We start from the raw sequence: 72,089 nt of genomic DNA on the forward strand, positions 1-72,089 counted from the left end.
CAGGTGACATTCCTGGACTTTAGAGCCATACTGCCCGAGGTGAACACCTTGTGGGCGCAAGCGTCCACTTTCTTATCCTCTCTATATGGGGGAATAGAGGGATAGGCTGACTGTCTGGAAGAAGACACAGCCTGGATCACTAGGCTCTCAGGTGTAGGGTGTTTCCTGAGATAATCAGGGTCACTGGAAGATGGTCTATACTTTCTAGTAAAACTCCTATCAATAGCTGAACCAGCCTCAGTAGTCTCCCAGTTAGCTTCTACCTTCCTTTGTAGGGACCTATGGAAGGGTAGAACTGGGTCTTGTTGTGGACCCTGATTCGGGATGTCCGTAATATCATCCTGCTCAAAAGGTTGGTGAGGCCCTGCTCCAACCCATGCATTTAGTCACCATGTTCATAAGGTTCCTGTATCCTTATTCAGCATGTTCTGAAGGGTCAGGTTTTGTAAACGCCAACTCTGGTGACGTATCTAGACCACTGGCAGAGTGGAGGGAGTCGCAGAGATCTTTCAACCTTGACTCAGGGTCAATTAGTTCCCCAGGAACTTCTCTTGAGCCAAATTTGACTCCTAATGGAGAAACACCCCCTCTTCGCCCCCGAGGCACTTTCATCTTCAAAAATAGAGGACATTGGGCCTCATTACACGGATGGCGCTAAGGGATTACTGGCACCGGTAAGGGCACCAGTGCCGGTAAACCCTTAGCGCCATACTACGAGGTCCCTCAGCGGGTCCCGTCCTTAACGTGTGGCCAGACCACACGTTAAGGAAGGGACCCGCTGAGGGACTTCACGGCAAATAACGGTACCGCTAGTAGCGGTAGTAGCGGTAGCGGTACTGTTATTTGCTCCTTACCCATTCCCATTGCGCCCTATGGGGGCTCAAATGGGAATGTGGAAGGGCCTTGGTGAATGGGAAAATTCCCGCCCCGCCAACCTTGGAATGGGGCGGTAAATCCCCCATTCATCAAGGCGGAATCGGTAAAATACCGGCGGCAACCATGGCGCTAATAGTGTCATGGTAACTGCCATCCGTGTAATGAGGCCCATTGACTTTAAAAAGTCAGACCTCGGTACAGGTTTGTAGATTCTTTCCTGTACCGGAATTTGCCTCGAGGGATTCGAAGGAACCATCGAAGAAGTCGACGGTTTCTTCGATGGAGATGCCTTTGACTTCAGTGTCGAAGCGATCGGCGCCAATGGCGTCGAAGAAGACGTCAATAGACTCAATGTTTTATGTTTCTTCGACGGAACAGGGAATCGACCCGATTCCCGGGTCGAAGCCTTTGTCTTTTTGGTGTAGGATCGAGAATGTTGAGATCCGATTTACTGCTTGCTGAAGAAGTTTTTGACCTGCCTGCGTCGTCTAAGGGAGCGACTGGGGTCTGACTCTTTCGAGGATATTTTGAGGAGGTCGAGGCTGCGTTCTCAAAGATTTGCATCATTTCCACCCTGAAAGCATTCCACTTGCTCGGGGAATCCGACCTAGTCGGGCATCGTATCACCTCAGTGCAGGTGTCTGATGACAAACAGGGAGACCTGTGACGTCTCTTCTTCGACTTCTTAGAAGAAGAAGTCAAATGTTTTGACCGACACCTCGATGGAGACCTCTGTGCCCAGTGGAGTCTCTGGACTCCCTGTTTTTTTGTATTTCTTTGAAGAGCCCTTCGAAGCTTCCCACCCCACCACCAATTTACCTTTCCGTTTGCGAAGAGCTTTTTCAGTCATAGACTGACAGGAGCCGCAGTTGTCGATTCAAAGGTCTTTACCCAAACACCAAAGGCAAACCCAGTGAGGATCTGTGATGGACATTTTTGCCCCACAGTCAAGACACTTTTTGAAACCCGACTTAGGGGTCGAATGAGTAGGTGAAGAGGAATTTTTTTCTCTAGGAAAAAATGAAGAGCGCCGTTGTTTTTTCGAAGCGAAGCTTGGAAAAACAGAACTGAAGCCAATGGGCGCGGCACAAGCTATTTGTAATACTGGTGATGTTGACACGCCACGGCGGCCCTCGAGGGACATCAATGCCACGACCTCGTGCACAGCACCCTCTGGCAAAATGAAATTCTGAAGCAGCGAAGCTGGCGATATATGACCATCATAGATGAGGAATACGTAGGAGGACACAATCCATTCGAAATTAGATATTGTATCAGCGTTCAGACTATTAACAGTACATCCCAGATCACAGCCCTGGCTGGGTTTTACATTTGGTGACAAAGTTTATGCAGACAAGTGCTTACCCATGGGTGCGCTATATCATGCGCACTGTTTGAACAATTTAGTTAATTTTTCCAATGGGCCTTTTTAAAACAAAACCCAAGCGCACAGGCAACACATTACCTTGACGATTTTCTGCTAGTAGGGCAACCAGGAACACATAAATATGAACAAGCATTAGAGTAGATGATAACAATGGCAAAGCACTGGGGCATCCCACTTGCAGAAGGAAAAACATCACGCCCCAATATAAACATAATTTTTCTGGGAATCAAAATAGTTTCAAGGGCAGGGGAATGCAGGCTCCCAGCAGCAAAAAGAGATGAGCTACTCAAAAACATTTCAGCCCTGAGGGCAAGAGACAAAAGGTACAATTAGGTATTAAAGTCATTAGCAGGCAGTTTAAATTTCGCTGCCAGGATAATACCGCAGTGAAAAGCGTTTGCAAGAAGTTTGCAAATAAAGACTAGAGTGTTAAAGAAACCACACCTACACATAAGGCTAGGCGAAGAAGGATTTGGAAGTATGGGAAACAATTTCAAGAGATTTCAATGGAAAAAGAATATGGCGCACGCCATTTAACACCAGCAGAAATTGTGTTCTGTTTACGGATTCTGTGGGAAGCAAAGGCTTTGGAGCTATATTAGATCAAGCTTGGTTTGCAGAACCATGGCCAGAACACTGGCACACACAAGGGCTGACCAAGAACATAACTTTACTCAAGCTCTTACCGATATGGCTGGCACTCCGAATATGGGGGGAGCGCTTGGCCAAATCAGAACTAATGGCATGGTCAGACAACATGGCAGTGGTGGGAATCATAAATAGAAGATCAACCTCATATCAGTCCGTTTAACGCTGAAGAACAATACCGAGGTAAGAGCTAAGCACATAGCTGGCACAGACAATAACATTGCAGATGCTTTGTCTCGCTTCCAGTGGGACACTTTTCACAAACTGAAGTCAGAAGCAGAATCCAAGAAGACAGAAATACCTGAGGAATGGTGGGTCATACCGACAGGATGATGGTGAACTCACCCAAGCCAATGCCGGACGGCAGGGACCAAGGCAAGCAAAATGTCAGAGCAGGCACTTCAGAAATGGGCGCCAAAAAAGAGTGGCGGCACAGTCCCTGCTACAGGGTTCCTAATAGGTCTTGCCAAAAAAGCGCTAGCAAGAAATACTGCAAGACAGTATAACAAGTGTCTGGAAATGGTGCTAGAGTTCGCGCTGAAAGAGCATGTAGAAATGTTAACAGCAAATGATACCAATCCATTTTTAGAATGGGCTTACACCCAAAAAATGAAAAAAGGAACGGGCAAAGAGGCACTTAGGAGCAGTAGCATATTTTTCAAAGATACAATGCGATGCAGATCCAACCTGCAGCTCACTGATAACATGCGCCTTAAAAGGGTGGGGGAAAAGGAGGACGAGCACAAGGATAAGAGACGCCCTCGAAACTTTGGAAAGTAAGTAATATTGTTGAAATTACTAGAAACGGTGTGCACCGATGCGTACGAAGTACAATTGTTCAAAACAGCTTTCTCCATGGAATATTTTGGGGCGTTCAGAGTCAGCGAACCCATTGCATCAAGCACCAAGGCTGCTGATGACCTGGGCATGCTAGAAGTTTGGGTAGAAAAGGATTACATGGCAATGGTCATACAGATGTCAAAAACTGGTTGCAGTAGGTCATGTACGATTTATTGTATTGAGGGCAGTGGGAACTGCCCAGTCTTCATCACCAACCAGTATCTCAGACACCGTCCCAAGGTAGGAGGATACTTTCTACTACACATGAGCGTGAAGGCGCTAAGCCAATTCCAATTTCAAGCAGTCCTCAAAACCACCATTAACAAAGCAGGTTGGGACAGCCGTGAATTTGCAACACTCTCTTTCTGAATATGGGCGGCCACAACAGCATGGCAAGGCGGACTGGGAGCAAAGAAAGTAAAGAGAATAGGAGGTTGGAAATCTTATTTCTACAAAAGATATATATGGCCAGAGCTAATGTTACCATGTTTTTTTCCCCAACAGAACGGGAAGCCCCAAGTTGGCATGGATTATAAGACATTCATTTGTGTTTAGGACAGGGCGATGGTCCGGAGAAACAAAGGAGAATCCGGCATTTTCGAACACCATTACATCATGGTGGGGTTACAGGTGTTTAAGTTGAAAGGCGATACATGACAGACTAGCAGATCTGGTGGACTTTAGGGACCCATCTGAGTTTTTAATAATTCACTTGGGGGGGTGGGGGGATAACGACTTGGTGGAACAAGGCAGAAGAACAAGTTACTAACCAAACTGGTAACGTTCTTTCGATGGTATGTTCCTCTAACGTATTCCTTATCTTTGATATAATCCATTCCAGCTTGCTGGCCTCAGAAAATGTTTCTCAGTAGAGGGCACTGTGCGTCGACGTCCCTCGAGACGGTGTCCCTCGACAGCCTCCGTATCGGCGCCGACGTCACTCTGAGTATAAGTAGACTCGCGCAGCGTCCATTGCTCAGTTCCGTTTGAAGTTTAGTTTTGCTTTGCATTAATTGGTTAGTAACCTTGAAGGAGCGTAAGCTGCAACTACAAGGGAAGTTTTACTGCGGGGACGGATGGGAGGGGCGATAAGGAATACGTCGGAGGAACATCCCTCGAAAGAACGTTACCAGTTTGGTAAGTAACTTGTTCTTCGGAGGGATTGTGTCCTCCGACGTATTCCTTATCTTTGATAGACTCCCATTGCAGTAGTATAAAGAGGAGGCAGGAGTAAAAATGAAATGTTTCCCTTTAAAGATGAACAGAATGCAACACAGCTTTTCCAAATTTTGTCTCCTGGCTAGAGGAGGAATCAAGGCTGTAAAATTTGGTAAAAGTGTGTGCGGATGACCATGTGGCAGCCGCACATATGTCCTTAATCTGAACCCCTCTTTGGAGAGCTGAAGATGCTGCGATACCCCTGGTTGAATGAGCCCTAAGATGTTGAGGGGGCACTTCCACCGCCAATTTATAGCATTCTATAATGGTTAAAATAATCCATCTTGAAATGGTTTGTTTTGTAATTGGCAACCCTAATTTGTGCCCTGCATATCCAACAAACAATTGGTCTGCTTGTCTGATTCTTGCAAGTCTGTTAATGTAAAAGCTTAAGGCACGCCTTGGATCCAGCCTGTGTAAGGTTATTTTCTGAGTAATGTGGAATTCAGAGACCACCTTTGGGAGAAAATTAGGCTTTACTTGTAAAACAACCTTGTCTTTATGAACAATTGTATGAGGAGGTTTGCAAGATAGAGCTTGTAATTCGCTCACTCTTCTGGCGGAAGTTAGAGCCACTAGAAGAACAAGTTACTTCTTACCTGGTAACGTTCTTTCGATGGGATGTTCCTCCGACGTATTCCTTATCTTTGATAATACGTTTCCAGCTTGCTGGCCTCGGAAATTTTTTCTGTAGAGGGCGCTGCGCGTCGACGTCTGCCAAGTCGATGTCCCTCGATGGCCACCGTATCGGCGCCGACATCACCATGCCCATAAATAGCCACGCGCTGCGTCCGTTGCTCAGTTCCGTTTTGTAGCATGAGAAAAGACATGCCTGAATCGGTTAGTAACCTTGAAGGAGCGAAAGCTGCAACCACAAGGGAAGTTATCACTGCGGGGATGGATGGGAGGGGCGATAAGGAATACGTCGGAGGAACATCCCGTCGAAAGAACGTTACCAGGTAAGAAGTAACTTGTTCTTCGAAGGGATTGTGTCCTCAGACGTATTCCTTATCTTTGATAGACTCCCATAGCAGTGGTATGTAATTGGAGGAGGGAGTAAGAATGTTATGTATCCCTTTAGGGATGGACCGAATGTAATACGGCCTTGCCAAATCTGGTCTCTTGACTAGTGGAGGAATCCAGGTTGTAAACTTTTCTGAATGTATGTGCAGACGACCATGTGGCAGCCGCACATATGTCCCGGACTGGTACCCCTCTCTGGAGAGCCGAAGAGGCTGCGATACCCCTGGTTGAATGAGCCCTGAGATTTTGGGGTGGCTCTTTCCCTGCTAGTCTATAACATTCCAGGATGGCCAAAATAATCCACCTGGAGATGGTTTGTTTTGTTATGGGTAGTCCCAACTTGTGACATGAGTATCCTACAAACAGTTGGTCTGCTTGCCTGATCCTAGCCATTCTGCTGATGTAAAAGCTGAGAGCTCGCCTAGGGTCCAGCCTGTGTAACCTTTCCTCCTCTTTCCCCAGATGGGGAGGAAGGTAGAATGAAGGCAAGGTAATTTTCTGAGTAATATGGAATTCAGAAACCACCTTTGGGAGGAAATTAGGCTTCACCTGTAGGACAACCTTGTCCTTGTGGAAGATTGTATGTGGGGGTTTACAGGAGAGAGCTTGTAGCTCACTCACCCTCCTAGCAGATGTTAGTGCTACCAGTAGAACAGTTTTAAGTGTGAGAAATCTCAATGCGCAAGAGTGAAGAGGTTGAAATGGAGTGCCCATTAAGAAGTTTAAGACTAAATTTAAGTCCCATAATGGAACCTGGAATGGTTTTGGAAGGTAAGCATTAGTTAGACCCTTGAGAAATTGTAGCACTAGAGGAATTTTGAATACGATGGTTCCTCCGCAGTGCGCTTGAAGATAGAAAGCGCTGCGAGATAGCCTTTTACAGTGCCAACTTGAAGGCCTGAGTTTGCCAAGTAGAGTAGAAACGATAACACCGTTGGTGTACCACATGAAAAAGGGTCGATATTCTCTTCCCTACACCAGCTGCAAAACTTGTTCCAACGGCAGCAGTATAAAGACTTTGTTGCTGGTCTTCTGGCCGAAAGCAACACCTCTATGACGTCATCAGGGAGATCCAAATCCTTGTACCTCAACCTTTCAAAAGCCAAACGTGAAGGTTGAGGGTTCTGGTGTCTGGATGGAGAACCTGACCTCCCTTCTGCGAGAGAAGATTCTCTTTGAGTGGAAGACGGATTGGAGGGCAGATGGACACATCTAGAATGTCCGGGTACCATGTTCTCCTGGCCCAATCCGGGTAAATTAGGATCATGGTTTTCCGGAATCTTCTCAACCTCCTGATCATTTGAGGAATAACAGGGACTGGTGGGAACGCGTAAAGGAGTGGAAACTCCCAGTCCACTAAGAACGCATCTCCTAGAGCTCCTCTCGGGGGAAATTCCCTTGAACAGAACAGATTGCACTTCCTGTTGGTGCTTGTGGTGAACAGATCCACCTGAGGGGTTCCCCAAAGGGCGAAGATCTCTTGAAGGACTTCCTGAGCTAGCTCCCACTCGTGGGAGACTGTGCTCTGCCTGCTCAGAACATCCGCTGTCAAATTCTTCTCTCCGGCTAGGTGGACTGCCGATAGAGAGATTCCTTCCCGAATTGCCCAAAACCAGAGCTGCATTGCCTCTCTGCACAGTGGCAGTGATCCTACACCTCCTCTTTTGTTGAGGTAGTGCATGGCCACCGTATTGTCCGTCATTATCAGGACATTTCTCCCCTGTACTGATGGCAGGAAAGCTTTCAGCTGAGCTCTAATAGGTTGATATGTAGTCTGGACTCCGATGGAGACCAACGACCGCTGATGGTCAAGTCGTTGGCATGGGCTCCCCACCCTGTGAGCGAGGCGTCTGTGAATACTGTTATCTCCGGCCATGGTTGCTAAAACAGTTCTCCTTTCAAGATGTTCTCTGGATAGGCCCAACATTGAAGGTCGTGGGCTACCTTGTCCAGAATCCGGAGGAGGTCTGTCATTCTCCCTGAGAACTGTGACCACTGACTTCTCAGTGCCCACTGAAGAGATCTCATTCTCAGGCGAGCCTCTGGCACAAGGAAGATGCAGGATGCCATGAGGCCTAGCAACCTCAAAAAGTCGAAGGCTGGGAGACGCTGGGCATTTTGAAACTTGGTGACCATCTGTAGAATATCTTGAGCCCTCACCACTGGTGGCGAGGCTTTTCCCAGGGAAGTGTCCAGGACCGCTCCAATGAACTGGAGTCTCTGAGATGGTATCATCTGTGACTTCTTTAAATTGAGGGAGAAGCCCAGTCTGTGAAGGAAGAGGCAGACATAATCTAGCTGGGTCTGGGCCTGCTCCGAAGATATGGCCCTGATCAGCCAATCGTCTAGGTAGGGATAGATGTGGATCCCTTCCCTCCTTAGACTCGCCGCCACTACCGACATCAGCTTGGTGAAGACCCTTGGGGCGGAGGTCAGCCCAAATGGCAGAACTCGAAATTGATAATGAGAGTTGCCAATTGCGAACCTCAGGTATTTCCTGTGCTTGAGATGGATTGGCACATGAAAATAAGCATCCTGAAGGTCCAGAGATACCAGCCATTCCTGGAGCTGGAGGGCCTGGAGGATCTGAGAGAGAGTTATCATCTTGAACTTGTCCTTCCTGAGGAACTTGTTCAATTCTCGTAAATCCAGGATGGGTCTCAGTCCTCCGTCCTTCTTTGATATGAGAAAGTAGGGGGAGTACCAGCTCTTGTTCCTGTCCGCTACAGGTACCGGTTCTATGGCACCTTTCTCTAGCAGGTCCATAATTTCCTGCAAGAGGAGCGGATCTGGAACTTTTAGGGAGCTGTTCCCCGGTGGATGACTCTGAGGGATGTGTAGAAAGGGTAGGCAGTAACCTTGGCCAACTGTCTCCAACGCCCAAGCATCTGATGTTATAGCCTGCCATTCCGTCAGATGGTGAGTTAACCTGCCCCCTACAGGTGTCTTGTGTGTGAAGGCCTCAGAGTGGTTTGGGGGCGGCTGATGCAGATGCCGAGGGTAAAGAGGCACCTGCTGCTGCTGCGGTCCTAGTACTTTTGACCCGTCCACCTCGGGTGGATCTCCTTTGGCCTCTTTCAGCCGGCTGTCCTCTGCCTTTCCCGAATGCGGAATAATAGCGAAAGGACTTTCCTATTCCAGAGGTTCCTGAGGGGCGAAAAGTAGTTTGGCGGATAGCAGCTCCTAAGGATTTTGCTGCTGCTTTAGAAGTCTGGAATTTTTCCAGACTGTCATCAGCCTTTTTGCTGAATCATGAAGAGCTGCCAAAGGGCATGTTCAAAAGTCTGGCCTGTACATCAGGGGCAAAGCCCGACTTTCGCAACCACGCATGCCTGCGGATTGTTGTACTTGCCACCATGGCCCTGCTGATACTGTCATCGGAATCAATGCCCGTTTGAAGTGATTCGCACATGGCATCTTTGCCATCTTTAATCATGTTAAGGATGGCTTCCTTTTCCTCTCCTTCGGGTATGCAGTCAGCCGCCGATGAAGCACACTCCCATAGTGTGTGACTGAACCTGGCGAGCGTACAGGTGGCGTTGATGGACTTCAACGCCTTACTACAGGCAAAGAAGACCTTCTTTGCCATAGAGTCGTACCTCTTGTCATCCCTATCCTGTGGGACAGTAGGGTAAGCAGTCCTACTGCTGGATGAAGTTGCCGCTTGAACCACGAGGCTCTCTGGGGTCGGGTGTTTTAACAGGTATTCAGGGTCAGCAGCCGCTACCCTATACTTTGTCGACAATCTTTTATTGACTGCTGGGATAACTTCGGGAGTTTCCCAATTGGATGCAATTTTTCGTTGTAGGGCTGCATGGAAGGGGACCACCGGGTCCTCCTGTGGGCCTTTGTCCAATATATCTGTCGGATCATCCTGTTGGAAAACAGGTGATGGCGCAGACCAACCCATAAACTCAATTATTCTTGCCATCAGGGTTCTATATGGTGTTTCGGCATGTTCCCCTGGGTATGGTTTTACAAATTCCACTTCTGGGGAAGTGTCCAGTCCACTTGCCTCATGAAGTGACTCCTGTAGATCCTTCAGCCTTCTTTCTTCAGAGGTCTTCCCCTTCTTCATAAATTGAAGAAAGACCAGGGTATTCTGATCTCTCAAATGGAGTAAAGCCCATCTCTGGGGCCGAAGAAGCTAAACTCGTCATTATTGGACGAGAAAATGTCGATGTCTTTGACACCGATGTAACCGGCTTCGAAGGCGCCTAAAAAAACTGGAAGGGGTCTCGAAGAACTCGAGAGGATCGGGATCCTACTCGAGGGCATCGACGACGGTCTCGACGTCGCGCCGGAGGCCCTTGAAATCACTGTTGGCTGTGGAGCCTTGGTCCTCTCTTTCATCGGCGTCGACGTCGGCATCGAGTCGATCGACTGATGCGTCGAGGAACCCTTCGACAATGGCGTTGATGGCGCTGATCCGTGCGTCGAAGGAACCTTCGACGACGGCGTCGAAGACGGTGCCTTCTTACCCGATGGCTCATGGCACTCTCGGGTGGAATGTTTCGCCGGGTGCTGCGACTCGCAGCATTTTGATCTTTTGGGTTTTTCGCCCGGGGTATCACCCTCAGCTGTCTTCGAGGGGGTCGAGGCCGCGTTCTCTAAGACGCTTAACATTTTCTTTCTGAATTCTTCCCACTCAGCTTGAGAACTGTGTTTGGTGGGACAGGAAACTCTTTCTGGGGACACAGAAGACGACGAGGAATGGGACCTTCGACGTCTCTTTTTTGCGTGTCTAGATCTCGACCAATGGTGGGAGCTGCTTCGAGATCTAGAATGGGAGTGTTTGACGGCGAGGAGACGAATGCCTCGACTCAGCCGATGAAACCTTTGAGGAGGATTTGGCTGACTTACAGTTTCCCCTTTCGCTCCTTCAGGGCTTTCGCCGTCATGGACATGCAGTCCTCACACTCCGAACAATGGTGCTCGGACCCCAAGCACCATAAACAGACCCTGTGTGGATCCGTTATTGAAATTTTTTTACCGCAGTCTCGACATTTCTTGAAGCCGGATCGCGGCGTTTTCGGTTCTGATGAAGAAGCCATCGAGAACGATAAGGAATATTCGAGACAAAATGGATATTAAACCTGACTGAACTGAGCAACGACGTTCCGAGGCCCCACGAAGCGCAGAAAAACGGAACTGAGCAACGAACGCAGCGCGTGGCTATTTATGGGCATGGTGACGTCGGCGCCGATACGGTGGCCGTCGAGGGACATCGACTCGGCGGACGTCGACGCGCAGCGCCCTCTACAGAAAATATTTCCGAGGCCAGCAAGCTGGAAACGTATTATCAAAGATAAGGAATACGTCAGAGGACACAATCCCTTCGAAAGACGGTTTTAAGAGTGAGAAATCTTAATGAACAGGAATGAAGTGGTTCAAAAGGAGTACCCATCAGAAATGTTAAGACTAGATTTAGGTCCCACAATGGAACTTGAAAAGGCTTTGGGGGAATAAACATTACTCAATCCTTTCAGAAATTGGATTACGAAGGGTAATTTGAAATATGAAGGCTCCTCCGCAGCACGCTTAAAGATGACAGCACTGCGAGATAGCCCTTGATCGTACCAACTTGAAAACCTGAATTTGCTAAGTAAAGCAATAAAGATAACATCATCGGTGTACTACATGAAAAGGGTTCAATATTCTTTTCTCTACACCAGCTGCAAAATTTGTTCCAACTGCAGCGGTATAAAGTCTTTGTTGCTGGCCTTCCGGCTGAAAGCAACACCTCCATGACGTCATCCAGGAGATCCCAATCCTTGTATCTCAACCTTTCAGAAACCAGGCGTGAAGGTTGAGGGTTCTGAAATCCAGATGGAGAACCTGACCTCCCTTCTGCAAGAGAAGATCCTCTTTTTTTGCGGAAAACGAATTGGAGGACAGATGGACATGTCTATAAGATCCGGGTACCACGTTCTCCTGGCCCAATCCGGGGCAATTAGGATCATGGGTTTCCAGAATCTTCTCAACCTCCTGATCATTTGAGGAATGACAGGGAGTGGAGGAAACGCGTATAGAAGTGGATAATCCCAGTCCACTACGAACGTGTCCCCTAGAGCTCCTCTCGGGGGTATTTCCCTTGAGCAATACGGATCGCACTTCCTGTTGATGCTGGTGGCGAACAGATCCACTTGAGGGGTTCCCCAAAGGGTGAAGATCTCTTGAAGGACTTCCTGAGCTAGTTCCCACTCGTGAGAGTCTGTGGTCTGCCTGCTCAGAGCATCCGCCGTCAAGTTCTTCTCTCCGGCTAGGTGAACTGCCGATAGAGAGATTCCTTCTTGAATTGCCCAAAACCAAAGATGCATTGCCTCTCTGCACAGTGGCAGTGACACTACGCCTCCTCTTTTGTTGAGGTAGTGCATGGCCACTGTGTTGTCCGTCATTATCAGGACATTCTTTCCCTGTACTGATGGCAGAAAAGCTATCAGCGCTAGTCTGATCGCTCTCAGCTCCAATAGGTTGATGTGTAGTCTGGATTCTGATGGAGACCAACGAACGCTGATAGTCAAGTCTTTGGCATGGGCTCCCCACCCTTTGAGTGAAGAATCCGTCACTACTGTTACCTCCGGCCATGGTTGCCAAAACTGTTCTCCTTTTAAGATGTTCTCCCGACAGGCCCACCAATGAAGCTCTCGAGCTACTCTTTCCGGGACTTGTAGGAGATCTGACATTTTTCCTGAGAATTGTGACCATTGGGTCCTTAGCGCCCACTGGAGGGATCTCATTCTCAGGCGAGCCTCTGGCACTAGGAAGATGCAGGATGCCATGAGACCGAGCAACCTCAAATAGTCGAAGGCTGGTAGACATTGGGCATTTTGAAACCTGGTGACTATCTGTAGAATATCTTGAGTCCTCACCTCTGGTGGCGAGGCTTTTCCCAGGGATGTGTCCAGGACAGCTCCAATGAACTGGAGCCTCTGTGATGGTAACATCTGTGACTTCTTTAAGTTGAGGGATAAGCCCAGCTTGTGAAGGAAGTGGCAAACATAATCAAGATGGATCTGAGCTTGTTCCGGGGATACTGCTCTGATCAACCAGTCGTCCAGATAGGGGTAGACGTGAATCCCTTCCCTCCTTAGACTTGCAGCCACAACCGACATTAGCTGGGTAAAGACCCTCGGGCGGAGGTCAGCCCAAATGGCAGAACTCGAAATTGATAATGAGAGTTGCCAATTGCGAACCTCAGGTATTTCCTGTGTTTCAGATGGATTGGCACATGGAAATAAGCATCCTGAAGGTCTAGAGATACCAACCAGTCCTGAAGCTGGAGGATCTGATGGATCTGAGAAAGGGTTACCATCTTGAACTTGTCTCTCCTGAGGAATTTGTTCAATTCTCGCAAGTCCAAGATGGGTCTCAGTCCTCCGTATTTCTTCGGTACTAAAAAGTAGAGGGAATACCAACCCTTGTTCCTCTCCACTACAGATACCGTTTCTATGGCACCTTTCTCTAGCAGGTCTGAAATCTCCCGCATAAGGCGCGGATCTGGAAGGTTCAAAGAGTTGTTCCCTGGTGGATGACTCTGAGGAAAGTGTAGGAAAGGCAGTCAGTAACCTTGGGCAACCGTCTCCAATGCCCAAGCATCTGATGTAAGAGCCTGCCATTCTGCCAGATGTTGAGTTAACCTGCCCCCTACTGGTGTCTTGTGAGAAGCGGCTGACGCAGATGCTGAGGGTAAAGTAGCACCTGCTGATGCGGATTTTGTACCTTTACCCCGTCCAACACGGGAGAATCGTCTCTGACCCCTTTGAGCTGGCTGCCCTCTGCCTTTTCCGAATGCGGAGTAAAAACGAAAGGAGTTACCCCTCCAGGATGTACCTGAGGGGCGATTTGGAGTTTGCGTGATTGCAGCCCCAAGGGATTTCGCTGCTGCTTTGGATGTTTGCAATTTCTCCAGGCTGTCATCAGCCTTCTTTCCAAATAGAGAAGTGCCATTAAAGGGCATATTTAGAAGTCTGGCTTGCACATTTGGAGCAAACCCAGACTTCCGCAACCACGCAAACCTGCGGATTGTGGTACTTGCCACCATGGCCCTGCTGATACTGTCAGCTGAGTCAATGCCTGTTTGAAGAGAATCACACATTGCATCCTTTCCATCCCTGATGATGTTTAAGAATGCTTCCCGTTCGTCTCCTTCTGGGAGACAGTCAGTCGCAGATGAAGCACACTCCCAAAGTGTGTGGCTGAATCTTGCTAGCGTGCAAGTGGTGTTGATAGATTTAAGCGCCATACTACATGCCGAAAAGAGTTTTTTTGACATGGCGTCAAATCTTTTATCATCTCTGTCTTGTGGAATGGTAGGGTATGCTGACTTACTGTTTGATGAAGTTGCTGCCTGCACATCTAAACTCTCCGGAGTTGGATGCTTGCTTAGATATTCAGGATCTGAAGCTGATACTCTGTATTTAGCAGAGAGTTTTTTATTTACTGCAGGGATAACTTCAGGAGTTTCCCAATTTGCAGATATTTTTCTTTGCAGAGCAGCATGAAAAGGTACAACGGGGTCTTCCAGGGGTCCTTTATCTAATATATCAGTAAGGTCATCTTGCTGAAAAGAAGGAGTAGGTGTAGTCCACCCCATAAACTCAATTATTCTAGCCATAAGGGCCCTGTAAGGTATCTCAGCATGTTCTCCAGGGTCTGCTTTAGCAAACTCTACTTCTGGAGAAGTATCTATACCACTTGCCTCATGCAGAGACTCCAGAAGATCTTTTAACCTATTTTCTTCAGAGATTAATTCCTCTGGAATGGGTATTGTAGTGCTTTGCAGATCAAAAGTTCTCATGGTCAGAGTCCTCCCCTTCCTCATATATGGAGGACAAGGCTCTAAAGTAATCAGACCTAGGATATGGTGTAAAACCCATTTCTAGATAATAAGGAGCCAAATGTGTTGTTACTGCCTGAGAAAACGTCATGGACGTCACAGGCTTCGACAATCCTGAAAAGGGCGTCGAAAATGTCTAAAAAAGCCTTGATGAACTTGTGAGGACCGGAATCCTACTCGGCGCTGTCGAGATGGTCGATGGCACTCTCGACATCATGGTCGGGGCTTTCGACATCTCTACTGCCTGTGATGTAGTGGCAGTTCTAGGCTTGTCCTTTATCGGGGTCGACAACGGCGTCGAAGACGGCGTCGATGAAACCGATTTATGCGTCGAAGGTTCCTCTACAGAGGCGTTGATGATGCAGATTTGTGAGTCGAAAGAATCTTCGATGACGTCAATGACGACGTGGTCTTATTGCCTTTGCTCAAGGGTTCATGGCGCTCTTGAGTATTTTTACTCGCCGGGTTCAACGACTCGTGGCGTTTTCATTTTTTGGGTCTTTCACCCAGGGTATCATCCTTAGACATCTCCGAGGGGGTTGAGGGCGCTTTCTCAAAGACGCTAACCATTTTTTTGCGGAATTCCTCCCACTTAGCCGGAGAGCTGTGTTTCGTGGGGCAGGTGACCCTTTCTGGGGAACTAGAGGAAGTGGGAGATCTATCACGCCTCTTTTTGGAGTGTCTTGATCTCGAAGAATGATGGGAACCGCTTCGAGATCTCAAACTGGAGTGTTTCTTTTGACGACAAGGAGACGAATGCCTTGAGTTAGCCGAAGAAACTTTTGAAGGGGTAGAAGTTTTAAAAGCCTTACCTCTTTCTAACTTCCCCTTACGCTCCTTCAAGGCTTTCGCCGTCATGGACATACAATCCTCACACTCGGAAATATCTTCGAAGAATAAGAAGTTTTTATATGAAGAAAACAAACCGAGCGTTATGTTTCCGAGGCACACGAAGCGCAGAAAAACGGAACGAGCAACGGATGCTGCGTGAGTCTACTTATACTCAGGGTGACGTCGGCACCAATACGGGGGCTGTCGAGGGACACCGTCTCAAGGGACGTCGACGGGCAGCGCCCTCTACTGAGAAAAAATTTCCGAGGCCAGCAAGCTGGAATGGATTATATCAAAGATAAGGAATACGTCAGAGGACACAATCCCTTCGAAAGAAAATTACTTACAGAAATACGTGCATCATTGGCTGGTATTGCACACAATTGGAGAGACACAGACATATTTTATCCAGCCATGCTACCAAGAAAATCATGGCGTGGGGAAAATGCCTATAAAGTAATTGACATTGCAAGAAAAAAGCTCAACAGAGGAATAGAAAAATGTTGCATTAACAGGGGAATTCATTTTATACGCCATACAGCAATTACACTGGCATACTCCGATCTCTTCCACCCTGACGCAGACCACATATCAGTCAAAGGAATTGAAAAATGTGACTACAAAATGATCGAGAACCTAGAAGAAAGAGGGTGCAAATAACACTGCAACTTTTGGGGGGAACCTGGAGGCTGGGAACCCGTCCATGTGTGGCGGCACGGGCCAGGTAGATGCCACTGGCCCGGTGCCCAAAAGATAACAATTGTTTATCATTGTGTTTGTTTGGATAAATAAATGTACTGTTTGCAATAAAACACCACAGCCTTTTTATTGGCAACCACAACATCATGCATCCGGTCTTTTCTATTTATATGTCTGTGTTCTTGTATTGCGCCACTAACACCAAGGCCTCAGGGCGGACACAGGAGGGGTGAAAAGACAGAAAGACAAACAACATAAAATTCAGAAAGAGACACAGAAAAGGGCACTATTTATCCTATAAGCCAACAGAAAGAAACTGGTGTGAAATTACACACAAATGGTATACAGGAATGAATAAACAGCAGCATGGAAAAAGGAGAAATTATCGTTGACCTATATCAAACAAGAACGTTTTTTGTTGTTTCTTAAAGACCCAATGAGCTACTATCAGCCAGGTATTTTGGAATGGAGTTCCATGTGGTAGGGGCCCAGGAATTAAAGCCAGCTCCTCCAAATCTTTTCAAGATAGACAGGGTTTGGACCAAAGTAGTATCGCCACTGGATCGTAATGAACGAGCAGCCGGTTTCTTTTTTATTCTAGTAGCAAGATATGATGGGGCCTTGCCATGCAAGCATTTGTACACAATGGACAGCCCCTTATGATGCAGCCGCTGTTGAACAGGCAGCCAATAAAGGCTGCGCCTAGCTTCGGAAATGTGCATCTTGCGCTTGAGTCCCAGCACAGCTCGCACAGCGCTATTCTTTACCACAACAACAAAGGTAACGGTATGGACAGCTCTGTCACACAAAAGAGGCTCAGCGTGCACAGGCCTACCGGGAAATCTCCAGAATTCCCTATAGGTCAGTCCACCCGTGGGAAGATCAGCTGCAGCAGCTCGCTCTGCAGCTCACAAAGGAGCCTTGTTCGAGACTGCTGAATGAATGGTGCCGGGAGCACGGGCCAGTTAGACACCCTAGCCTGTGTGGCTCGAAAGACACTGCGCCCTGGGAGGTGTCTTGGCCCGCCCAGTGCCAGCTCTGGCAGGTCGGAAGAGATCTGAGCAACGGGCCATCGGGAGAGCGGTCCGGGTGAAGACCCTGTCGCAAGTACCTCCACCTGCACGGGAGCATGGAGCATGCCCCCCCCCCATGCCAGTTCCCCCACACCAGCTCCACACAGGTATCCAAGGAGAAAACAGCCTTCTCAGCCACGGAATAGACACTTGTTTGCAGGGGCACGGTGCGCTGCAGTGACATATAGAATTCCTTGGTTCACGTTGGTGATAACAATGGCAAACTGCGAGGGCAGGGGATTGTGCCCACCCGAATGAACAGCAATATCAATGTACTGTCTGAGGGGGCTGCCAGAGCTCCAAGGACAAAATACTGTGGTAGCCTTGTGGGTGAAGAAGACACTAACACCCAAGCTTCTTCAGGTAGGTTATTCCACACTGCAGAGTACCAGGTAAGTTACTATGCTGACAGACAGTGGCACATCATCCAACACTAGCCAGCACCCAGATCTAACTGCACGTGTCAGAAACTTCACACATGACATCACCTTCACACATGACATCACTAACATTCCACACACCACGGCATGAACCCCAGAGCAAGCCTCCTCCCGTGACACAATGCACAACATCCAGCATAACCAAAAACAGACCTTAGGAAGAGCCAAAATACACCACCTAAACCGGAAAGCGAATTCCACTACTCAACCAAATAGAAGAACACAGCCCCAAGTAAACCAACTGTGGACCCTCTACACAACCACAATCCCACAGACGCCTCTCTCTAATAAAGAGAACACTAAAGAATGCCTGAGACAAAGTTGGAATAGTAAGGCATCCTGGAACAAACTGTGATAACGTCAGCAGAATGAAACAGCATATACAACTGAAGACGCTCACTCCCGACTTCTGCAAGCCGCTGGGCAAGTTTCCGCGAAGAAACAAAGACCTGGCGGCGGTTGGGGGAGCCAAGCTCACAGAAAGAAAGAGCCAGCCAGGGTTGCAACAGCAACCCGAAATAGCAAAACGGACGAGGAACGCAGGCAGAGCCCGAAGTGGCGGTGAGCACAAAAACATTTTTGTTGCATTTTTAACGCAGCTTTTCACAAAGCAGGAAAGAGGGGTTTGTGGTCATACACGATCCCACGAAACTGCGCACTGCAGGGGGAAACATTTATGCACGTGGAATAAACCACAAAAACAGCATTATTTAAAAAGCAAGTAGTTGCTTGTTTTTTCAGGCAGACTGGGCCTTACACGCAGAAACAGTGTGAGGGAATATAGTTGTTTAAGCAACAAGGGAAGGAACGCAGCCATGGAAACAGCAGGCAGGAAGAAAACAAAAAGTATGAAGTGGGCAGATGAAGCAGAACTCATACGATTGGCCATGGGTATGGAAGCGCTTAAGACAAAACTCAGATGACGAAAAGTCAGCCATTACAGTTTTGGAGAAATCCACACCACCACCAACAAAGAAAGCCAAAGAAAGCCCGGAACCTACAATAGCAGGGAAACAGACACACCTAGACCTGGAATGAAGTGCAACAAGAAAGGTAATAAGAAAGCTTTTATGTCCGAAATGTTGGATGAATTTGCAAACAAGTATTTGATACAACAAGAATCCATAGTAAATGCAGAATTTGACAGTAAAGATAAAATTATGTCTGAGCAAGGGGAGAAAAAACAACAGCCTATAGTGACAGAGGTAACGGTGGAGCAAGGGGGCAGGGGTGAAGGGCCAATAAGCGCATGGACAGGCTGCAACCTCACCCCGGGTCCCCCTACTAACATCCTCAGCAGTAGAAGGGGGCGCACAAAAGCAGGTGAGAGTGATGCAAATTGCACAGCAGCAGCATCCCAAACGAAGGACATGGTGGTCACAAATGCATAGCTAATGGAAAGACTGAAAGCACTAGAAAGTGGGATTTTGAACAGATATAAGAGGTCACCGGCATGGAGCATTGAGCAAATAGTCAAGGAAACAATCTGGAAAAAGGGGTACATGGAAATATTTTTGCTGCTAGAAGCACAACGAAAGGGATACGATGTTAAAGACTCCAAAAAGATTGAGGAGAAGGTCCTAGCAAGAAAAGCTCAGGTAGAACCCAATTGGGACAATTGGTTGAATGCATGTATTATTTTAGCAACACTGATATTGGAAAGAAAACAAGAGGATGGGGCAAAATGAATGGCCTACATAGTTAAAATCATACCGATAAAGAGGCCTTTGGGGGACACTCTTGGCTCGCATACGATGAAAGATTTAGGAGGGCAATGTCGAGCGGACAGAGATAGAATGGGATGAGGTCCAAAATGACTTGTGTGCGATGAGGGGGAAGCCAAAAGGGGTGGGGAAAAGACCTGTATGGGAACAGCAATAAGAGCACTGAGCCAGATACTCAAAACAAGGGCAAGCAGCCCTTTCGGAAGAAGCAGCCATGGGGGGCTGGGTCCAACATCGCAGCCAAAATAACAAAACACAAAATACTCACAAGAATAACATCACTTGCTGGAAATTCGAAAAAGGGCATTGTGCCTGGGGCAAAGAGCGCAGATACAAGCACAATTGTACAAAATGCTGGGAAGAGCATCCCAGCAGCGGGTGCACCCGGCTACCCAACAGCGGACCCAAGACAGAGGAGCAATAGTCAAGAAGACAAAAACATGCGTAAACCAGAAAAATCCCCAATCAACATGGGGGGTTTTAAGGCAGATTTAGCTGCATACCCAGACACAGTCACCAGCCAGATAATAGATAAGGGGTTCAAAGAGGGTTTCTACATCCCCTTTAAGGGCAAAGGATCCCCCAAAATCCCAAAGAACCTAAAATCAGCAAGAGAAAACCCCATGATAATTAGGGAGACCATTAAGACAGAAATAGAATTAGGCAGAATTGGGGGACCTTGGGAACAAATGCCTCTTAATGAATACATAGGCTCCCTGCTGGCGCGTGTGCCCAAGAAAGAACCGGGGAAAAGGAGGATGATACATCATCGATCGTACCCTCAAGGGCAGTCTGTAAATGATGGAATGCCAGAAACGGAAACTGCAGTGACTTACACTCACTTCCAGGAGGCACTCAGATTAGTCAGGAAATGCGGTAAAGGGCCTCTAATGGCCAAACTGGATATCGAGTCAGCTTTCAGACTCTTTCCAGCACACCCAAAATCTCAACCCTGGTTAGGTTTCACTTTTGAGGGAAAATGTTATGTAGACAGGTGCTTACCAATGGGATGCGCAGTGTCATGCGCCCTATTCGAACAATTCAGCTTATTTTTTCAATTGGCATTTGTAAAACATTTACCAGAGGCACAGGTAGTACACTACCTGCATGACTTCACAAAAGATACAACAACCAAACCACTGACAAGCATAATTTTCTTAGGAATAGAAATAGACTCCAGAGCTGGAGTCAGCAGGTTACCACTCATGAAGGCAGAAGAGCTACTGGAAAAAATCAGCCCCCTAAGAAGAAAGGGTAAGGGCACAGTCAGAGAAATACAGTCATTGTCAAGGAGCTTACATTTTGCAGCCAGGGTAATATCACAGAGCAAAACATTTGCAAGAATCTAAGGGCAGGAGGCTGCCAAAAAGCACGCTTGCACATAAGGCTGGGAGAACATGTTAAAGGAATGGTTCGGTCAGAAATATTTTTGTCCCTATGGTTCGGCCATGTGCTTTTAACCATAATTTGATCGATCGTACAAACATTTTCAATGCACCTTACCCAAGTTTTCGTCTCTTGAACACAAGCAAAATCAGGCAGCAGGGCGTGGCCATTTTGTGATAATCTTATCACTTGCAGCATCGCCCTGACTGACCTGCGTTTGCGGCACTAAATCATATCCCCAGTTCCCGAGCCTGACATCACCAAATCATTTATATTCTCCACCTCTCTCCGTGACGTTGCTGGGCAGCGTAGGCAAACGCGTCCAGTCATCACCTACACGACTAAACGCGGAACCCGGAAAACAACACACATCATCTCACAGCACAGCACTTCACAATTAGGAATATGAAACTGTACTTTAAAAGGAAAAGGCAAGACTGTACAATTGGTAAAGTACATTTATTTCACATTAATTGATTCGATAACATTCGACGTCTGACATAAACTTAGAAATTGGATTTTTTTTTCTTTGCTCTCGTACCATAAATCTGCAAATGTTTATCGTAAGTCACGCGCTGTTCCTTTTGGGTACACAGGGTGTTCGTTTTGTCTAAATGAGGCACTTCGGTCGCTCAGTGAATTGCAAGGCTGGTGCATCAACTTGGCACTAGACCACCATAAACGTTGTTATGTTGCTCCTAATCGTCGGTACCGCGTACGGACAGATTGGAACTTGTCTATCGTCCCAAAATACGGTTAAGTAGATCCAGTGATTGAGATGTAGCTGCAGCTGGCGGTTGAAGAAGCCATCGGTTGGGGTCTGGAATAGATGACAATCGCAGAACGGCACAATGTACCTGTTTGCAAAAGATAAAAATCGAAATGTGTCTCAGTAGCCGATCTTTATTACAATTAATAATTTTCTTTATTAGCACAGAGGTGACACAATGTGAACCGAGAGAATACAATGTGGAATATCAAAGTACTCTGCAATTTGCTTCCGAGGCTAGTGCAATCGAGAATGTTGAGCTCTAAAAGTATTGCGTAAAATGGGGCAAGAATTTGGGGTGCAAAAACAATGTAATGATTTATTAGCGTAGAGCCAGGGAGAAACGAGTGGTGGTCTACATGGGTCTTGATGCTGGCCTGCCCATGTGCCCGGTAGATAGCCCAGCACACAAAGGTTGTACTAGCACTTCATTGCAATATGCCACACAGAACGAACAAGTACAATGTGACCCAGCAATAACAGTCAGCTATTCGTATTTCGACTAGTTCTGGTATGAAATCATCTAAAGAGAAACTTACATTATATTCGGCATTTCCATTCTCTTGGCGCTTTGCAGACCGTAATGCAGACTCCTCCGTTCGTGTCAATGATTTCTCATAAACTGAACTTATATGTAACTAGGTGCAGTTTCGGAATGGGCAACCTTATCACATCATAAGTTATTACACCCCCGCTTCAATTCAATCCCTTTCGGAATGGTCCCTGCCTCTCAAGGTCAAAAAACAATACAACCTTATACTGTGCGCTGGACGCGTGGGCCTCTCATCTCCCAAGCAAAAATTCAAAGCTGGTGACCTTCACTCAAAATGAACATACATTCTTACTTCGCAACATCCCGTGCCAACTCATCCATGAGAACATGAATTTTGAAGCACGGGCACAGGGAATTTTGTGGCGGTCACTGCTCGTTTTTCGTGGCGCTGCTGAGCTGTAGGGGAAAAATTGACAACGACAGAATGCCCCCTATTCTGAAATTATAGTCGATGTAACACAAAAAATGAGTCAAAATGTGTCTAGTGATAGGCCCACCTTTGCTTATCTCATGGCCTCCTACCCCATGGCATGTTTTCACAGCCAGTACTTCTTGCGTACCTAGAATGTTTTGTGGCCTAGGTCTAATCCTTTTTGTAGGACGAGCATGCAAGTGAACTGCCAAAACCCAAATATTCTTAAACACTATTACCCACTGGTCATTAACACAAAAAATGAAGGTTCCACAGTATCTCGACTAAACTGTGCAATGTGAAAGCAATCGTAATAATTGTACAATTTTTTTAAGAAAAGGACTAAGAGGATAGATTTCAAAAGAGAAATTGCATACTTTATTTGTACAGTTTATAGAAACATTTTTTGAAAAACTTAAAAACAGATGGTAATCATTTCAACCGTGATTTGAACGATTTAAAAAGCTCTGCTTTGGGTGGATATGGCACGCTGGCAATGTTTTGTGGCAATGTATGTGTGCTCTGAACAGATTTGTGCGCAATTCTATGAATATGCATCTCAACGACATTTACAATAAGATCTTTCACAAAATTGAATTCCATTTTCTCATATACTGGTTTGACAACCCATTTTTGCTTCTTTTCGTAAAGACCATAGTGTAGCGAAGCATCCCTAAGTTTCCTGCAGTCTCTTTAGTCTGTACTTTAGGCACATATTGTGGAACACCTCCAAATCTCCTGTGTGACAGAATTCTGTGAGTCCTTTAAGATCTCTTGATAGAGTTTTATCAAACACAATCTTCTCAAGGGCTTTGTGTGGAGGTGAAGATGGGATCAACCACTACTACTTCTTCCGTGCCTGCTCTGGGGACAAAGGGCCATGTTCACATTGGTGGAAATGTTGGCTTTCTGTCCAGTGGTGAACGTTGGAACAGTGGTGCATTAGTGACCGCCATTTTTCCAGTAGAATTTCCACAGACCCATCACATGTTTTTGAGCTCCACCAAAGATGGTTGCTGAAATACTGGGACCATCACGAAATACATTCGAAACCTTTTTTTTCCCCTGCAGCCGAGATTTTTTTATTGATTGATTTAGCAACAAGCCATACATCAAATTGATGTTTAATATTTGGATACTGCTCTCATTGTCTTGGAAATTGAAATGTGTCTGTCCGTGGCTATGAGGACAATTTGCATTCCCCTAGATTGTAGATCTTCCAGTGATTTTATAAAAGTAAGTTTCTCCATGGCCACCGAGGATTTACATTGGGACACCTGCACTACCACCGAACTCACAATTTTCTTACTTTTCATGTCCTGAACATGGTAGGTGCAGTACTTAGCAGAAAATCCGGGGCTGTCACACTGTCCATCGCCGGCTAGCCTGAATCGTTTGTCGAGGAATGTACTTTGAATAGCCAATTGTTCAATTTTCCAAGCATCACTAATGGCAGGGAATAGATAATCACGTTCGTATTTGTAGTATTAGTTTTAGAAATGAAATGGAGTCCCACAAACTGAAAGAAACTGGATAACTTCATGAAACTAGAGCCACTGAAAAGTAAAGCTGCTGCACACAGTAGATTTCCAGCTGGCAGTTTCCCCAGCATCGGTTGAGTGGACCATGAAAATGCTTTATGTGACTTTTCACAGGTGGCATGTATTTTGAGGTTACTGCCTTGTGTTAGACGAGTCACGCTCACCAATGGCTTTCCACGTACTTCCCCTCCCACTGAATGCACACATTTCAGCATCTGTATAATCTCCATCAAGCTGCTGTCGAATACTATGTATTTGGCCTCTTATATTATACTGTCATCTGGCAACACTGTGGTTTCGGACTGTACCGTTGTGGACATATCAGCCAAACCGGACATACTATAGTCAATATCTTTGTCTGTTTCGTCGGTCAATAGTGTTGATGCTTCAGTTTCTGTCATTTCAACATCTATTACTTGACGATGGATAGGAGAAAACATCAATGTGGAGTGTTTTTTGGGGGGCATTTTTTTGGCGGGTGTCGAGTGTGTCAAGTGCTCATCTAGTAATGTTAAACTATCATCTATAAATTCAATTACACCTTCCTTTGGCGGAGCAGGCGCATTGTAGCAATGGTCCAAGAACACTTTGCTGGAATCGCCGGTCATATTAGATTCTTTTTCTGGCCATTGGACATAGACATCTCGAGTGTGAACACGACGCGCCTCAATGAATAGTTCCTCCATGGTGAAATCAGTTTGGCAAGCAGCATCTGTCTTTTGTATCGCTGTCTGTGTCTGCACAGTCCGTACTCCATCGGGCAACTACAGGACAGATAGGAAAAGGGATGTTCAGAGTAAATCCAACATATAGTGTTGTACAATTTACATCGAAAAAAGCTTATAATGAAGGCCTTAGCACAAAACTATTGACAACAATATAAAGTGTTTATAACTAACCTTATTTTTATTTCTTTTCTTTGAAACCTTCTTTACTCTAACATCAGCAAACTTGCGCACCGACTCAGATCCCCGTTCCTCCGGTTCAATATACGGATCTAGTATACATCCCTACAAAAAATAGTATCCATTTAAAATAAGTCATAGGCATTACACATATAATTAGACCAACTTTCTTTCATTAGATGGTACTGTCAGTACGCATACCTCTGGCTGCGGATCAACTGTAAGGTCTGGTTCCGGAACAACTACAAGGGATAATGTAATTGTAGAGGACGCTGCAGCATCTCCCCAAAACACAGTGCTAGCATTAGTAAGGTCGGAAAGATTGGAAACTGGACACGCAATTCGGAAAGACGACAAAGGTACATATCAATAATAAAGTAGGCATGAAACATTGTATAAAACAATTACACAATATGAAAATATGATCAGATTATCTCGTCCTATTGAGCGATGAAGACCCATACCACTGGCACCGGATCGACTAAGAGGGATGTTGTAATTGTAGTGGACGCTTCAGCCTCTCCCTGAAACACAGTATTTGCATTAGTAAGGACGAAATGATTGGAAACGGGACACGCAATTTGGAAAGACGACAAAGGTACATATCAATAATAAAGTAGGAATGAAACATTGTGTAAAACTATTACACAATATGAAAATATGATCAGATTATCTCATCCTATTGAGCTATGAAGACCCATACCACTGGCACCGGATCGACTAAGAGGGATGTTGTAATAGTAGTGGGCGCTTCAGCATCCCCCTGAAACACAGTACTTGCATTAGTAAGGACGAAATGATTGGAAACGGGACACACAATTTGGAAAGACGACAAAGGTACATATCAACAGTAAAGTAGTAATGAAACATTGTGTAAAGCAATGATACGTTGCAAAAATATGATCACATTATCTAGAATTCTGTGCATAAAAATAGTCTGAAACAGGATAGCAAGGTAAGATTACCTGATACGCACCCGAAGTGGTTGATGACTCCCAGCAAGACATGGATGTTGTATCTTGTTCCTTCATATTCGGTGGATAATCATGGAGTGGTAAAGGGAAAGTATTATTCCATTTAGAAATTTCAACATTACAAAATGGCATGTAAGGAGACTGAATACGAGAAAATTACACTTATTGAAATGCATAGTATAGCATAGTTATCCGTCCCCATAAATCATTTTTCTATGTGGGTTCTACAAAACAAGGACTGATGTTTAGCAAAATAGTCATTATTTCAACAGCTATGCAATCACATAAATATTTAAAGTACTATAATGGACATTTACACCAAAAATACAGGCGTAAAGCTAAATCCGGAAGCGTGACTCACCTGTGGCAGCATTTTCACGAATAAAGTCGGAATAGCGTTTGGGAGCAATTTCCGAGTTGTTCTCAGTTGATTCCTCTTTGTCTACAAGGATGTGTTGTACATTTCAGGGTCGAAGTGCAGGATGCAGATGTGGTATTGATGACCCCTCTTGTCCTCCAAGACTTGTTTGACTCTACTTTCAAGCTGTTCCGATGGATATCCGCAACGTCTGACCCATTCTCTTATTCGATCAACAGTCCTAGGGAATACATGCATTGTAATGCTTTCAGATTTGTCATGGGTCTTCGAAGGGCAACCGGAAACAGAACATGCAGGCATTGTTGTAAATTCTGCAAAATAAGTGTCAACATTGTTAGAAAATTATTTTGCATAAACATGTGAGAAAGAATGAATTGGACCATACATTGTTCATTGCATGCTTTCTTTTGGGCACCACAGCAAAATCAGTGCAGCGTGTGCGGCTGTATTATGGGATACATTTCAGAAGCGATTCATTGATGTGTTGAAAATCAGAACATGTTACTTGTCCCTTGAATGTACTATCATGCATGAAAAGGAAACATGCTTATATTATAGACACGGTCCGCGAAGGATGCAATACGATGCCAATGGACACTGATAAAAATTGATATATCTATAACATAAAAAAAGAAACTCAAGTCAATAGCAATGCACTACAGAGTTTGATACTTCAGAATAGATATAAATTTACAAATGAAGGAGATACAATTAGGATACATGCCCTTACCTTGACCAACAAACAGTTGGATTCAGCAAGCACAGTAATTAGTGGCAGGGGAACAGGGAGATGTTCACAGGTAGCACACTGACGAGTTCACTCGAAGCGGTCACAGAGTACAGCGTTCACGAGTTGACTTGCAGTGCTCAAAGATGTTCTCATGGTAAATATCCAGTGGTTTATAAAGAATAACAAAAAGGGGTGCCTTTGTGAATGAATGACGTGTATATGTCGTGGTATTATGTGGATTGCAGGGGAACGGTCTGCTTCAGGGGAGACCTGCTTGGAGACACGGGGTCTGGTGAGGCCATGTGAACATGGCCCCTGGGCGTAGGATACCTTTTGAAGTGTACATGTTTGGCACCTTGGCCGTTCGCGCCCCTGACAGCACCCTGTGGCAGCGCACATCCACTGGTGCGAACTGCCTTTGATAGTGGTGGGTGGGATGGATGGGCCGGGAGGCGTGCAGACAAGGCACCGGAACACTGCTGAATGGAGACACACTTATGTGGATTGCAGGGGTATGGTCTGCTTCAGGAGAGGCCTGCCTGGAGACACAGGGCCTGGGGAGGCCATGTGAACAATGGCCCCTGAGCGTAGAATACCTTTTGAAGTGTACATGTTGTTTGGCACCTTGGCCGTTTGCGCCCCTGACAGCACCCCATGGCAGCGCACATCCACTGGTGCGAACTGCCTTTGATAGTGGGGGGGTGGGATGGATGGGCCGGGAGGCGTGCAGACTAGGCACCGGAACACTGCTGAATGGAGACACACTTGATTCACTTAAAAACTGAACCAGCCATTGATAAAAAATATGTTGTGTTTTATTTGGTTTCTTATTTTGATGGCACAAAAATACTAGACATTGTAAAGGTCTGGTTGCAGCTCAGCAAGGGTAAATCCCCTGTACTGACCGCTGTCACTGGGGAAAGTTTTTCTAATGGCACCAACGACACAGGCGGGTATTACTCGTCGAACGCAGTGTCCAAGCCTCCCATGAAGCCACCATGTGTACGAACAATAGGCCACCAGCCGGTACCACCTATGAAAGAGAAAGATACAATCTGTTTTTAAATGACCAATATAAGTGTATTAAACCTTAGTTGTCAATGTCAATTCTTGTATGCAATGGCATTTTTGCCAGGACAAATGCTAATAAGACACTGCACAATATTGAACGACTTTTAGGCGACTATTACTAGAGAATTGCAAGACTAAACGGATATGACAATGATATCTTGAAGTTACGAGAATATAGGGGACAACCGTGAAATAGTAGTGGCCTAACTGACATCACAACCAGACTATACTTACTCGTAACTTGGATTACGAGGGCAAACTGTTGCGCAAAGTTCGTGCATAAGCACCATCAAAATCCTCAACACAGACCGTGTGAGACAGACTGCCGTGAAGTCTGGCAGCTCGGTAACGCATTGCGGCTGTGGATCGCCTTGCAATATGTAGGACAAGCATCCAGAGTTTTCTCGGTATAGCAGCAGTTCTCCACCTCGGTTGGCATTAGCGTGCACCGATTGCAGGTACACCAGGTTGAAACACCGTCCATGTGACTAGGCCCAGGCTCTTGATCTGTTGAAACGTCCGCCCAACTGTTGTCCAAATCCCCATTGTTTACAGAGCTTGCTCTTTCCAGTAATTCCTCCTCGGAATACTGGGGCTCGTACAGGTAGGGCATTATTGTTGCCATTGTGTGGTAAAGAAATGAAAATAATTTATAGCGGTCATACTGGTATCTGTTCACACGGGCTACAAGCAATGTAGGTAGCTGACCAGAGCACAGAAACAAGTCACAGAATACTCAAAGAAATACAGCGAGAGGAATGGAAAAGAAAATCTGCTGTTGTGTGTTGTGAAATGCTCTGTTTATACTTATCGAGGAAAGAGGTTTCCTGCCGTTTCCATGGTGACACGTCATTAACTGAGGCGCAGAGAATGTTTACATAAGACGTTCTTTGGCATTGTGAAATGGGCGGTACGCGTCTAGTGATGTCAGGCTCAGGGGATATGATTTAGTGCTGCAAACGCAGATCACCCAGGGCGATGCGGCAAGTGATAAGATTATCACAAAATGGCCGCGCCCTGCTGCCTGATTTTGCTTGTGTTCAAGAGACGAAAACTCGGGTAAGGTGCATAGGAAATGTTTGTACGATCGATCGAATTATGGTAAAAAGCACATGGCCGACCCGTAGGGACAATAATATTTTTTGACCGAACCATTCCTTTAAGAAGGATTTACTAATTTGGGAGGATTTTCTCACAAATTTCAACGGTACAACACTATGGCGCACGCCACTGAACACAAGCACCAAAGGGTGCTTGTTACCAAAGCAGCTCAGAGCAAAGTCGTTTGGGGAATTCTGGGAAGAGCATGGTTTGCCAGAGAATGGCCAAACACATGGCATACGGCAGGCTGGACCAGAAATATCACGCTTCTTGAAATCATACCGATCTGGTTAGCACTGCACATTTGGGGCAGGCAATTGGCAAGGAACAAGTTACTTACCTGTAACTGTTGTTCTCCAGCATGGGTCTGGTATGGATTCACATGCTCATGAATATTCCCCGTCATCAGGTTGGGAATTCTCATTTCTGAACTCTCTTTCTCCTAATAACCAATCACTGGTCTCTGAGTCATACTGCCACCAGCCAATGACTGCCCTCTACCTAAACACCTCCTCAGGCAGCCATCTTCAGATTTTGTAGCACGTAAAGTGGCAGTAGGACCAAGAGAAGAGCCACATTAGGGGTAGGCGGGAGGGTTCGCATGTGAATCCATGCCAGACCCATGCTGGGGAACAACAGTTACAGTAACAGTTAAGTAACTTGTTCCTTCTCCAGCATGGGGTCTGGCATGGATTCACATGCTCATGAATACAAGAATAAATAGTAGTACACACATGCACAAGCCCGGGAGGTGGCAAGGCCCAACATTAAGCATTTCAACAACTAAACATTAAGCATCTTTTACCTCCCCACCAGGCTCAACTTCAAGCGAACAGGTTGCGCAGCACTGCTTGGCTGACTCTGGAATCCACCGTGGAATCCTGGTCCATTTCGTGAAGGTGTGCATCGACCTCCACGTAGCAGCCCTGCAGATGTCCAGCAGAGGCACACCAGACAGGAACGCCGTAGTTGCAGCAATCGCCCTGGTCGAATGGGCTCTCGGACGGCCAGGCAACGGTTGGTTTGCCCACGGGTGACAGTGCATGATGCAGCCGGAGAGCCACCTGGAAATGGAAGCCTTGGAGAGGGCCTTCCCTTGGTTCACAGAGCCAAAGTTCACAAACAGCTGTGATGTCTTCTGAAAACTCTTCATGCGGTCCACGTAGAACTTCAGCGCTCTAGCCACATCCAGCAAGTGCAAAGTCCTCTCAGCCGGCTACGAAGGTGACGGGAAGAAAACAGGTAACACCAAGGGCTCGTTGAGATGGAAGTCTGATGGCACCTTGGGCATGAAGGGGGGGTGCACAAGAGCCAAAGTTCACAAACAGCTGTGATGTCTTCTGATAACTCTTCATGCGGTCCACGTAGAACTTCAGCGCTCTACCCACATCCAGCAAGTGCAAAGTCCTCTCAGCCAGCTACGAAGGTGACAGGAAGAAAACAGGTAACACCAAGGGCTCGTTGAGATGGAAGTCTGATGGCATCTTGGGCATGAAGAGGGGGTGCTTTCTGAGCATGACCCTCGTTGCGTGGAATGTCAAATACGGAGGCTTACAGGAGAGGGCCTGGATCTCTTCCACTCACTGTGCTGAGGTGATGGCCACCAGAAACGCTGTCTTCAACGACAGGAATTTCAGAACTGCCGAATGCAGAGGCTCGAACGGAGGACCCATGAGCCTAGTCAGCATCACATTGAGTTCCCACGCCGGGGCCGGGCTATCACCTGCGGGAATGTTCGAAAATGTCTTTCATGAACTCCTTAACCAGGCGATGCGACCACATCGATGATCGCCCAGGAGTTCTAGTGTAGCTGGAGATAGCCACCAGATGGATCTTGATAGAGGCGTGAGCCAGTCCCGCCTAGGCCAGCGACAGCAAGTACAGCAGTACTTGAGGGGCTGTAATCTGTAGATGGTTTATCTTCTGTGCACGGCACCAGACGGTGAACCTCTTCCATTTATGTCCGTAGCACTTAAGCATCGAAGAAGCCCTGGCCTTGGCAAGTACCTCCTTGCATCCGCCGGCATCTCGTATCCTCCAAACTCTAGCGCTGCATGAGTCAGGCCTGCAGGTTCAGCGACCCCGGGTTGTGGTGCAGAATCGCGCCTCCTTCCCTGGCGAGAAGATCTGCGTCTGCCGGAAGCTTGACTGGGAGGGGACGCTGATATGTCCAGAAGGTCCGGGTACCATATTTGCCTTGGCCACGCTGGTGCAATGAGGATCATCCTGCACCGGGACCGGCTGAGTTGACTGATGAGTTGCAGGATCAACGGCAACGGTGGGAACGCATAGAGAAACAGGCCATCCCTGGGGAATGAGAACGCATCCCCCATGCTCCCCGGCGGGGGAAACCTGCTGGCGAACCTCCAGCACTTGGTGTACGTCGCCATCGCAAACAGATCGATCTGGGGATTGCCCCATTGCCAAAACCGTAGGTCCAAATGATTCTACCGAAGTTCCCACTCATAGCAAGAGCGGAGCTCCCTGCAGAGTGAGTCGGCGACAGTGTTCTTCACTCCTGCTAGATGAAAGGGCACCAGAAGCATCCTCTGGGTGACGGCCCAGTGCCATAGGTCCTGCGCTTCCTTGGAGAGAGCTGGGGATCTGGTACCCCCCTGCTTCCGAATGTAGAACATTGTTGTAGTGTTGTCGGTGAAGACTCGCACTACCTTGCCCTTGAGGGACGGAAGGAATGGCTTGAGGGCCCAAAACACACCTCGTTGCTACAGGACGTTGATGGGCAACGACCTCTGCTCTGGGTTCCATATGTCTCTTTCGTGGAGATTTCCTCTATGTGTGCCCCATCCCTCCAGGGAGGCGTATGTCACCACTGTCTCGTGATGCGCTGGGGTTTGGAAGTCCGACACCCCACCACCGAATCGCTCGATGGAATGTCTCGTTGAGGGCGATCTTGTCCTCGAAGCTTCCCGCCACTTGCATCCAATGGGCGTCGAGGAACTCCTGCAGCGGCTGCATCCGCAGCCTGCACAGTCAAACGAGGTAGATGCATGACAACATCATGCCGAGTAGGGACTTGATGGACCTCACCCTGGCAACTTCCATGGTCAACAGCTGTTGTACCTTGCCCAGGATGGCTTTTATCCTTTCCTCCGATGGTGCGGCTAAGCACGCCGCTGTGTTGAGTCTGGCTCCCAGGAACTGAGTGTCCTGAGATGGCTCCAGCAGGACTTCGCATAGTTTATCGAGAACCCCAGTTCCGTGAGCAGGCGGACGGTCCTTGCTGTGTGCTCGATAGCAAGTTCCCTTGACTTCGCTCGGAAGAGCAAATCGTCCAGATAGGGGTAGACATGGATCCCCTGCAGGCGCAGCCGTGCTGCCACCGGTGCCAGGCACTTGGTGAAGACCTTTGGGGCCGACTTCAGACTGAAGGGGAAGGCCTTAAATTGGTAGTGCCGCCCTTGGACCACGAAGCGCAGAAACTTCTGATGCACCTTGTGTATGGGGATGTGGAGGTAGGCAGCCCCCAAACCCAACGACGACAGGAAGTCTCCCTCCTCCAGCTGTCCCAGTACGTGCTGAAGGGTGACCATCCGGAACTTCTGGGATTTTATGTATTTGTTGAGGCGGCGGAAATCTAAAAATGGGCCGCCAACCACCGGTCTTCTTTCGGACCAAGAAGTACCACGAGTACACTCCCGAGCCCCGGAACCTCTTGGGGATGAGCTCCATCGCGCCCTTTCTCAGCATTGCTCGTATCTCTAGACGTAGTTGATGAATGTGATTTTCTTTCCTGGCCACAGTGGGAAAATGGGGACACTTCCTTTGGAACTCTAGGGTGTGTCTGTGGGCCAGCGGATCCAGCACCCAACGGTCGGAGGAGATGGTTTTCCACACGCCGACGAAGTTCGCCAGCCGGCCTCCCGCCGGGGAGCTCGGGTGGGGGCCCAACGTCACGGCCGATCAGTCCTGCTTTGCCGAGGCCTTACCACCTTGGGCCCCTTGGCGACGACGACGATGTCCTCCGGCCTTGCTGTGGCTTCTGTAGGCTTCCTGGGACGAAGAACGGGCCGCTTGATGTTATGAAGAGCTGCCAGTGAATCCTTTGGAGGCACCCTGAGACTTGCCTCTGGCAGACCGAAAGGACGGCCGTCGTTGCTGGAGTGTGCCTGAGGCACGGGCCGTCTCAGTGCCTGCCTTGATGACCTGCAGTGACTCGTCCACTGCCTTTCCGAACAAGCTGTCCCCGTCGAAGGGCATGTCTAGTACCCTCGTCTTTACGTCCTGATGGAAGTCGGTGGCCCTGAGCCCACGTGCGCCGTTGAAGGCAAACGCTGTTGCCCATCTGGCGGAAGCCGGTGATGTCCGTGGCCACCGTGATAGTTTGGTCAGAAGCCACCTCGCCTTCTTGTGAGATTACAAGGGCCTCCGCCCTCTTGTCGTCTGGGAGGAAGTCCAAGAGGGGGGCGATTTTAAACCACAGCTCCCTATCGTAGCAGGCCACGATAGAGAGAGCGTTGGGCGCCTTGATGGTCGTCGCCACCGATGAGATGACTCGACATCCCATAGTGTCTAGCTTCTTCCCTCTCCGTCTGGTGGGGAAGTAGAAGTTTATGCCGTCAACCCTGCAGATTTCTTCCTGGCCGCTGCCGAGACCACCGAGTCCGGGACGGCTGCGCTCTGAGGCACAACGGTGCAGAGTCTGGAACCCGGTATTTCTTCTCGTACCGGTCGCCAGGGCCGAGGATGGGTTCTTCAGGAGGCACAGTCCCTCGTCCCAAATGTCGTCCAACAGCGGGACCAGGAGAACGGTCTTCCTCTTGGCCTCTCGTCGCTGATAAAGGAATCCCTCCTTCTGCTCTTCGGGGCACAGCTGTAAAAGCTCTGAAGCCCTGGCGATCATTGCGTGGAACGAGCCGATTTCGACGGGCGGAGAGGCCCGGGGTGGGGGCAATGGGAGATCTGTACCATCGTTGCCGCCGTCGTCCGTCCCCGTCGTCGCTGTCTCTGTCTCCGTCTCATCCCTCGGAGGAGATGATGTAGGTGAAGGATGGCAGGGAGGGGTGGGTCTGCCTGCGCTTGTGTGGAGGGCTTCCTGACGGTCCAGGCGCCGCTGGATCGCCCGCCGAGTGCAAGGGCATCCTTGTCCTTATTTCTGAGCACAGGGTGTGCAGGGCTAATAAGATGTCTTCCGATCTGTCCGTCAGTGGTGGCGGCGGTTGCGACGGGAGCATCAGTAGCGGTGTGGTGTTCTCCGGTTCCTCGCCCTCCTGCTGTTCCTCATCTGTTCCCTCGTCACTTTCCACGTCTGCCTCGTCAGGGTCCTTCCCGTAGGACCAGGCTTGACGAATTTCCTGCCAAGGACTGCCTTAAGGCCCGAAAGTTCCTCCTCGGATGAGGTATCTGAGTCCGGTAGGACTATCGCGCCCCCCCTCCTCCTCAGCTGGGGGCTTCATGGGGGTCTTCTCGACAGGCAGGAAAGACGATTCCCTCAGAGTGGGCAAGGAAACTCTTGGCTTGGGGGTTGTCTCCACCGGGGCCGCATCTGCGGTCTTCGCCAGGGATGCTGACACTCCCTCAGTCGAAGCCTTGGCCTGGTGAATCTGGGCCTTCACGACCTTAGGCGCTTCTGACGCCATCAACGTGGGGGCAGGGTCAACACCTCGCTCCCCCTTGGCTTTCTCCATCGGAACCGACCATGCCTTCTCCCGAAGCTTACCCGGGTTGTCTGAATTCCTCTTAGTCGAGCCGGAGCGTTGGCTCGTTGTTGACGACGTTGGCGATGCTGCGCCTGGCCTGGCAGCCGCAGAGCCCGTCCCAACGGCACTCCCGGTGACCGCGGACCCGCGGTGCTTTGCCTTATGTTGGGCCCCCGTCGCCTCAAAGGTCTTAGAAGACCGCTCAGGTTTCTTCTTGGGCTCACCTACCACCGTGCTCCTTGCCTCCAGCCAGTAGGTGAGCCGTTGGTGACAGTCCTTCATGGTGCAAGAGGACATGTCCTTGCACAGGCCTCCTCCACATGCAATTTATCTGAATGTAGGCAGTAAAGGCACCGGCAGTGCCCATCCTCCTTGAAGACGTTCACTAGTCCACATCCTGGGCAGGTTCTGACCAGGGGCATCAAGTCTCCTTTGTCTTCGGCCATGGCCAAGCAGGGTAGGCCTCGAGTGTCCTCTGGAATCTCCAAGAAGAGATAAAGTTCGACGCAAATTCACCCTTGAGGGGCATAGAAGTTTCTGAAAACGGGTCCCCATTGACGGATGATGAATCGGTGGAGCTTGAGGCTCAATTGACCGCAAACAAAAATAGAGAATTGTCTCTGAAAAAACGAAATACGCAGTTAAAGCTCGAGAGCTATAGCACAAGGACTCCCAACACTTGAACGTGCAGTAAAAATCTGAAGATGGCTGCCTGAGGAGGGGCTTAGGTAGAGGGCAGTCATTGGCTGGAGGCAGTATGACCCAAAGACCAGCGATTGGTTATTAGGAGAAAGACAGTTCGGAAACGAAACTGAAACAGATTTTTTCTTTACCGAGGATTCCTAGTCTGACGACGGGGAATATTCATGAGCATGTGAATCCATGCCATATCCCATGCTGGAGAAACACAGAGCTAACCGCTTGGTCAGACAACATGGCAGTGGTAGGGATTATTAATAGAAGAACTACCAATTGCCAGCTAGGGTTAAGGATTTTGAGAGCAATAACAAAGATCACACTGTTTGAAAACATTGTGGTGAGAGCGAAACACATTGCAGGAGCGGATAATGATGCATTATCTTGTTTTCAGTGGACCAATTTTTCGCCAAATGGGCCCAAATGCCCAGAGAGATGTGACAGATATTCCAAGGGGCTGCTGGGATATTCTGATGGACAGATAAGAGCGTCATCAACGCCAACGCCGAACAGCTGGGCAGGGATGCACAGCCATCAACATCAGACACCTCAGACACGGGTGAATGCCGGCTGGCACTGTCAATGAAAACCATAGACCCTGCAACAGGGTTGCTTTTAGACCTGACCAAGAAGGCACTGGCAACCAACACCATGGCGCAATATAGTGTCTGAAAACGGTACTGAATGTTACAGGTTTAATGCATGTTGAGTTGATTACGACAAAAGATATCAACACATTTTTGGTTTGGGCTTACAAGCAGGGAGTAAAAAGGGAATGGGCAAAAAGGCATCTGACAGCTGTAGCTTATTTTGACAAAGGGGTGGAGTAAAATGAAAGGGCCGCATAAAGATAAAACTCTGGATTTCCCGAAGTTAGCAATTTTGACAGGTCTGTTGGAGGAAATATGCTTACACCCCCACGAGGCATTATTATCTAAAGCGGCTTTTTCCTTAGCATATTTTGGAGCGTTCAGGGTGAGCGAGTTCATAGTATTAAGCACGAAAGCAGCAATAGTTTAGGAATTTTAGACATAAGGCTAAGGACAGACAGTATGTTGATGTTAATATTAAAAGACATTTGTACCGCGCACTATCACCACCGGAGCGGTCCCCTGGCGCTCTTGCGGCTCTGAAAAAGGAAGGGAGGGGTGGTTAGTGGGAAGAAGCTGGAAAAGTGCAAGAGAGCAGTGATGTGCTGTTGGCGGCCTGAGCCCGGTGGGTCAGTTGGCTGGGCCTGGTGTGTTTTGCGTCCGTTAGTCATCGTGTACTGTTGTGTGGGTCTATGTGTTTTTGGTTTTGTTGTTGCAATGTAGTGAAGTTTTTGTGGTTTGTTGTGCTTTAGGTTTGTGGTTGTGTTTGGTTTGTAGTTTGAGAGGTGTATGCAGAGGGGGAAATAGTTAGTGCAGTTGGTTAGTTGGCATCATCCTGAATTGAGGCGATGGGCCTTGTCAGAACACAGAATCCTAGTGGGCTTTCTCGATTACCCGACAGACCTTCGGGGGTCAAAATAGCTAAGAACAACACTAATCGCTTCCGTTCCTTTAAAGGCTTGTTTCAAAGGCATTGGGGGTTGCCATGGCGACGCTGGCCACCAGTACATCTGTAGTCACGTGTTTCTCCGGTTTCCCGTTCACGTGACTCCCGCGTTGTGGTCACGCAAATTTAGGGCCGCCCCGTTTGCTGCTTCGGTGCTTCTGATCGTTTTCCTCGGAAATCAACAGTGGCGTTTTCGTTATCCTGGAGCTTGCTCCTTCTCAACCTTTTGCCGGTTTATTGGATTTGCTCTTGTCTTGCCCACGGTACTTCTGCTTCGACCTGCTGCTACGACCCGGACTTCCTTTTTGGCTCAGATTCACGTCTCCTGTTTCACCTTGCCTGCTTACTTGGATTTTGACCCGGACCGCTCTCAGATTCGTTGTTTGGATTGTCTACTCTTGTCTCGAAGAAGGATTTTTTCACCCTAGGCGTACGCGTGCCGGCGGGAATAGGAAACCGGTGCTGGACTAGAGACTACCTACAGCACATTTGGGACCTCGCTTAACTTCCTAGGTGTACGCGTGCCGGCGGGAATAGGAAACTGGTGCTGGACTAGAGACTGCCTACAGCACTCTTGGGAACTTGCAGAACACCCTAGGCGTACGCGTGCCTGCGGGAATAGGATTTTGTGTTGGACCCAAGAAACCCCACAGCACGTGTGAGACTGCGTTCTCCTTGGACTTTCCCTTTGGATCCGTCTATATCAACTACATCACGCTTTCTTCGTTGCATCTCTTCTTACGGATATACAAGTAAGAAATCTCACCTCTTGTTCTTTTTCCAGTTGTTCGCTCTTTTGTTTTTCCTTGTCTTACGTAAGCTATCATTCCAGAGGCTGATTAGTTCCAATCTGCTGTCGTTTTTCATGTTCGACATGTTATGCACATTACCCTACTGACAGCCAGTGGGGTTCCAGCTTGTCCTGTGCAGTTGTCAAGCATCCTGAATGAAGTTGCAGTCATTGGGAGTTCCAGAGTGTCCTGTTCCTTCTTCAAACATCTTTCAACCAATTGAATGCTCAGAATGTTTTTATGCACACCTGAGTGTTACATTGGTGGGAAGAAACAAACTACTGCACTACAGGTTCAACAGCTCCTCTTCGGTCACCAGGCGCTTTACCCTATCAAGGTTCACTGATCTGACAGGCCTCTGCAATCTCCCCAGGTGGAGCTTGGGGGCACCCCTGTGTCTCAGTCCTGATCTGGGTCTGTCCAGCCTTCAAGGTCCCTTTCACAACGGGTCCCCTCCTCCCCCAGTCTTCCCTTCCCACTCATACGGCTAGCGCACCTGCCTATGTCCACAGCTCAGGTTGTGTGGTGAATGGTAATATCCCGATAATTCCACTATAGTATGACCATTGAAGTCCAGGAATCCAAGACAGGATGCAAGAGAGAGATAAATATCTACTGCACAGAAGATACTAGCAAATGCCCAGTATTCACCATCAACAAATACAATGTCCGGCGTGCACCACCAGCAAATACAATGCCCAGTATGCAACACCATCAAATACAATGCCCGGCGTGCACCACCAACAAATACAATGACTAGCGTCCACTAGTGGGGGGCTCGTTTCTGATTCATAGGGACTCATCCGCCCTAAGCCCGTTTCAATTCAAAGCGGAACTGATGAAAGCCATAGGAAAAGCTGGTTGGGACACTAAGGAATATCGGACCCACTCTTTTAGAATAGGCCCACCAACAACAGCCTAGCAAGGAGTGCTAGGGGCACAACAAGTAAAAGCAATAGGGGGATGGAAACTTGAATGCTACAAACGGTACATAAGACCGGAACTAATTTCAATTTTTCTTCGAGAAAAGATTGCAACGCCCCTTGTTAGGCAGAATCCTATGCAGTTTCTTTAGGGAGCACTACAGAAGATTAGGACTACAGGTATATGCAATATATCCCCTTTGGTATCAGTCTGTACCACACAGATTTAGTTGGTAGCTGTGGCTGAGCAGTCAGACTTATCTCAAGAGGGAGATGAGAAGTATTAAGGGTTAACAATAGGACTACAGCACTATGGAACAAGGAAACACTGACCAAAGCTTTGTATCAAAAAGAATATATATATTTATTTTACACACTCTTAAACGAGCACACAAATCACGATCATCAAAGCAAGTTAAAACAGTCAAGAAAAGTATACACAACTCCCTATTTAAATTGTAGACAAGTTTGAGCCGGAGTGAAAACTGGGCAAAACGGCACAATGTAAACCAAGCAGAAATGGTGTGCTAACAATTTCTCAAAAGGGAGGGAAAGGACAAGTTATACAGATTCAGACCCTAAAACACACCAGCAACACTTCCCAAGTGGATTGCGAACAAGTTAAGCAAGGCAGTACTTTTAGCATAAGAAATACTTAGGTGAAAACTGAGCAAAATGGCACTTCACAATATTTAAAAAGGGAAGGAACGGTGGTTATAAGAGTTTTAGTTGCACTAACACATTTCTTGATGAAAAGCAATCTAGAGAAGGCAGTTGTAACAGATTTAGCCAGAGTCAATAGGCCTGGGCCAGAGTCAGTAGTACAAGGCAAAGTGCACAGGATCAAACGGTTCTAGTAGCTGCAGTCAAGTCTTTGTTTAACGATTTGAAAAGGCGGTTGCAGAAGGTAAAAGACAATGTTAGACGATAGGGGCGGCTAACCCAGAAGGTAAGTAAAGGATTTAAAACACCTTTAGCAGTACCCAACGAAACGGGAGGAGGGGCCTGCAGTGGCGGTAGTTCCTGGCAGTTCCTGCAGTTCGGGAGATCCAACAGAGGAAGAGAGGCTCTTGTCGTGGAGGAAGGTTCGAGTCACTGCACTGCCCAGGGATGAAGCCAACTGTGGTGCTGCCAAAACGAAATAAAAAGGTACGCTCCTTTAAATCACAGTCGTGGTGGACGGGTGCCTGGCTATGCAGTCTCCGACTGCAGGGCACTGGCGATTCGACCAAGGCAGGTCCTGGAAGGAGATTGGTGAACTTGTTGGCCCCACCAGCTCAAGGGAAGAAGACTCTTGCAGGCGAAGATCTTCTCAAGTCGTTGGAGAAAAGTGGTGAAAATCTGCAGCAGGGCTTCACCGGTGGTTCAGTCATTGCAGATGTCTTCAGCTTCTCTCCTCTTCGGATTTCTTAGTCCCAGTGGCGACGTCTTGTCCTCCAGTCCTCAGAGCCTGCTTTTATACAGAAAGACCCCCGTTCATACAGCCTAGCTGTCACTCACACAGTGGGGTGGCTATCCTGGCGGGATAACCCCCAGCCTATCAGGGCAGAGTGCGACTTGGGTTGCCTAGGTAACCCTGTCCAGGGTGCCTATTCCCCCTCCCACACATCCTGTCTAGCCCAGACTCAGTGGCGCTGAGAGGATGGCTTCTGTGCAGAAGCCCGCCAAAAGGACGAACAAAGGATCCCCGACCCGGGTTAGGATTTCAGAGAAAGACATAATATGAAAGATCTGGCAATAAAAACCTACCGGAGTAAAGTTAATAATAAAATAAACCAGCGGTTTGGTAGAGGCTGTCAGTAAAAGTGGTAGCCTCGAACAAAGGGAGAATCCCATAGGGAAATATTCGCGGTCGAATATTTACGGTAGTAACCACTGCCACCAGCCAGAAAGTTTGGAGAGAGGGACTGGACGGTACCCTCTCGAAAATGAACACTGGGGAAACACTATTAACCCTTTCCAGTACTTCCATAGTAAGATGGGTTGTACTGGTTTTGTTCATAAGTATTGACTAGTAAAGTCAATGGGGACTTTACATGCCCTGGGAGAAAGTAGTCAGTCCCAGAGTATGAAGTCTAAGTTTGGGGGTCACTATGACACCCCTGTGTTACTGCACTGAGGGTACTGTGTAACACACATGTAAAATGATGATCCCTATGAGGGTGAGAAATACCCTATAGACCATAAGCACAAAAATAGTCTAAAACACACATCAGTCAGTGGGAAAAAGAGTCTCACTCTTAGCAGGAGAAATAAATAAACCCTTCAAATCCAGCAAAGCTTCTGGGGGACTCTATAGGTAAGGGTTAGAATTAGAAGAGAATTCTCCCTAACACCCCACTCAAATCAGCCTGGATAATAGGGCAGTCCTTCGTGTTCATAACAGGGAGATGGTCAGAAAAAACAAAAGAAAGGACAGCTTTTCAAAACACTGTCACATCTTGGTGGGGTTTCAGGGTACTAAAAGGCCAGAGATGTAGCTGACCTGGTGGCTTACAGGGAACCACCAGAGTTTCTAATTATAAACTTGAGGTGCAACAATTTAGTAACAATGGGAAGAAAACAATTATTTGTGGACACAGGCTCCCTGCTAGCAGGCATTGCCCACAATTAGAAAGAAACAGATTTTTTACTCAGCGATGCTCCCTAGGAAAACACGGCTTGGTGGAAATTCCTTTAAACCCATAGATATAGCCAGGAAGAAATTTAACAGAGGGGTGGAAAAATTCTGCACTGCCAGAGGGATTCATTTCATTAAGCATAGCGCAATATCCCTGGCAAACCCAGAGCCTTTTCACAAAGACGGGACACACCTGTCTGAAAAAGGGATGGAACAATTTTACAGGGAAATGATAGACAGTTTGGGGGAAAGAGGATGTTGGTAGCAACTTTTGGGGGGAACCTGGAAGGACGATAACCCATCTAGGTGTGGCCGCACGGGCCAGAGGGCGCAACCCTGTACCTTGTGCCCAAAAGTGTACATTATGTATTATTATGATGATTGTGTATTATTACGTAATGTGCAATAAAACCACAACCTTTTATTGCCAACACTTATACAATGTTTGGTGTGGTACATGGAAGGTTAGGTTTTTTTTTGTCAGCAGCCTCTTAGGTCCACAGGTTATACACAGCGCTGCGGAGGGGGAACCCTGCAACTAAGAAAGTGGGGGCCAGTAACCAGAGGACCAAGGCGGACAGGAAGGGAGAGGGGCAGGAGAGGGGCAGGACACTGGCTGTCAGAACAACAGCCAGTTGGTAAGGAAATAAGTGCAACACCTCTCCCTCGCATTGCACATGCTCCAGACTCTTGGAGCCAAGCAGGAACAGGGGCCATGAGGGAACAACCCAACACAATAGGGACAATAGGAAGGTGCCAGGCACCAAGGTCAGGGGAAGCAGGAAAACACCCAGGTAGGGACAAAGGGCACCCAAGGTGAGAAATGCCATCAGTGCCAGCTGGCCGGGGGCTGGACAAGCCCCCACACAGGCAGACAAAGCCCAGGGCTAGTCCCTGGACAATATAAGGAGCTGCCCAAGCAGCAAAAGAGTACAATCAGTTTGGGACTCCGAAAGGAGCACTAAACAAGTACAATCAGTTTGGGACAACGAACGGGGCTCACATCGTTGTGGGAAGAGGAAGGTGGCACGGGCCAGAGAGTGCAACCCTCGACCTCGTGCCCAAAGTGTACATTATGTATTATTTTGATAATTACGATGATTGTGTATTATTAGGTAATGTGCAATAAAAGCCACAACATTGTATTGGCAACACTTACACAATATTTGTTGTGGTACATGGGGGGTTATGTTTTTTTTGTCACCAGCCTCTTGGGTCCACAGGTTATGTGGGGGAAGGGGATGTAGAGTGGTCCTACCCTAGCAGCAAAAGAAAGAGAGAAAGAAAGAGAGAAGGAGAGAAAGAGAGAAAGAGAGAAAGAGAGAAAGAGAGAAAGAGAGAAAAAGAGAAAGAAAGAAAGAAAGAAAGAAAGAAAAAGTAATAAACAGGCAGAGGAAAGAAACACAGAAAATAAAGAAGAAAACAAAGAAAAGACAGGAAGGAGGAAAGAGGTAACAAGAGCATGCAAGGAGGAAAGACATGATGAAAGAGAAAGGAAGCAAGCAAGAAGCAAACAAAGAGAAAGAAAGAAACGAAAGGAAGGAGAGAGAGAGAAGCAAAGAAAGAAAAGAAAGGAAGGAGGAACGAAGTAAAGAAAGAGAAAGAAAAGGATGGCAAGGAGGAGAAACAGGCTGATCCTCCGAGATGCACGGTGCAGCCTGCCTGCGCCGCCTATGCTTAGGAATGTGGGAATTTTAGCTCAGGCGCTGATTGTAATCGATCCCTAACAGTGGACGTTTGGTGCAATGTAGAAAACCTCTGAAACTGGCGTCATAGTGCAGAATCCCGGACAGGCACCACACTTTGCGCCTGGTTGGACGCTAGGGTCACTGAACATCTATCACACTTCCGAGCGCTGAGAAGGGTGCCAGGTGATGTGCAGTGCACTGCAGAACTCTGGAAGTATAAAGAGTCAGGTCAGGATTGGGAACAGAAAGAAATCTACTAGCAAAGGAACAGTTTGGATTTCGAAAGGAGCATGCAACGACTCATCAGCTACTGAGAGTGGTGGACATCATCAGCCATGGATTCAACATCAAGAAGTCCACAGGAATCGTCTTCCTGGATGTCGCCAAAGCATTCGACCGAGTCTGGCACAAGGGACTTCTGCGCAAGATGATTGGCCTGGGATTTCCAAACTACCTGGTGAAGGCGATTGCAAGCTACCTGGGAGGCCGCACCTTCCATGTCGCCATGCGGTCTGAGATGTCCTCATCACATCCCATCCGAGCAGGCGTGCCACAGGGATCGAACCTCGGACCCTTCCTGTTCAACCTCTTCACCAATGACATCCCGACAGATCTCCACAAGACGGACCTGGCGCTGTATGCAGGCGATGTCGCAGTCATCTCCCAGTCATTCAGCGAAAAGGAAGTGGCAAAGAACCTGCAAGCTTCATTGGATATCATCGCGAAGTGGTACAGCGACTGGCGGATAGAACTCCACACCAGCAAGACAACTGCAACGCTGTTCACCAGAAAGAAGATCAAGGAGCACCCACACATCAGCCTCAACGGGGAGACCATCAAATGGGAGAGCAGCAGCCGCTACCTCGGTGTGACCCTGGACAGCAAACTCAACTGAGAAAGCCACATTGAGAATACTCAGCAGAAGGCAACAGGAAAGATGGCAACGCTGTACCCACTCCTGAAGAGCAAGTCCATGCCCCTCCGGACAAAGACCAACGTCTACAAGGCGATCACCAGACCAACCCTGAATTATGCCTCCCCAGCACAGCATGGATGACCTGCCATGAGCGACACCGGAAGAGTCTTCAGATAGTCCAGAACAAGGCCCTGCAGATATCGTCTGGAGCTCCAATCTTCACAAGGATAGCAGACCTTCACAGAGACCTGGACATCGAGATGTTGGACGAACATCTAGCGAAGCAGAGTAAGAACTTCTGCCAAGGACTGGATCAGAACCCGAACCCTCTGATTAGAAGACTCACTGCCACCACTGCAAACCCCTTCCACCGCTACCCGCGGCCCATCACTGCGAAGACCCTGTGAAACCAGCTCTACTGTGACAAGACCACACAGACCAAGAAGAAAACAAACCCACGACTACATACTCAACCCGAGAAGATGGAGTAATGAGGCTCAAACCTCGGTATCCAAAAATCACAGCTGATGGATAAAAATCTATCAGCAAGAAGAAGAACAAGCGCGGGAACAGATGCACTGTGTCAGAAAGCAGAGCCTGCGGTCCGCAGTAAGGAAAGGTTTGCAAACTGCTGGCGACACATTGGGAATTGTAAAGCACAAGCATGGAAAAGTAGGCAAATAGACCAAGAAAGGTATGAAACCTCTGTGAAGACTGAAGGGAACACGTGCTGGTAGATGCATGAGGAATTCTTTGCTTTCAAGACATGTGGGGGTGCGCAGAGGAAAGATGGAAGGAAAGGGGGCGGGTCACTGTTAAAGAGGAGAAGAGGAGCGGACCCCCCGCCTCCACCTCACCCACAAAAGAAAGAGGCCCGCCGGAAAAGCTTTTGGGCTCCCTGTAGGTCAGTCCGTCCACCAATGTACAGATTACCAGTGTTATTATCACTGCCGTCCTACACGCTAATGACCCTTGATAACACGTTATGTTAGCAACTCAAGCAGCCCGTCCCTGCTCTCATACACGCTTAGTTAAAGAGCAGTTCATAGCTTATGAGAGCCTCTTTACTTCTCTTTAGACTATCGGGAAGTGTAAAATGCAGGCTCCAACCTCCAAGAAAAGCTGAATTCCATGCTTCTACTTCTTCTTCTCACTGTTAACAGCAAAGTAGACAGCGACTAAACTTACAATGAATGCTCCAAATGCCTGCCACGACTGCATTGCAAAGCCACCCTCTGTGGCTGGGCACTCAGCCAGGAGACCCGGCAAGCTCAAATAGAGAATGTACCATCAGCCTCTACTGTGTTCTGCTCGAAGATCGCGCCTTTGGCATCAGGGCCACTAATATGGGCAGTGGTCATCTAACATTCAATAGAGCCCTCAGGTGCGGGCACTAATGCTTCAATAATGAACATTTCTGTGAGCGCACTTTCTCAGACACACATAAGGTCACGCCAAACTACCACATTTCTGAAGTGAGTAAAGATATGTGTTCACTCCTAACAGGTCAAGAGAGCGGCCTACACTGTGCCTATTTATTTATGAAGTGCAATATCCATTTGTTCATTTCTTAAAACAAATACACATTTGTAAACATTAAAAAACTACAATTACAAAAATGCCTGAAACCCTGCTGAAAAGTGACTTTGCACTGCCAATATAAACCCTGATTCATGGAACTGTGCAAAGAACAAGTTACTTACCCCTGGTAACGTTCTTTCGATTCGATGTTCCTCCCACATATTCCTCATTTTATGATAACTGTGTGCAGTGTTGTCGAGTCGATGTCCCTCGAAGGCCTCCGTTCGCCGGTCGACGCCATCATCGGTATAAGTAGCGCATGCAGCGCCCGTTGGCTTCAGTTCTATTTTTCCCCCTCCTGAAGAAGAATTACCAGGTGTTCCAAGACCGTAGACTCACAGAACGGAAAAGTGTAGTAACACGTAAATTGGGCGGCGCGGTAGGCTGAGAGGGGCGATGAGGAATATGTGGGAGGAACATCCAATCGAAAGAACGTTATGGGTAAGTAACTTGTTCTTCGAATTGATTGTGTCCTCCCACGTATTCCTCATCTTATGATAGACTCCTACAGCAGTAATAATTTGGAGGTGGGAGTACTAATTAAATTTAGATTTAATCATTGACCGAATGAAGGACGGCTTTTGCAAACTGTCCTCCCTGACTGGAAGATGAAGCCAGGCAGTAATGTCTCACAAAGGTATGGATAGACAACCAAGTGGCTGCTGAACAAATATCATTGATTGTGACACCTCTTTGAAGAGCAGCAGAGGTTGCCATGCCCCTTTTGGAATGTGCCCATAGGCCTTCTTGAGGGTCCTTGCCTGCTAATCTCTAGCATTCACCAATAGCCAGGATGATCCACCTGGATATGGTTTGTTTAGTAACAGCTAAATCCAAATTGGGGCCAGTATAGCCAATGAATAATTGGTCATTTTGGCAAAATTTTGCCATTCTGAATATATAAAAACCGAGAGCCCTTTTTGCGTCCAGTGTATGCAACCTCTCCTCCTCCTTTCCTGGATGAGGAGGTGGATAGAAAGTTGGTGAGGTAATTTTTTGTGACAAGTGGAAGTCAGAGACTACCCTCGGTAAAAAAGAAGGCTTTACCTTGAGAATGACCTTGTCTTTATGGAACACTGTATTTGGAGGTTTACAGGAAAGGGCCTGCAACTCGCTTACCCTACGGGCTGACGTTATTGCAATAAGCAAAACGTTTTTTTATGTCAAGAGTCTTAATGGGCATGAGTGTAAAACCTCAAAGGGAATGTATGTAAAAAATCTTAACACTAGATTGAGATTGCATGTGGGGACATTGAATGGGACTGGTGGATATACATTAGTAAGGCCTTTCAAGAATTGAACAATCAGAGGGATCTTAAAATATGAATCCTCCTCTGAAGAGCGCTTGAAAATATAAAGCGCTGCTAGGTAACCCTTAATTGTTCCAATCTGGAGCCCCAGATTTGCCACTTGCAACAAAAATGAAAGCACCACAGGTGTGTCACATAGAAAGGGATCCACATTCTTATCCCTGCACCAGTTGCTGAATTTGTTTCAATGGCAGTGGTACAAAGATTTAGTTGCCGGCCTTCTGGCCGAAAGCAAGATCTCCATTACGGGAGGTCATCCGGGAGGTCCCAATCCTTGTATCTCAGCCTTTCATAAACTATGCTTCAAAGCTGAGTGTCTTGACCTCTGGATGGAGAACACGACCTTCCTCTTGCGAGAGAAGATCCTCTCTTTGTCGAAGATGCATTGGAGGGCAGATGGACATGTCCAGAAGGTCCAGGTAACACGTCCTATTGGCCCAATACGGAGCAATTAGGATCATGGATTTCCCAAACTTTCTCAGCCTCCTGATTTTGTGAGGAATGAGGGAGACTGGAGGAAACGCATACAGGAGTGGAAACTCCCAGTCCACTACAAACGCGCCCCCTAGAGTTCCATTTGGAGGAAATTCCATGGAGCAGTACAGTAAGCACTTCTGGTTGACACTGGTCACAAACTGTCACGACCCTCACCCCAGACCCCAACTGACAAGCCCACTTGCCAGGTGGGATCAGGGCTCGGGTCTCCATTAAGGCCTTGAAGGCCTGGCACCCACTCTCAAGGATCTCTTGGGGCCAGTCCTGGCGCCTATGGCGCCAGGCTCATACACTTTGAAGAACATGTGTGCAGGGGGACTACTTTTTTCATTTGGGCCTGCAGCTAACATGGAGGCACCCACATAGCTTGGTTCCTAGGAACTAAGCTATGCGGTATAGTGTTTTGGGTGTGGTGACCTAGGGACTACTTTACCTGGACTACTTTGTTGAGGCTATTTAAACCACAACCGAACAAGAAAGCACGCTTTGCGTTACTTTGCAGACTGCAACGTGACGCTCACCGTGCCCTGTGAAACCCACGTGCCTCAGAGAAGCGAACATGCAGAGGAGACAAAAGGGACATTGTTAGCAGCATCTTACCTGCAATCTCCATCCTATTATCCGTTCTCAACTCCAGTGAACAGCTTCCTCTGGATTCCGCATACCTTCCGGATTGAAAGACCTGAAAGAGGAAAGGAGAGGGCAATATTAGAGAAGGCATATTTGACATTGCTAAACCACAAACAGCACAAGAAGCTTACCTGGCTAGTCGTCTCCCGGCCGGCACCGCTCCGGAGTTCTACACACGGTGGAGAAGCACCGCGACCTGTAAGGAAGGAAGAAAACAGGTTAGCAAAGGCAAGACAAGGAAGCGCTGCGCACATCGCACGCCATCATTTACCGGCGAGGCCCAACTCGGCCAGTTCGCCACGCTGACTCTGCACACCTAGGCGAGAAAAAAGACATAATTAAACAAAGAAAGGCATGCAAGAATAACAACGCTATACAGAACTGCTGCAATAATACCTACCTAAAAGACTCCTAAACGGGCACGAAACCAGTGAAGTAACTTGGCCGCACACGTCCACAGAAGACAACGCGCCCCTGCCAAGAAGGCAGGACGGAGAGCATGCCTAATTCCACAGCAAGGTGAGTAGAGGGCCCAGAGGGGCTGAAGTCACACGGGGAGGTGGGAGGATACTTACCTCAGACGGCCAGTCTTGAAAACAGCCCTCCTGTATTTTCATGCAGAACATCCTGCGAAGACAACATCTGGGAAAACTGGGGAGAAGATACCAGCAGCCAACCCGGTCTGAGTGGCGTCCCCGTGGATACCAGGTGAGCCTAACACAAATAGGTCCACTTGAGGGGTTCCCCAAAGGACTTCCTGAGCTAGTTCCCACTCGTGCTCTGCCTGCTCAGACCGTCTGCCACTGTGTTTTCTTCTCCCGCTAGGTGAACTGCTGATAGAAGATTACTTCTTGAATTGCCCAGAACCAAAGCCTTATTGCTTCTCTGCACAGTGGTAGTGACCCTACACCCACTGTCTTGTTGAGGTAGTACATGGCCACTGTGTTGTCAGTCATTATCAGGACATTCTTTCACTGTACGGGGTCGCAGAAAGGCCTTCAGTGCTAGTCTGATTGCCCTCAGCTCCAAAAGGTTGATTTGTAGTTTAGACTCGGACGGAGACTACTGACTGCTGATTGTCAGATCGTTGGTGTGGGCTCACCACCCAGTGAGTGAGGCGTCCGTCACCACCGTTATCTCCGGCCACGGTTGCCAAAAAGATTCTCCCTTGAGAATGTTGTCCTTGCAAGCACACCACAGAAGGTCCTTAGAGACTCTGTTTGGAACTTGCAGGTGGTTCAACATTCTGCCTGAAAACTGGGACCATTGAATCCTGAGAGCCCATTGAAGGGATCTCATCCTCAATCGGACCTCTGGCACCAGAAAAATGCAGGATGCCATGAGACCGAGCAACCTCGAAAAATTGAAGGTCAGAAGATTCTGGGCACTGTGGAATTTGGTGACCATCTGCAGCATGTATTGAGCTCTCACCTCGGGCAGCGAGGCTTTTCCTGAGGAGGCATCCAGGATTGCTCCAATAAATTGCAGTCTTTGTGATGGTATCAAGGGGGACTTTTTGTAATTGAGGGAGAAGCCCAGTCTGTGGAGAAGGTGGCAGGTTATGCTGAGTTGTTCCCGGGTCTGTTCTGGTGAACAAGCCCTGATCAGCCAGGTAGGGGTAGACGTGAATCCCCTCTCTCCTGCTACTCGCTGCCACCACCACCAACTTGGTGAAAATCCTTGGGGCTGAGGTCAGCCCGAATGGAAGAACTCAAAACTGATAATGAGAACCGCCAACTGCGAACCTCAGGTACTTTCTGTGCTTTGGATGGATTGGCACATGAAAGTAAGTATCCTGAAGGTCCAATGATACCATCCAATCTTGGATTTGAAGAGCCTGAAGGATCTGAGAAAGGGTAACCATCTTGAACTGCACCTTTCTCCAGCCCAGTCAAAAATTCCTGCCCAAGAAGTGGATCTGGAATTTTGAAAGAGTTGTTCCCCGGTGGATGATTCTGAGGCCTTTTTTGGAAGGGAAGGCAGTAACCTTGGGTTACAGTTTCCAGTGCCCAAGCATCTGAAATAATGTCCCACCATTTGTTCAGATGCTGAGTAAGTCTGCCTCCCACCGGGGTCTTGTGAGTCAAGGCTTCAGAGTAGTTTTGAGGTGGCTGAAGCAGTGGCTGAAGGTAAAGCTGCCACTGCTTGGGTTAGCTTAGTACCTCTCCCTCGTCCACCACGAGGGAATCTTCTCTGACCTCTTTGACTGGCTTGTCCTCTTCTTCTTCCAAATGAGGAGTAGAATTGAAAGGACCTACCCCTCCAGGAAGATGAGCCTGGGTAGGTGTGTTGAGGCTGTCTAATGGCGGCGCTAAGGGATTTAGCACTGCCTTTGAGGTCGACAGCTTTTCCAAACTCTAATCCGCCTTGCTGCCAAACAGCCTTGAGCCGCTAAATCGCATGTTGAGTAGTCTAGCATGCACATCTGGTGCAAACCCGGACTTCCTCAACCACGCAAATCTGCATCATACCGGGCTAGCTGCCATGGATCTGCTGATGCTGTCTGCAGTATCCGAACCTAACTGGAGACATTCACCCATTGCCTCCTTACAATCCTTGATGATTGCCAGGAAGCCGTCGTTCTCCTCTCCTTCCGGTATGTGGTCAGCCGTCATAGCAACACAGTCCCACAGGGTAAACGTAAATCTTGATAAGGTGCAAGTCACATTTGTAGACTTTAATGCCCTACTGCCTGCGATAAAAACATTTCTTGCCCAGGCATCCACTCTCTTATCATCCCTATCGGGAGGGATGGATGGATATGCTGACTGTTTGGTAGATGTAGCAGCCTGAACTACCAAGCTTTCTGGTGTTAGATGCTTATTGAGATACTCCGGGTCGCTGCTGGACAGTCTATACTTTTTCACAAAGTTTCTATTTACTGCAGCCGCAGTTTCTGGTCCCTCCCAATGTGCAGAGACCATTCTTTGTAATGCTGTGCGGAAGGGCAAAATTGGGTCTTTCTGAGGACCCTGGTCCAAGATGTCTGTCATGTCCTCTTGCTCAAAAGAAGGAGTAGGCCTGCTCCATCCTAAAAACTCAATGACCTTTCCCATGAGTTTTCTATATGAAGAGTCAGCATGTTCAGATGGGTCTGGTTTGCCAAACTCTAACCCTGACGAAGTATCCAGCCTGGTGAAGAGTGTCATACAAATCTCTTAGCCTGGACTCATCAGAGATTAGTTCCTCTGGCACATTGGGAGTGCCCAATTGTAGCCCAAAAGATGGTGTATTGTCATCAGAGGGTTGGTCTTCTGCATATATGGCAGATAAAGACTTAAAATAATATTTTTTAGGCAAAGGTTTGAAAACCTTTTCCTGTACCACTACTGGCTTCGACACTTTTGAAATAGTCATCAACAACGCCTTCAAAATCGGTGCCACCTTAATCGGCATCAACATTCGGAATCGGCTTCAACGGCACTGATGCCGACAGAGTCAGCAAAGGCGTCAAGGTTGTCAACCTCTTGTGCTTCTCCGATGGAACCCTCAATGGGCTAGGCTCCTGACTCGTCAAAGCCCTCAGCGGTTTTTCATCGGATCGATGCCGAACCGGCCTAAGGCTCGGTTTTGAAGATTTTGTCTTCAACTTCCCTTTGCCGTCTTTTTGCTGATCGACAGGGGCATGGGCTTTCTGCTTGTCCTTTGAGGGGGTCGTGGCCACATTCCCAAAGATTTTAAGCATCTCATTATGAAATGCGTCTCACTTAGCAGGGGAGTTCGATTTCATAGGACATCTGATTACCTCAGCCGGGGGAATCACTGGAGGTCGAAGGCGACCTATGACACATTTTCTTTACCTTCTTCTAAGAAGACGACGAAGAATGGTGTGATCGACTTCTCGATCGAGACCGTTTGGATTTTTTATGTCGAGAAGAATCCCTCGACTGATCGGTCTTTTTTGAACTCTTCGAAAGGAGACTTCGAAGGCAACCTCCCCACTGCCAATTGACCTTTATGCTCCCTGAGAGCCTTCTCGGTCACTGCCTGACAGGATCCTCAGCTGACGATACGGTGCCCCAAACCAAGACACCACAGACATATGCGCTGTGGGTCGGTATTCGACATCTTCGATCCACAATCTTGGCACTTTTTGAAGCCCGTCATGGGCATCAACGGTGCTGTTTCCACAAAAAAGAAACAAAGCACAACGTAATTCTCTCAAAGCATTAGCTCAGAAACATAGAACTGAAGCCAATGGGTGCTGCATGCACTACTTATACTGATGATGACGTTGAACGGAGGTCTTCGAGGGACATCGACTCGAGGACACTGCACACAGCACCCTCTATTGAAAAAGAAATTACAAAGCAGCTGAAGCTGGATAGATAATTATCATAAGATGAGGAAAATGTGGGAGGACACAATCCATTTGAAGTGTATTTTTGCAGTGCAAAGTCATTTTGTACTGCAGAAATGACCACTTGCACAAACCTTGCACTGCAAAAATACACTTTGCACAGTTCCATGAATCAGGGTTTGTATTGGCAGTGGAAAGTCACTTTTCAGCAGTGCAAATTCACTTTGAACCGTGCAAAGAATTCCATGAATCGGGTCCTAAGTATTAAAGGAATATTTGGCAAGACAGTGGGCCTGGTTTACAAAAGCATTTTACAATGGCGCAATCCCATTAAAAAATCTTTGTAAACCAGGCCCAGTGCTTTTCTTTGTAACAAAGAGGAAAAACAGTTTAAAAACCTGCACCGAGCCACTATTGTGTGGGAGTAGAACCCGAATCAGCGATTGTATTGGTTTTACTCCACCTGCGGGGGTTACAATGGCCTGCAAAAACTCAACCTTTCTACCCACAGCTGCTTTTTATTGACCCCAGAAGATGATGTTCATTGTGAACCTATTCAATTCTGTTTTATTTGGCTCTAAGAGGACCAATTTAAAAGGAAAGCACGATATCTATGGTCACCTATCACATATCTCTGGTTCCTCTCACAATCTTTGTCTTTACCTTGATACTGATTTTTCTTTATCTAATCATATCTTGACTATATCACACTCTTGTCTTTATCAGCTTTTCATTATTCATAAAGCTTGTCTTTTTCTCACGTTTAATGCTACTAAACTTTTGATTTCTTCTCTTATTTGTTCACGCTTATTCTATTGCTGTACCTTACTATTTGGTCTTCCTGTCTCTCTTTTGGCTCCATTAAAGTCTGTCTTTAATGCTGCTGTTCTCTTGTTATATTTACTCTCCCTTTTTGATTCGATTTCAGTCACTATCATCTCTTGGGTGGCTATGTTTTCCACTCAGGCCTTAAATTTAATTTGGCTTATATTTAAATCTCGTTACGGTCTTGCGCCTCTGTATCTTTCATCTCTTGTCTCTTTTGATGTTGCTTCTCATGCTTTATGGTCTCAGACTCAATTCTTGTTATCAGTTCCTCACCCCCATCTCTGGAATTTCTTCCTCTTTCTCTATGCTCTATTACATCTTATTCTTTATTTCGTACTTCTCTTAAAAATGAATTTCTCCAGTCGTAAGACAATTTTGTATTGCTTGTGATTTTACTTTGATTGTACTGTACGCTTATCTAGTTCAGCACTTTGGCGTAAATCGCTATATAAATCTAGATTTATAAAAGTGAAAATGTGTGAGTTTGTGGATGGGTTTGTGGTGAAGCATTGTTCCTTATACAATTCCACACTGTTTCACCAATTTGCACCAAACTTTGCATAGTTACCTGTTAGGATCCTCTGGACATTACTGGCTAATGTAGAAGAAAGGAGGGCGGTTTCAGGTTGTTTGGCATTAGCCTGAATGAACGGTAAGTGCTGCAGAGAGATCAAAGAGGCTGCCTGTTCCATTTGAACCGAGATCGGGGTCTCTCCAGTTTGGCCTGAAAAAAAGATATGTGAAAGTTGCGAGGCCAGGTTAATAGCAGTAGATGTCCAGGACCCCCAGACCTCCCAAGATCTCCCTACGAAGCAAGACCCTCTCTGCAATGCGTGGTTTGCGATGCTGCCAAATAAACTCCAGGATTTTCTTACGCAGCACGTGTATTTTATGTGGGGGGACCATCGTCGGGAGGGCCTTAAAGTGATAAATGAGTTTCGGAATAATGTTCATTTTCACAGCAGTGATAAACCCCAACCAGCAAATGGTTTGCGTATTCCAATGCTGGAGGTCCGATATTAGGTGATCAAATAGCGAGGGGTAATTAACTGAGTATAGCGACTTAAGTGTGCTAGGTATCCTGACTCCTAGGTAGTCAATGTGATAATTTTTCCATTGTACTCGGGAAATGCCATTGAGCCTCGTCAAAGCCGTAGGTGTCAAATTGATAGCAAAGCCTACCAACTTGAAATAATTAATGGTGAATCCAGAGAACAATCCAAAGCGCTCAAGCTCAGCCATTAGGGCCTGGACCGACTCACCCACCTCCATCAGCAAGAGTAGAACTTCGTCCGCATACAGAGATATTTTATGTGCCTGTTGTCGAAAATGAATGCCTCAGCTAGCATCACAAGATCGAACACGAATGGCCAATGGATCCATCGAAAGTGCAAAGAGAAGAGGAGATAAAGGACAGCCTTGTCTTGTATCTCTGCACATTTTGATTAAGGGGGAAGCCCTCCCATTGAGGAGCACAGGGGGGCGAGTGTCCTAGTAAAATGTATAGCCCGCCGGAACTTAGGGCTTAGGCCGGACCATTTAAGGACCTCATTGAGGAAACTCCAATCAAGTCGGTCAAAAGCCTTGTGCCCATAAAGAGTTAACTGCTCAGCTAGAGACTCTAGCTTGTTCACTCTATCTACCAGATTAAGAGTTTTCCTAATGTTATCGTGGGTAGAGCGCCATTGAATAAAGACAGTCTGGTCTGGGTGGTTCAGAATTGGAAGGACTGTCGTAACCTGAGAGAAAATAATGTTTGTTCGAACATATTTTAATGTTGTTACTCATGAGCTTGATTGGCCGGTAGGAGTCTATGATATGGGGTCTTTAAGTGGCTTTAAGATCAGGATTGTTGCAGTCTCAAGCATAGTGGGAGTGGAAGTGTCAGTTTCTAGGAATTAATTAAACAATCGGGTCAGGTGGGGAGCGAGTAAATCACAGTACATTTTATAGAACTCCGAAGTAAAGCCATCAGAGCCTAGAGTAAAGTTTTGAGGGACTTTATTGCTAAAGTAACTTCTTCAAGTGGTATTGCTTGTTCAAGTCGATTAATATTGGCTAAAGGCAGAGTTGGTGAAGGCAACTGGGGCCGGGTAATCTCGCCGTGCATCCATGTCCGCAGGAGCGGCCAGAGCTATCGCTGCATCATATTTATGGGCCCAAGGTAATTTGTCATCTTCAGTCAACAGAAGTGTGCTTGTGTCATCAAGTAGGGCCCGGATATTGTTCCAAGATTTATGCTGGGCTAATATGCTAACCAGGATTTTGTTATCCTTGTTTCCCCTTGTGTAATAATATTGTTTATTTTTAATTCTAGGTCTGGAGGTATATTCGGTCGAAGTGAGCATTGAGCTTGGCCCTAGCAATCATCAGTTTTCTACGTGATTTAAGGGAGCCTGAGAGTTTGTGCACATTCTCCCTAAATCTCACCTCAGCCTCCAAGTTGCTCCGTATCTGGGCTCTATTCCTGGAATAAGATGCAGAGAGACCTATAGACTCTCCCCTGACAACTAATTTCATGGCGTCCCAAACTGTGCTAAGGGAATCGTTGCCAGTAAGGTTATCATTAAAGTAAGTGGGAATGTCCTCTCCTATTTTCCGATGGATAATTTCATCTTTGAGCAAAGGATTATAAAATTTCCAAGATGGCCGAGTAGGAGGGGAGAGATCTACAACCGAGAGGGAGAGGGGGACCGGATCAGATAGAGTGACAACATGATTTTCACCTTCCGGGATATAGGATACAACCGAAGAGGAAACCAAAAGCACATCAATACGCGAGTATCCCAAGTGAACATGTGAGTAATGCATGTAATACCTCTGTGTTGGGTGACTTAGGCGCCAAATATCTATAAGCCGAAGCTCGCTCAAGAGTTGCATAGGAGCCAAGGAATTTCTAAAGTCGACTTGCGTGGCCGTAAGAGTTTTGTCCACATTCGGATCAGGTGTGCTATTAAGGTCCCCCCAATAATTAAAGATCATTCAGCAAAGGAGAGCAATTTAGTTCTGAGGTTGTGCAAGAACTGATCTTGGCGATCATTAGGAGCATAGGCCAACACAAAAGCGAAAGTGTGCCCGAAGCACAGTCCCTTGACACCCAGGTATCTGCCATTTGGAGCATGCAGGACTCCCATCTTAGTAAAATGGATCGATTTCGCAAATAAGACAGCTACACCTCTAATCTTAGACCCACTAGTAGCAAAAAACTGCAATGGAAAGTATGGGTGTTGGAGTCTCTTTTCGCAGGTGGTGTGTTTCCTGCAGAAAGGTTACAGAAGAGGAAAAACCCAGGGGCCTAGAAAGGACAAATTTGCACTTGCCTGGTGTATTCAGCCCCTGAACATTCCATGTGAGCATATGAAGTGCTGGGTCCTGTTTAGGGTTAGGGTCGCTATACAGGGACAGCAGAAGGCAGTGTTATCAAGCCATGTGCTCTCATAGATTCCGAAGCTCAGCCCTCCTGTTTTCTGTGAAAGCTCCCCCCCAACCCGATCCCACCCAAAGGTAGAGAAACCCTCCCATCAAACAAATATAACCCAAAAAAGCCAGATCAATAGGCGACCAAAGCAACTACGAGGCAACCTGCCAAGGGGAAGAACCCGATAACTGTGTCTAAATATGAACACGTAAGAGAATATAAAATAAGAAATGGAGAGCCAAATGCTCAGGAACTCAAGGGACCAACCAACATGCAAGAAGCCATAGTTGGCTGTGGAGGCCAGAGCCAAAGGCCTGGCCAGAAGGTGAGGAGACAAGCCAGCTATTAGGAGCAGTGAGAAAGTCAGCTCGGTGGGTTCAAATCCTTCTTTCTTCTTCGACCTCTCCCACCCTTAGTCCAAGGGCCCACCATTGAACCCGGGCGAACCGGCAGACACACATAGGGGACCGCAACAGCCGATAAGCCTCCCAAGTCTGGGGATTTATTTATTTTATTTATTTATGTATTTAAAGCAGCGCGCAAAGCTCATGGGCATCTAGGCGCTAGTTATAGGAAGGAACAGTCATAGTGGAGAAATGGTGAGGCAGTAGGGATAGGAGGTTAGTTGAATAGCAAAGTTCTGATATGCTTTCTGAAGACATTGTAGGAGGGTTTGCCTCTCAGATGTGGGGGAAACGTGTTCCAAAGTGACAGTGCCCAGACTGGGAAGCTGGAGCGCTTGAACCTTGGAGAGAAAAGGCAGTGTCTGTAGGCGGTTCTTGTGGATCTTTCTGAGTCATGTTCTTTAGTTTGTCTGCAAGATAACTCGGTGCATTGTTCGGGAAACATCGGTGGGTGAGGGAGAGAATTTTGAAGTTGATTCTGTCCTTAACAGGCAGCCAATGAGCTGCTTTCCTAGCTGTTGATACATGGTCCCGTTTTACAATGTCAAGAGCAGCTCTGAACACATCGTTTTGACTTGTTTGTAGTTTGCAAAGGTTCTGCTCAGAGATGCCTGATGCCACAGAGTAAAGATTTACACTAGCCACCTTTTGAACCTATAAGTGCTCGTTCAACTTCCAGGCGATTAGTGGTAGTGAGGATGGGTTTGCTGGCGTTGATCAGTATGATGGCATACCCTGAAGCAGATGCAATGTGGTTGACCTGGCGGGTCATGGTCAAGGAAAGCATTAAGTTTGACCCCAGGGGTCTTGACCGATGGGGGCAACAGATATCATGTGGCTGTCAATTGTCAAGGATTTGTATTCCTGGGGTAGATTCTTTAGGCGGAGAGGGGGCTCTATGAGTAGGAGTTCAGGATTGGATGGTTATGTAGATTTTGTTTATTCTTTGACGTATCTATCAGGTGGTCGCCGGTGAGAGGGATAAGAATTTGGGTGTCATCTGCGTAATTTGTGTATGACATTCCAAGAGCGTTGAGATGGTTGAACAGCAGCTTGGTGTACACGTTGTAAAGGGCGGGGGACATGCATAAGCCTTGGGGTACTCTGCAGGAGTTGGGTGTGGGAGAGGCAGTGGCCTCCCCCTGCAAATATTCTAGAAGATCAGTTTGACAGGAATGAGGTGATCCATTTAGTAGTTTTGGGGGAGAAGTAGGCAGCAGAGGTGAGGGCTTGGCAGAGGATCTTAGTGATCAACAAGGTCAAATGCTGCCAAAAGATAATATTGAGCCCTTGGAGGATTTTTATAAAAGTACCAGCACATAAAGAAACGGTTCATGTCATTTTCCCGATCCCCTTTTTTCCGACGTGTGTTTTGCCGCAGGAGTTTTGCCTAAAAAGTGACTCAATATTATTAACGGCAAAAACTTAGCATGATACAATTAAGGAACTTTGAACAATCTCTTCTTCTTTTGACTACCATGGTCATGACTTATCCGACCTCCTGAAGTGCTGAAGTGCCACTCCAAGTGGCGAAACACATGTAGCAGTTTTGAAAACATTTGAATGGAATGATAATGGAACTTAAAATAAGTTTTGGAATTGTCTGACCATTGGAAATATATGCCTATAAAAAATTTGAAATATGATTTGAAGTTTGACAAGTTTAAATAAGGAACTTTGACAGAAAAAGTTTTGGAACCATATAAGGAACTATACAAGAAAAAATAAGGAACTTTGAAAGAAAACGTTTTGGAACCATATGAGGAACTATACAAGAAAAAGCATAAGGAAATATATGACATACACGATTTGGATACAGGTTTTGAGCATATATGACCTGCAAAAATAAAAAGGTTTGAACCCGAAAAGGTGTAAGGAAATATATGACATACACAATTTGGATACAGGTTTTGAGAATATATGACCTATGTAAATAAAAGGTTTTAAAACGCTAATTTGCTTTTGTAGAAAAAAAATTCTCTTTCTTTTGGCGCATGAAATCCAAAGATTGCAATTTACAGATGTACATATACTGCTGGGCAAACAGCAGTTAATCTTTAGTCAAGCGACAAGAGCACCAAATTAAATAATAAGAAGCTCACCTAGATATAGAGTGATTGTTTGAAATTATCTTTAGAATTGTATTTTAGATTGTAGCTGTCTGTTGTTGTCTGTGAAGGTGGCTTATATTTTGTCATTGTCCTTCAGGATGGCATCCGGGCGGCAGAGGAGGGTTTCTAACTCACGGAGGATGGAGAAAATTTCCCGTGAGCTAGATGCAGCTTTAACGATTCTTTTATTGAAGGTGGAGCATTTGGAAGTAAGGATCAGCTGTTTGTATTGGTGCAACAGCTTAGAGAGGTGGCTCTTGTTGGTAGAAGTGGGGGTTTTGTGAACTGGATTCATAGACTTCTTTGCTTTGAGAGGTGCAAGGTGGTCAATGGTCTTGCGGAGCAGAGAGTTGTAGAGGTCCACAAGGGCTGTGGGGTCTTGTGTGGAGGAGAGAGGTGAGCTGATGAGTGGAATAATGTTCGCGCTAGTCAAATTGCGTGAACTACGGGACATGATGGTGCACGGGAGAGAGGCTGGCTTGGTAATTTTGCTAGAGACAGGTATGGTGAATGTGATAGTATGGTGGTCTGACCAACGGTATGGTCTATTGAATAGGATGGACATGTTGCAATTGTGATCTAGCACCCACTCAAAGATACGACAATGGGAGTGTGTTGACGATTTAATGATTTGGGTACATCCAAGAGCCAACAAGGAGGTGGCTATGGCCATTGCATCTGTGTCATTGGGGTCACTAAAGCCCAGGTTGAGGTCGCCTAGTACCAAGAGTTGTGTAGAAGGTTTGAGGTTGGTGGTAATAAGTTGGGTAAGTTCTTCTTCGAAGGAGGCAATAGGGCTGCGTGGGTGGTATAGAAGATGTAGGGTAAGTGTGTTATTTTGTGAACATTTGAGATTGGCCAATGGGGAGTCTCAGTTGGGGATCCTTGTTGAGTTGGCTGATTACAACGAGAAGCAGTCTTTGAAGATAAAGGCTACTCCTCCTCCTTTTCTTTCTGTCCTATCGCACCGGAGGATGGCATAGCCTGTGTGAACAGCGATGGAGAGTGTTGGGCCCACTGTGGGGGAGATCCAAGTCACAGTCACAGTGAGGAGTGATAAGGTCCGAGATTTCATGTACGTGGGTCATGATAGATCTTGTGTTGAGGAGGGCACACTGTAAGGGCGAGTTGTGAGGGTGTGTGCTGCTGGTGGGGGTGTCAATGGCTTGAGGGCTGTTGAGAAGAGGAATACTAGGCAGTGTTTTAAGTTAGTGGTACTAAGTGTGTTCCCGTGGGAAAGGAGCAAGCGTGGCGGGGTTGTGTGGCACGGTTTCGTCCTATACTGCAGAAAGGCATTGCGGACTATGATTTCCAGGGGTGTGTAGCATGCTGTCATCCTATACTTCAGAAATGCTTTCCGGACTATGATTTCCAGTGGTGTGTAGCATGGTGTCATCCTATACATCAGAAAGGCATTCCGGACTATGATTTCCAGGGGTGTGTAGCATGGTGTCATCCTACTTCAGAAAGGTATGATTTCCAGGGGTGTGTAGCATGGCATCATCCTATACGTCAATAAGGCATTCCAGACTATGATTTCCAGGGGTGTGTAGCATGGCATCATCCTATACGTCAATAAGGCATTCCGGACTATGATTTCCAGGGGTGTGTAGCATGGTGTCATCCTATACTTCAGAAGGCATTCCGGACTATGATTTCCAGGGATGTGAGTTTCTGACTGTAGAGGTAGATATGTTGAACACGCTGACTCAATATCTGGAGACGCCAAGGTGGGGATGTTGGCTGTGCTGAGTGTGATGTGGCCTGGGCAGACAGCATCTTCTTGGAAGGCTTAATGTTTGCTACTTGTGTTTCTTTTTTTTTTGTAGGGTAGTTGTATTTTATTCCCACTAGAGGTGCAAGGTGGTCATAAGGGGAAAGTGACCCTCATGGATGTAGGCTTTATATGAACTGGCATAGGTATTATGTGGAAGTGCAGTCTGGTGGCATGAGGGCAAAGACAAAGGAGTGAGCATAAGGCATTGAAGCTGGGTAGGCCGCATGCATATGGATAACGTAGGGGTGGCTGGCTTGAGTGAGTTAGCTGGTGGAGGAGATAGCGTGGAGGTATGTTGCATTGTAGTGGCCTCTTGTGGGAAAGCAGACTGTGCAGCAGTGCTAAGCTGTGGCCTTATTTCTATCAGGGTTGGGAGGAAGAGAATAACCAGGTTACTCACCATAGTGTCCACCTTACTCCTAGTCCATAGTCCCCTTTCCTCCATACTGATGGGACATTCCTCCGTCCTGTGAGGCGGGACCGGAGCACTTTGTAAAAGCATCAAAATGTTGCTACAATTTTAGTCCTTCCTCTCTTTTACGCGAGGTACTGCACACGGCCGTAACCCCGCCCATTTTAGCTCCGCCCCGCGCATCGCCCATCAGTCCTTTTCTATCGCCAGGTCAGAGACCTTTAAGCAATAATAGAGGAACCTTATTAGAGGGGACGGCGGGCGGGCGTATGGTGGAAAGGGGACTATGGACTAGAAGAAAGGTGGTCACTACAGTGAGTAACCTGGTTATACTCCTACGTCCCGTCCCCTTTCCTCCATACTTACATCCCCAAGCACTCCTCACAGGAACTACTGGTGAATTGAAAAACCCCTTATTCAAAAAAGTTCTTCAGCACAGCCTGGCCAAACTGCGCATCAGATCTGGAGCTCAGGTCTAGGCAATAATGTTTACAAAAAGCCAATGGGGAGGCCCAAGTAGCCGCTTTTGCGATGGTCTCCCAGGGGACATATTTCTGAAAAGCAATTGCGGCTGCCTTGCCCCGCACCAGGTGTGCATGAATACCTTTAGGAGGCAGCAGTCCTTGGACAGTGTAAGACTCCATAATACAGGCAGCGATCCATCTGGAGATAGTTGCCTTAGAGGCCTGTTTACCTTGTGGATTACCAAAGGTCACCAACAGTTCAGAAGAGCTTCTAAATTCAGATGTCCTGTCCAGATAGAAGTTAAGAGCCCTTCTAACATCCAAACAATGGAGAACCCTTTCCGCTTCTGAAGCAGGGTTTGGAAAATCAGAGACCACCTTTGGCAGGAAAGAAGGATTTGTCCGTAGGACCACCTTATCCTTGTGGAAAACAAAAAAGGGATGCTCCACCGACAAAGCTTGGAGCTCACTCACCCTCCTTGCTGAAGTAATGGCAACCAAAAAAGACACTTTCCACGAAAGGTACTTAAGGTCCACCGTGGCCATTGGTTTGAATGGCTTATGGCACAACGCCATAAGGACCACATTCAGATCCCACGTCGGGTACGGCTTGCGAACCGGAGGATAAAGACGCGTCAACCCGCAAAGTGTCTCTTAACCACTGGATTTGACAGTGAGTAAGAGCACTGATCCGTGGACAGGTAGGTGCCTACCGCCGAAAGGTAAGTTCTGCAAGACAGAACATGAATGCCTGATTCTGCTAGGTGAGACACGAAAGACAGCACCGTGTCAATCGTAGCCACCCTGGGGTCTAGCTGTTTGGCTTAGCACCAGTGACAGAACCGAAGCCACTTGCTCTTATACTGAGACCTCGTCAAAGGCTTCCTGGCTGCCTGAATTATTCGCATGTTATCAGCAGACAGGTTGAGATGCTCTAAAGACTCAGGCACCATGCCACCAAGTTGAACGATTGTGGGGAGGGGTGCCACAACTGTCGATCCCTCTGGTGAAGCAGATCGGGACTCACCGGTAGCCTGATCGGTGCACACACAGACAGGTGTTGAAGTTCTGAGAACCAGAACCTGGCCGGCCACCACAGGGCTATGAGCAGAAGAGAACAGTTCACTGTGTTCCTCAGCTTGCAAATCGTCCAATGAATCAGAGGCAGAGGCGGTAAAGCATAGGTCCTCATGTTGTGCCAAGGAATCTCGCAAGCCTCCCCCAGAGAGGAGGCTGCCAGACCATTTCTGGAGGCATACAGAGGAAGTTTCTTGTTGCCGACGTCGCAAAGAGGTCCACTTCCGGAGTGCCCCAACACAGGAATAACCATGAGAGGATCTCCGCTTTCAATTCCCATTCGTAGCTGACCATTGTCCGCCAACTGAGGGTGTCCGCCGTGACATTCAGCTGGCCCGGGATGTGCACTGCTACCAGCCAGATGCCATGCTGAATTGCCCATTCCCAAATCTGGATGGTCAGATCCACAAGAGGGGGAGACTTGGTGCCCCCCTGCTTGTTGATATAGTACATTGACACCACATTGTCCGTGCGGCTACAGACCACCTTGTTGGCAATTACCGACCTAAATGCCTTGAGCACTAGGAAAATCGCCAGAAGCTCCAGATGATTTATGTGAAGGAGGTTGTCCTGAGGCGACCAAAGGTCCGAGACCTAAAGAAGATCCAATGTCGCACCCCACCCCAGAAGGGAGGAGTCTGTCGTGAGCGTCACCACCGGGGCTGGGTCTTGAAACCCTGCACCCACCGATAGGTTGCTGAGAGACGACCACCACGCCAGGTCTGCTCTCATGGAAGCCGGAATCCATATCAACATGGAGTCCGGATCCACAGCCTGACGCCAAGAACTCCGAAGAGCCATTTGAGTCCGCCTCCTCTTGAGTCGAGCAAGAGGTAGAGCCAATATGCACAAGGCCATGAGGCCCAGAAGCCTCTGGAACCACCAGGCCGACATGCTCTCCGGCTGCGCAAACATCTGACACGTGGCCAACAGATCCGCCATTCTGTCCCCGGTCAGGTAAACTCTGCAGTCGATCGTGTTCCAGCGAAAACCCAGGAAAATCAAGTCCTGAGAGACCGTCATGGAAGATTTCCGCCAGTTCACCGACAGCCCGAGGTGGAACAGGGGCTGGAGGAGAGACTGATGATTGCATGCGGCTTTCAACGGGCAAGGGCTGCGTAACAGCCAATCGTCCAAATACGGATACACATGGATACCCTGCAGACGAAGATGGGTTGCAATCACCGACATCATCTTCATAAAGACACGCGGTGCCGAGCTGAGGCCAAAAGGAAGCACTCGAAACTGGAAATGCTCCTCTCCCACAGAGAAACGCAGGTATTTCTGGTGTGGATTCCAGATCAGAATCTGCAAAGAGGACTTTATCTTATCAGGCGTGATCATCTTGAATTTCTCTTGGGGTAGGAAAAGGTTGGACCGGGAAAGGTCTAGAATGGTGCGCAGGCCAGCCTGGTTGGATTTGGGCACCGTAAACAGTCGGGAGTAGAAGCCCTCCCTCGTTCCCCTACGGGAACGGGTTCCACTGCCCTGAGATCCAATAAATTCTGAATCTCGGCCCTGAGGGAGGGCGAACCCGACTGCTGGAAAGGAGGATTGATGGGTGGGGTAGGGGAAGGGGTAAGCGGAACCCCGCCCGAGCGACTGACAAGACCCACCGGTCCTCAGTGATAGTCTGCCACGCTTCCCAATGAGACGCAATGCGTCCTCCTACCGGGTCTCGTGCGAGCTCAGAGAACCCTCATTTGGCAGGTTTTACAGTGGCAGCACCACCTGAACCTGAGGAGCAGGCCGAGGAGCGGAAGAAAAACCGACTCCGTTGCTGCCTCCGGTGGGAGTTTCCCAAAGGGGTATTGACTCTGCAGGATTTGCGATCGAGAAAACCCCTGAAACCAGAGTAGGGGAAGTGACAACGGTCTCTGTGTCCTAAAAGGTGGTTTTACCAAGACAGACAAGGATTTGGCAGTCTGGGTGCTTTCCTTCGTTTTGGTCAGCTCCACATCCGTTGAGGAATGAAAAAGCTCCTTGCCGTCAAATGGCAGGTCCAAAACCTTGTCCTGCACCTCCTTGGAGAACTTGGTGGCATGCAGCCAAGCCTGCCGAGAGGTATCCACTCCAAGCATAAGGCCCCGGGCCGAAGAGTCAACATGATGAGCCACGGCCTCCAGCAGATCTTGAGATGAACTCCTCAAACTCTGACAGACCTTTCCACATTTTCATATTCGCCCCCGCTAACACCAGTTCTGCATTAGCCTGCCGTAGTTGCAGGGCCGAGTTAGCAAAAATCTTCCTCCCAAGGGAGTCAAGAAGCTTATCCTCTTTCCCCAGGACCTGCGTAGCCGTCATAGAAGAGGATGCTGCAGGCCTGGAATGCAAAGTGGCCGCAGCCACCACTGTGGAGGAGGGGGGCGGACATGATGCTAAGGCCACCTCTTCCGAAGAATGCAGCCTGTAGCACGCGTTAATTTTCTTATTGACGAACAGTCCAGAGTGTGGCCTCTCCCAGACTCTACAGACTTTGGCCAAAATGTCCTTCTGCAAGAACAGACCGGTACACTCCGAAGGAGACAAGGTAAACGCCCCTGAAAGCATACCCTCCTGCCGAGCGGGTGCCTCGGGCACTGGGCCATCCAACAAACACATCATGTCCAGCACCCGGTCGTGAAAGGCTCTGATAGAGCGAGGCTGGTCTTCGCTGTCCTGATCGCCCTGCGTGTCATCCGACAGGTCAGGGTCCGGCTGAACTACATCAGGCACCACAACAACCTTGTCCACTGGGTACAACGGAGGCAAGGGTGGAAGAGTAGGGAGAGGCCCCGCAGGTAAGGGCGGCGCCGGCGGAACCATTCGAGACGCATGTGCGACCGACGGCGCAGGCAGGCATATCTCCCTAAAAAGACCCTTAAAATACTCCTTCATGGGGTCGGAACGCATACGTTTTTGAAACTTCCTGAAAAAGAAGTCCTCTGCCAACGATTTTGGAGCGGCCGGAGGAGGCCTCTCATGAGGAGGGTAATTCCAGGGACGCAGAGGAGAGGGATGCCAAGAAGGTCCATCCTCAGAGGTGTCCACATAAATCAAGGGTGCCGACACCGCAGGCAGCGAGACATTGTGTGGAAGGGGCATCTGGGCGTTCCAGTCATAAACTGGACGAAACGGATGTGCACAAGGAAACCGATGTTCGCCTACAGAACCAATCCCTACACCTGAGGCCGATGGCGTAGTTTTAAGGGATGCATCCAAAATGGCCACCGTGGTCTTGGCGGGAACGGCTGCCATTTTGTCGGCACCTGAGGAGAACTGCGAAACGTGTGGAAGTGAGGCAGGGGTCCCCACAGGTGGGTCAGGGGTCTTCATTTTAGCCTTTACACAAGGAACCTCGGCCGAGCCGGTACTGTGTGGCCTAGGATGTTTTTGTGACATGCTAATAGCCAAACTAGCCTTCTCAGGAAGGACCTCAGCACTGCCGGTAAAGGAGGAATTATGGTTCCAAACCTCACTCCTTTCCCCCTCAACAGCTCTGGTGTCACCGCAAGAGCGGGAACGATGAGGATCACCTTTCACCGAAAAGGCCTTAACAGGCCTCTCAGAACTGTTGGTCACCTTAGCCTCTAAACTAGTGACCTCAGACTTGGGTCCGGTAGAAGCCTCTTCACGCCGGGCCTCGAACTTCCGTTCGGTATGAACAAACCCAGCTAAGGCCTCAGGGCGCACCCCGGTACTTTTGAGGGAAGCTCCAAACAAGGAGGCCTCGGAGTCAGCACCGGTACCCCACGACTCAGTAGAACTGGGTCTACAAACAGCCCCCACAGGAGGGGCCTCGGATTGTAATCCGGTGTATATAGGCCCCTTACATAGACCCTCAGAGAAAACTCCTGTACACTTTTTAGGTCCAGAGGGCACCTCAGGGCAAACCCTGGTAATAGAGCTTTTGACGCTCCTCCCGGTCCGGGAAGACCCCGGGAAGGAGTTCCCCAGCCGGGGTGCCATAAAAAGTAAGGAACTTACCGGGCGTTACTTCTTTTCGTCGATGAAGGATTGAAAATGTGTAGAAGGAGTGTGCTGAAACACCTCCTCCCACCATTCTAACCGACGTTGAAGTTCCCGGACCGAAAGGGAATCGCAATAAAAACACAAGTCCCACCGGTGGTCAGGACCCAAAAACAAAGAGGATGGGGATCCGCCCTAGAAAAGTGTCGCTGACAGGAAGAACAATTCGGGAAGTCTAGCTTAAATGGCATAGACGGACTATCACGTGATCGCTAGCGAGAGGCAGAGAGGAGGAATTTGGAAGAAAAAACCTTCCGCAGATGCAAGTGCGTCCAGTCTCGAACGAGCGGAGAAAAGGACTGATGGGGGATGCGCAGGGTGGAGCTAAGATGGGCGGGGTTACGGCCGCGTGCAGTACCCCGCGTAAAAGAGAGGAAGGACTAAAATGTTTGCTAAATTTTGCTGCTTTTACAAAGTATGGAGGAAACGGGACAGGACGTAGGAGTATGGGCGGTGGAAGTTTGCATTCGTATGTAGGCTTTACTCCATTAGCATTGCGCTTGCAGAGACCTGACGTGAGCGGTGGCAGGAAGGAGGTAGTTGGCGGCAATATAATAAATGGGGACGTGAAGGGAGTAGGCGTCCCTAAGTAAGCCATAGCCTGAGCTCATACGTCAATGAACGCCATCGGCTTGCCTGCGTGGACAGGACGAACAGTAAACATCACCCACGGCAGGGCAGGCTGGTAGCCCAGTAGGATATTAGATTTTGCAGCAGCCAACTTAACATCTAGATACAAGTTTTGTTAACACAGATGAAATTAAGTAACGCAGCCAATGGCAGGATAAGTATGAAGGCCGCAGATTTAGGAGCATCAAGATTCGATTTCCTTGAAAGGCAGTCAAGCAGCAACTTTTGAAAGAGCAAATAGGTTCAATTTCCCTGTAAAAGCAGGCAAAGAACTACTTTTGAGTGCACAGCTAGATTCGATTTTCACGTAAAACATGCAAACAGCAACTTTTGAAACATGTACATTAACAGTTCAGCAGGACGGGGAAAAAGGCCAGCAATTGACATAGCCAACCGTCACCCACAGATTTTGCATGCCAATGATTAAAGGGAAAGTAGACATTAGGACCGCGGGCCATCGGAAGGCTGCAGCTTCAATACGAGGGAGTATAGCAAGTCCAATACAGCAGATTCAGCAGTCCAGATTATAATAGCTCCCAGAAGGGAAGTGGAAGGACCAGGAACAAGGCCAGAGCCATGGGAACCGCCATCGAGTTGCGGCTCAGGAGGCAGTACTGTTGCAGAAAGTGAGATACGAGGCCAGCGTATGTGAGGGGCACAAGTAGATAATGCCGCTAGATAGTATAGGGAGGATTGTTTAGGAAGGCAGTTTTTGGTGTTATGCGTGCAGGAGAGTGCAGGATCGAGGGGGAGACTGGGGATGGTGGACTTGAAGGCTCTGAGGCGATTGGATGCAGCGGCTCACAAGGATGGGCACTATGCGGGAGAAGTAGACAGGGCTCAGTAACAGAAGCGGGGCCGTGCAGACAGTGGGGAGGACTCATTGGGCGTGAGCACGTGGCTTACCATGTCAGTGAAGTAACCAAGTATCTGGATGATGGTAGCAGGAGTTTGCACCCTCCAGATGCGGGGCGGGCCCCCTTCAGCCCCGGACAGGGCCAGACAGGGCAGTGCAAGGACCTTTGATGGAGGCCCTTCGGGGGGCGGCATTCTCCTGCCGTCTTCCTGGCCTGGTGGGCTTTAGGAGGTCCAGCGACCAACCAGGCAGCTTGTCCGAGGCTGCTGGTGTGAATCAGCACACTACCTCCAGCCCGGCAGCCATGATGGATAAGGCCCTGGTCACAATGAAGAGAGTGGAATCCTCGAGGCAGCAGAGCCTTGCTGAAGAAGTGCGCCACCGGTAGGCACCCCAGAGTGATCTCCAGACAAGGCAGTGTAAGGCCCCTTGATGGAGGCCCTTTGACGGGGCCAGTGTTCCGCTTCCTTCATGGTAGAGATTGACCAGGACCTGTTTTGGTAGGAAAAATGGAGCGCTGTCGAGAAACCCAACCTGTAGCGAATATTCTTTTCACAAAGCCATTCCATCAGCGTGCACAGTGGTTTGCATTTAAATACAGTCACGCCCGCCAGGTTATGATATAAGGAGAGGGACGAACCTTGAAAGTTAATCTCTTCCAGCTGCCGGGACTTGTCTAGGATCCTTTCCTTACTTTTGTAGAAGTGCATTCGGATCAGTACGTCTGGGATGTAATTCTGTTGGTCTGGGCCCAGCAAACGGACACAATGCATACAATCCAGCTCAATAGGTTCAGGAGTGGAGAGTGCCAAGATATGGAGGAAAAGATCTGAGATGTAATTTTCAAGTTCACCCTCCGAAACATCCATTGGGACCCGCCTGACTCGAATGTTATTTCGACGAGAGCGATTCTACGCGTCCTTGTATTTGTCTCCAAGGAAGGCGGCCCTGTCCTCCAGGGAGTCTATGCGCTGGGCCCACTCGTTTGTCTTGTAGGATTGCTCACACAAGCCCTTCTTCCACCCTTTGTTCAGCTACGTCTAAGTGTTTATCAATTGTGGCTATTTTCCCTGACATCTCTGTGAGGCTGCCCTGAATGTCCTTGCAGATCTCAGTGATCCATTGAAGAAGGTCCTTGTTAGGGAGGATTCTCAAAATTTGCTAATTTCCCTTACCATTTGAGACCCACAGCAACTTTGCTGGATTTCTAGGATTTTATTTTTTTTCCTGGGAAGAGTGTGTGCCTTTTTTCCCACTCTTGCCTGTATTTAGTGTGCGTTTTACTTTTGTGTTCTTTGGTTATGGAATTTTAAAACAAGTCCATAGGCATCATCTTTTTCTGTGTGTCACACAGCACCTTCAGTGCAGTGGCACCGGGGTGTCTTTCTGACTCCCCAAGGTTTAAATACCTTCTCTGGGACTGACTACTGTCTCCCAGAGTATGTAAAGTTAAATTGGCTTTACTAGTCTTTTTAAATTTACTGACCCAGCATACACTATCTTCCTATAGAGTGCTGGAGGGGTTGCCTAACTTCCCCTGAGTCAAAACACTCATGTAACAGTCAAATGTTACCCTTTCCTACTTTAAATGGCTGGTGGCAGTGGTTTAGATCAAACTACCGTAATTTTTCCCGACCGCTAACAACAGTAGCTAAAACTCGGGTCAGCCATGTTTTCTCAATATGGCGCCCCAGACCTATCTGTAAAAACAGACTCCGGTCATCTTTTGTCACCATTTCTTTTAGGAAAGGTCCTTCTTGTGTTTGTCTCTGCGCGCCAAACCAGGTTTGGTCCCTTTGTTCGTAGCCTTTGGCGGGCTTCAGTGCTGAAGCCCTCTCTGGCGCCCGAGTGTCTGGGATGGACAGGATGTGAGGGAGGTGCCCGAAACGCCCTGTGCTTAGTCTCCTTGGAGACCTGAATGCACTCTGGCGTGATTGGCCGGCTGACTGTCCGGTAAGGACAGCCTCCCTGCTGTGTGAGTGACAGCCTGGCTGAAATGAATGGGGGAAAACTGTTTAAAAGCAGGTCTCTCAGACTTGGAAAGCAGAGTAGACCACTGGAACGAAAGAACTGAAGACGAGCTGAAGGAAGAGGACTGCTGCTTTGTTTGTTTTTTTTTTTTTATTTTGCTTATATAGCGCGCCACGACCCAGGGGTATCTGGGCGCTTGTAGGACAGATTATAGTTACATATGATTACAGGTGGGCAGCAAATACATAGTACAACCGGTACATAATACAGATGTGAACATAATACAGATGTGTTCAGGTCGCAAGACACATGCGTAAGTACAATATACAAGTGATCAGTACAAGGTGTGACAATGATCTGCTGGCATCACAGAGTTAGACTGTTTTGGGTTTGTTTTTGTTCAATAACCATGAGATGACATGGCTTCTGAATTCAATAACCATGAGATGACATGGCTGCAACTCCTGGCTCCTGGACGAACGGTGGAGCCCTGCTGCAGGTCCGAATTGCCTGAAACTCCATCGACAGAGAAGCCCTTCAAGGTTAAATTCTTCCCTTAAGTTTGGTGGAAACAACCAACTCTCAAGCCACCTGCACACCGTCCCCATCTGGTCAAATTTTCATCAGAGTGCTGTTGAAAACCGGATAGCCAGAGGGAAGGAATCCAGCTCGTGGACTTTAAGGCACTCACACCTTAAACCGACATCTTGCTAAGCTTTTGGCCTCATCCCTGGGCAGTGCAGGAACGTCCCGACGTCCTCCTTCTTGTCCCCACGACTGAAGCTCAGAACAGCGAGATCTGCTTGAACTGCCAGGAACAACTACCACAGCTACAGCTCTTCGTCACTAAAAATGTACTGTGCAAACGCAACGCGGTCTGGAAATCTTTTCGGCCACAGAGAAAGTGCGTGAAACTTTCCCGACTTCGAAGGCTTGTCCTTCCCTAAACATTCGTCAAACTTTTCACCTAGCCAAATTCTTCTAAAAACCGTGGCAAAGACTTAACCATTTACTACCAGAACTATGCTATCCAATACAAAGACTCTGAACCATTGACTTTGGCCCAGGCCTATGAGATGAATTGCTGGTTGTAGTTTACTGAAACCCTTTGCCTTGCCTATGAATGCATCTTTTTACTCCTTTTTGAAGTATCTGAAGTGCCATTTTGCTCCGACTTCAGGGGAGCTAAACTTGTTTATTTACTTAGCGGTTGTGTACTTGTGGTTTATTAGTGTGCGATATTGAGCTGCTCTTTCTAGTGTAATGTTTTACAACTGACTGTGTAAATAAATGTATATTCTTTTACCAAGAAACCTTGAGTAAGTGTTTGTCTGAATCACTGTAATTGTTGGTCCTTTGTATAACTTGTTCTACTGCTCACTTAAACTCTTGAGATAAGTCCGGCTGCTCAGCCATCGCTACCACTTTACTGTGTAGTACAGGCTTGTACCAAAGGTGAAATTGAGCTTACACTTGTAGTCTTAATTGCATGTAGTGTTCCCAAAGGGTACTGCATGTGATTTTGCCTAACAGTCCTCCTTTGTGGCAACCTGTGAAGCAGAATTTGAGGT

This window comes from Ambystoma mexicanum, chromosome 5q (assembly GCF_040938575.1).
Source record: "Ambystoma mexicanum isolate Mex_15411 chromosome 5q, UKY_AmexF1_1, whole genome shotgun sequence".
Lineage (NCBI taxonomy): Eukaryota > Metazoa > Chordata > Amphibia > Caudata > Ambystomatidae > Ambystoma > Ambystoma mexicanum.